The 59,649-nt window shown below is 36.9% G+C and overlaps 1 protein-coding gene across 1 annotated transcript; it reads left to right on the forward strand.

Moving 5' to 3' along the window:
* The first annotated feature begins 4,239 nt into the window (after positions 1-4,239).
* PLEKHH2 (pleckstrin homology, MyTH4 and FERM domain containing H2) lies at positions 4,240-54,348 on the forward strand. The gene is made up of 29 exons (XM_010170395.2): positions 4,240-4,362; positions 18,840-18,902; positions 19,951-20,100; positions 20,550-20,633; positions 22,129-22,210; positions 24,003-24,185; positions 25,874-26,862; positions 27,865-27,940; positions 28,430-28,524; positions 29,162-29,306; positions 31,327-31,463; positions 32,547-32,657; positions 32,913-32,999; positions 33,506-33,664; positions 34,330-34,410; positions 37,211-37,390; positions 38,178-38,286; positions 38,390-38,502; positions 40,123-40,302; positions 42,194-42,291; positions 42,768-42,945; positions 44,794-44,949; positions 45,915-46,012; positions 46,424-46,565; positions 47,290-47,435; positions 50,028-50,157; positions 51,027-51,113; positions 52,820-52,957; positions 54,021-54,348. Exons 1-29 carry the CDS (start codon positions 4,240-4,242, stop codon positions 54,201-54,203), a joined length of 4,503 nt encoding a protein of 1,500 aa, XP_010168697.1. The 3' UTR covers positions 54,204-54,348.
* Positions 54,349-59,649: the final 5,301 nt, after the last annotated feature.

Raw genomic sequence — 59,649 nt, forward strand, 5'->3', positions numbered from 1 at the left:
CAGGCTCCTCTGGTCCGGTTGTCAGTGCCGTTGTCGTATCCCTGCTGTCCCCCGAAAAGGAAAGCGAGAAGAACACAACTGCCGAACAGCCGTGCAAAGTTAGGTTATTTTTAACATAGCTGCACCGTCAGTTTTCTGCATTTCACGTAAAAATTTAAACATTCGTACCTAGCGTGATGGCACACTGCGACTGTTAGAACTGCTGACACTGGCAAAAGGACGTAAAGTGATGTTCTGTGCTTTAATGCTGTTTGCTGCCCGCATCTGACAGTGCCCTGCAGATGAGCCATGGGCTGTGCCATTCCCCGGGAGGCTGAGCCGGCGCTGGCTCTTGATGAGCTGGGAGGGGACAGCCTGGCCCCTGAAATCAGGAGGGCTACTGGGGGTCTGCACCCGCTGCTTGAGTGGGAGAGCCCTGGCTGATGTGGTGCTTCATGTGAACAACCTCATCAATATCTAGGAAGCAGCAGAAAAAAGACATTTGTAAATCAATTTGGAAGGAAGTTTAAAATAGCTTAGGCTACAGTTTGAGCACAGAATTATGCAAAATGAGTCAAATGGTAAATAAAGTTACCAGTGTTTCGACACGAGTAAGGGCCCTGGCCAGCAGTAAACCTGAGAATGGACTCCTTGATTCCCATAGAGGTCCATTTTGTGTCTTTCTCATCATTTTATTTCTCCACTCCCACCTTTATGGTTCAAAAAATATTTGAAAGTGACGAGTTTGGGTGAAAAGAGTGTAAGAAAGGGGCCTGAAATGTGAGACATATGGACCAAAGGCTTTTGGGCTGGTGAGCATTTTAGGGTGGTGTAGGGACCCCACCATGTACTGCACAAACCTGCTCCTGTTGAACCAGAAGGACTTACCAAGCTTTCTCCAGCAGAGAAAGGACATACAGAACATACGGACAGAATATGAAGTGTTTAGTTAAACACGGCGTCTTGTTAAAAACAGAGGAAAACACTGACAGTGTGATAAGGAATATGTAAATTTTTAACATGCTTCAAAAAGCTGGAACATTGTTCCCTCCTTCCCCCTGAAATGTATTTTGATGATTTCCAAGCAGACAGCAAAGAAAAGGAAATTATATCAATCCCTTTGGGGAGAATGTGACATTCTGACTTCTTGAAGCCTGTGAAGAGGTTTATAAACTTAAAAAGTGAAAAAGACGAATTTAATCTTTCCAGACTTGTCAAACTTGTCTCAATTAATTTTTGATGACATAATTAGAACTTACCACTTTGATGTGTGCTTTTTTAGTTTACTTTTCAAAAGATGTTATTTTTAAAGACTCGGGGAAAACGGAGGGCTTTGCGGTGGGAACTGGAGCAGGAAGAAGGGGAGGACTCTGTGTAGGTTCGACTGCTGATTCAGATACTCTATTAAGCCAAGAGAGATGAACTCATTTTTTTCCTCCCCTGAGGAATCAAACAAGAAACAGGAAGTAATTGATTCAAAGTAAGATCATTCACTCCGCAATTGTAAACAGTGTATTATGTGCCTGTAAGTATTTCCAGAACCCATTGGCTTGTTGGAAAATATGAAGTAAATTATTATAATCTCTAACAAACATCCCACAATAAAAAAGAGTTATTTTCAAACTTTTTATCTGTAATGTTTATACAGTGGAATATTAATTAGCTTGGACATTGAGAAACTCCTTGGCTGAACGCATTGTTCACCACCAGAAATCCATCTACTCAAATGTTTTGTCTGTTGAAATACAAACATTTTTAACTCCACCCTGTAATATTGCACCCTACAAAAAAGCAAAAACTCTTTCACTACTTGATCTGTTTGTGTTTTCACTACCACAAACACTGAAATACCCTACTGTTATCCAGCTGTTGGCTGAGTTCATCTCTGTCTTACGTAGCTGTAATTAGTCAAAATGGAAAAGCATTATAAAAAGTCCTAAACAGACAGTCTAATAGGAAATTGTCATTCGTTGTTACTTAGGAGAGCAGAATCCAGGCTGTCTGTCGAAATCAATCTGCAGCTGAAACTTCTGCTTCTGCTTGGAAGTAGGAGAAGCTGCTGCTTGGAGTGCCACCATCCCCCCTTGAACCTGAGGACTCTGCACAAGGAGAGAGGAGCAAAGATTAGGGACAGGACAGTGGTGAGCAACTTGGTTCCCTGAAAGTCCAGGGAGTTTTTCTGCCAAGCTTAAAAGAAGGGAGGAAATGGTAAAAGACACAGGTCACCCAGAAGGCTTGCAGTTGAAATGATTGTGTGCTTGAAGTTCAGAATTAGTGTGTTGTAGGATTGGCTCAGAAAACTATCCTAATAACACAGTTAAATCCCAGTGATTCCATGGGGATTCCTAAGTGAGGGATTCCTGAATAGGGTTGGTTGTAATCTCAGGCTTAAGAGCTTGAATCAGAGCCTGCAGGACCAAGAGGAAGAGAGAGTCAAGAATGGAGCAGTTATCTTCAGACGAGTGATTGTGGTGATTCTCTTCTTCCTTCTAACTTAAGATATGGTATGAAAGGAACAAAAAATTAGGGTATGTGAAAGGAAGGAAAGTTTTGAGACAGTGAGAGTTTGTCACCTGCTGAGCTATGATAAACTTGAGAGTAATTTGCGACATGGAAAATTTAGAAAAGAACTAGAAAATATGAATGTGTCAAAGAAAAGTTAAGGACTTTAAGGAATCCTACTCATGACTTTGATCTCTCTTGCAATGCTTTGCCTTCTCCTTTTTTCTTCCTGGTATCAGGAACAGTGGAAAAGATAATTCCATAGGTCCTTCCCCTCTAGCTGGTGAGAGCTCAGGGAAGAGGAGGAACTAGGGCTGCCTCCTCCAACAGTGGGAGGAAAGGGAATGATTGAGCCAAGGCTTCTGAAGGGCTGGGGTAGTCATTGGGAGGGGGCTCTCAAAGCCTTCACTTATTAATCCCTGCTAATCAGGAGTTGCAGTACAGAGATCTGTGTTATGCATGATTCTCCTGTGTGCCTGTGTCTTTCATCACACTGAAAATGGTTGCTTCCCGCCTTTCCTTGTCAGTGTCTTAATTGTCCGTGACAGAGGTGACAAACACGCAGGATAACCTTATGACTGGTAATTTTTTGTTTGCTGTGATCTTCCAGCTGCCTTCCACTGAATCGTGTTTTTATGGCTCTCTGTTATTTCAGAGATAAATGGAATACTTAAGGGGAATTCAAGCTTTTATTTTCAAAGCCAAACATATATGTTCAGAAGACCAGGGCCTTTGCTCACAAGGGAACTTCTTGGACTGAATGGTTACATTCAGACATCCACTTACTCTCTATTAAGCTGTCTACAAATACTTGGAATACAACAGAGCCCAGTTCTTCTGCTTACACACAGATGATTTTCTTGGCTTCTTAGGCTCAAACCATGATGAGCCAGCTCTCATCCTGAATAATTTTTCCAGCAGTGCTTGTCCAAAAGGGCACTGAGCTTAATTTCCAGAAGGCATGAGCAGTTAAATGTAGACAAAAGCACAGATTTGAACCCAAAACATGCATGAATCAGGATGTCCTGAGATCTGCAATAGCTAATGCAAAGGGATTGTTTTTCATGTGGGGGACACATTAGGGACTGTTTGCTCACCTGCCTTTACATTTGGAACCAAAAACTCCCCTTTGCATCTCATTAAGGATATTAAATTTTAAAGGCAATTTGATTAAGCATAAGAATTTTAAAACACTTTTTAAAGAGTCATCTGTTAAACATTAAACTTGCATAAAACCAAATATGCTACTCACTCACAGGTAATTACAACTATATAGGGCATTTTTTTCTGTATAGATGTAGATTTATATAGATGTAGATTTACTATCTGCATCTATATAGATGTAGATGTACTTGCATAAAACCAAATGTGCTACTAACTCACAGGAAGTTACACCTATACAGGGCATTTTTACAAGCTGCTTCTATGTAAGAAAGGATATATACAGTAACTGGAGATTAAAATGCGTGATGTGTCTCTGCTTATCAGGGAAAACATACTAAAACCCCAAAATAACTGAAGAAATTAAATTATGATAAACCTAAATATTATCAACACAAATTTCAGAAATCTCCCAGTTCTGATAAAGGCCTTTGTAGACTAATGTACTTTTGCTAAGTTTTATGAAGCTGTACATGTACAAAATTCAGGGGCATTCTTGAGAGTTATATAAAATAAGTTGTATAAAAAAAGTCAGACATTAAATACAGACTCAATTTGACATGGGGATTTTTTTCCCTTTATTTTTCCAGCATAAATATGGCTGAACTTTTAGAGCCAGAAGGTACTGTGAACTGGAAGGAAAGATGTTTAACTCTGGAGTCACAGTTAATGAAATTTCGTCTCCAGGCAAGCAAGATCAGAGAATTGTTAGCAGAAAAGGTAGGTCTCATGGTATGAATTTTAATGCTGTATAAATGATTTTATTTGATGATGGGGCCTCATCACATGCCATGGTTTGAGTTTACAAGTACTGGGATTTTTTCAGGAGGAAAAAAAATGCATTTTAAAACAAAATATTTGGAAAACAGGTACGTTTTAATGCTGTGAAATAATTTCACACTTTAGATTTGCCAGCAAGAAATATTCATTTTCAGATAACACACTGGCAACTTTCTTGCAGAGAAAAGTATGTATCCAGTAATCACTTTCACAACACTGAAGTTAATATTTAACATATTTTCCTAAGTATTTAAGATCATATTTAAGACACAGAAATCACTGGGGAGAAAATCCGGAAGTACTCTTTTCCCCGATGTCCCTTACTGACTCATATAATTTACTAGACTTGTTCTTCATATAATAAGACATTTCCAACTATGGCCCATCATACTTGAAATATAAAGAAAACACCATTGTGTGTACCTGGCAACATTTTACAGAACAAGGCAATTAAAAGAATACAAGGGACAAAACATTAGCTAGAGAGTCTCTGGGACTCTGTTATCGTTAATATTGACGTCATTGAATTTGTAGTTAAAAAGTTATTTGTCAAAACTACTCTGTTCTTCCTAGAGCTAAATTTTCCATCAGTTGCTCCCCCCAAAGAGAAAAAATTCAGATCCTTTTATAGTATGTTGGAGTGCCAATACGTTTTGTTTTCTACATTTCTGTAGAATGCTTCTCTTTTGTGAACTTATCCAATCTCCCTTTGAAGCTGTAAATACATTTAGCATCCACATTCAGTGCTCTTTGAAGCATTCTCATTTTGCTATAGTTTGGTAGGGCCAAGGATTAAATAGTATTGAAGCAGGAAAAACATGTATTTTTGTAGATGTGAAGAGCCAGTGATGATGTACACAGTTAGATGCTCCGGTTTTGTTTTCTTTGACAGCTAAATTAGTCATTGAGTATGTTTTCACGGAGATGCCCATCTTAATTCCATGATCTTACTCAAAGTCCTTTAGATTTCTATGTTATGCATCATTTATTACTTTATTGACTGGTCACTAAATTTTATAAGGACCTTATTTTAAGTCTTTTTAGTCAGAAAGCCCTTATTATCTTGGCTAATAAAATACCTTCCAAAAACCTGGTCGCTTGACTACCCAGTGCCCATTACCAAAAGTCTATGATTATACTGAACAGCGTACACCCTGGACAAACCTCTGCAGGTCTGCACTGATGGCTGCTCATCACTATGGAAAGTAACCAATCACCTACTATTTTTATTGTTGAGACAGTTTTTTAATTCATGGAGGAACATTCCCTCTTGCCCTGTGGTTGTTTGTTTCCTTTAAACACTTTCCAAAATCCAAATAATTATATAAACTAGATCTCCCCTATCTGCGGCCTTGGTGATCCCTTCAAAGAATTTCAATACTTTTGTGAACCAGCACTTCTCTTTGTAAGGGCCACTTTGACCCTTCTGTCATCTATCATACTTGGCCACATGCCCCCTAATTCTGCTCTTACAGTTTCCACAAGTTTGCTTACTACAGACATCAGACTTACAGAATAATAGTTGGTTCAACTATATCATCCAGTTCTTTTTTATTAAAGTGAACATGAAAATTTACAGTGACGTAAAATCATTGCGTAATAATACTGGGTTCCACTGGAATTGTATTTTTAGTTGTACTCCAGATTTCTCTGCCTTGGCATGACTGACAATATTGCTGTTAGAAAGCAGCATAGTTGAAAACTCTGAATTTTCTACCCAGTCCTGCAGTTTTTCTGTATGGCAAACTGTCATTGAACAGGTATTGTAGAATATTGGGTTTGGAAAGTGTGACCAGCTGTACAAATGCTGTCCTTTGACATTTCATTTAAAAACTTCAAAAAAAAAGGGAAAACTACTTGCGTCCTTCATTCCAGTTAGCAAAGCCCACAGATGAGTTAATAAATCATTATCACCAGTCTCGGAGGAGAACATCCATCAGAGTACAATACTGTCTGCTGTAACACTCATCAGATTATTGGATGCTTACACAGTTGGGGTTGTTGGATGTCATATATCTCTTCTGACTCTTTACCCCATTTGAATCACTGCCATTTGGGATGGAAGTCAAGTGGCAAAGCACTGGACATGACTTTCCTAGGGACTTCCCAGCAGCCATACCTACCATGTTTTATGCAGCTGCTGCTGATTATAGTTTTGGCAACCAAAAAGTTAAGATTCATAAACAGCACTTCACAAAACTATCTGAGTTAAAAGAAGATTTTAAGAAGTTTGAATGCTTTCTATTTGACTTTTCACTTTGTTCCTTTACAGTTTGTATTTACTGGCTCTTACCTGCTAGAAATGAGCTCTTAAATTAATAGAATTATATGCATAATCATATAATTTCAGAAGTCGGCATTTAAAAAAAAAAAAAAAATCAGAATAAGAGGGATAAAATCACAAATCTTCAGCACTGTGTCTCAAACAAAGCATCCAAAGGAAAATTACATATTCTTTCTCATCTGTGAGAAACATGACTCCAAAACAGATTAAAAAAATCTTAAGAACTTGTCATTTTATTGCCCTCTTGTTTTAGTTTGCCTTAGTTTTCTCAGAATTTTAGAAAAAGCAAAGTGTTTACAGGAGGTAAAAATCAGTGAAATATTTTCTGTTGAAGCCCACAGGGACCAACAAGTATTCAGTTGGGATAATTTGGAATATTACTCTCCAGAGCAGAGCATTAGCAGACTTGATGAAAAATTATCCTTCTCACCGTGTCACTTTGACTTTTTAATATGAATGTTTCAATCATAAACTGGAATTCAATTGGGACATGCATCAAAGACTGGTCAGAACTCAACAAAATTAGACCATATTAATCTGCAGATTTATCAATCTTGTACAATTAAAACCCAACAATTTTCAAAATGGGCACTAAAGTCTTAGCTTTATTTATTTGTATGTTGTAATAATCCAGTGGTAATTTTTCACATATTTTTATTTTTAAAATTCCAATTTATACTCAGTTATATTCTCAGTTAATTATATTAACTGAGAATTAACAATTCTCAGTTTTTCTAAAGGGAAAGATGCACTAGTTTGATCTTAAACTGCGTGGAATCATTACTCAAAAATATATTTGGGAAATAGCAAAGTGAACAATGAGGACCCGATCAGCCAATGCTTAGCAGGCAGGCTGATACTAATGACAAGAGGACACTGCAGCTGATGTCAGTCTTTATAGATATTTTCTAGATTCATTACCTGTTATAGAATGAAACAAATTTGCAAAGCATACAAACAGTTCTCACTTGTACTTTGATTAGCACAGGCCTTTATTTGTGGTTTTGTTTACAGGCATGTGAGTGCTATGAAATGTGTACTGAAACATTGAACAATAGCACCAGGCAGCATTCTACTTCAAAACAGCAACAGAAATCACAGTCCTATGGCGTGACAGACATAAACCCCTCATGGGTGTTAAACTATGTCGTTGTTGTAGAAAAGAGAGAGAGTCATATTGTGACAAAATAGGTGGTCTCTACGGGAAAGTAGGAGAAAGGAATTGGTGGTAATTCTCCAGCCTTCCTCCTCTACATGTATTTGAGAGGTTTCTCTTCAAGACAGTGAATCAGGAAAAGGAGTTTACATCCTATTACGCTGTGTGTGAGACTTGACAGAAACTGCCATTGGAGTTTTTCTTTGTTCTATAACTTAGTCTAAAACCAGATTATAATAAGGGTTTGCTTGACTCTGTCCTTTTTCAGTATTTGTGTCTGTGATCTGTGTGCTTCTGTAAATATATTTGGTCAGTGGATTAATTGAGATACTTTTCTTATACACTGGAAATCTAATACCTTTGCAAAGTTGTTCTATTTAATAGTGCCCCTGCAAATAAATAAACATCTAACATGAGTATATTCTTCTAGTAGATGCATTCAGTTTAAAAAACCAAACTATTAACTGGGTTTTGTAAGTCCAGCAAATACTCATCCTTGAACCTCAGTGGTTGAGGAGTTTGAGAAATTTGCATTATAAGTGTGTGTCAGCAGCATGGCTATCAGATCTTTAATTTTGTAGTGAACTCAGGGAGAAGAAGAGAGAGGAGCAGAGGAATATACAATGTTTTCATAAAACTAATCCATTCACTGTTGTTTATTTGTTTGGGTTTTTTATTTGTTTTCATTTTGCCAAGTAAAGAGTCCATATTTATAAATCTAACATGCAAAGAAAGAGACCTTGTTGGAGTTTTAAGCAGAAGCTGCTGCTGTAAGTGGGAGAGGTCTTTACAGGAATTTAAGGAATGATGTAGAAAGTATCCCTAGTATGCCAAATTTAGGATGGCTGTGGAACTTAAGTAGAAGCGTTTATTTTAATGCAGCTTGAGTCTTATGCATAGGAAGAGTTTACTAAAAAAATCTTCACTGAATAAAGGATTACAGTATTCTACTACAAATTTAGCTCCTAGTTAGCATTTCATGTCATAGGAAAAGTTGATGACCCTCATTCTTTTCATAGTAAGTACATTTTTCACCTGAAATATGTGTGCAACATCAGGAATAATGTTTTCTCTATCACTAAAAAAATCATTTTAGTAGAAGAACTACATAGCTATGTTAAATTTCTACTTGGGCAGCCCCCACTGAATTTCTTTTTCATCAGACCCCATAAGGACTGAATATGGCACTATCCCAAATGTTGCATTATGGGCTGTCCAGTAATACTCAACATTCACATGAAGGTCTCCAAGTTTGTTTCCTGCAGTGCTGAGGGTCATTATTTTATGTTTCAGTGGTTTTCAACAAGTATATATGATTAAGAGAGAGTATTATTTTCATGTAGGTATTGATTTGTGTGCTTTTAACCTTACATTTGGATATTGTCTGTATATATGCTCAGCTGGTAACCCAAGTGTGTACATGACAAATGCAATAATATTTATACTTTCTCTACAGATTATGAAAATTGAATGATAACTGATTTTGAGGCCAAATACTATTTCCAGTATATTACAAAGCATAACACATTCCTGACTTTGTCTTACAAACCAACAGCTAAATCACGTCCCACTGTAATTTTATTCATTTTGCAGTCATATTTATGGTATGTCATTTGACATTTCAAAATGAAGCAGATGCAGTGTGTTTTGTTATCTGTGGCATGGTAATTTCAAGATTAGTATTTTTGGAGGCAAAGTCCATAACGCATTTGACTTGTGCAGTGATTGCCAATATGAAAATTGTAAAAAAGCACAATGAGTGTTTCCATTTGCATTGAAAGGATTATGAAGGATAAAGTAAAAGAGAGCAAAGCACCACAGTACCAAAATTATTCAAATGAAGGTTATTTTTCAGAATTTCAGTTGCTCTTAAAAAACTTCTTGTAATGGAAAATAATTCAGATGCAATTAGGAATATACAAACAGGAGAAAGCAAGGACAGTGAAAGACAATAAAAGTTAAAAGTTTACATGGTTAGAGTCTTAGGTTCGTTTACACCTTTTTAATGCCTATACCTTTTTTCCTATAACTTCATGTTATCCCTTGCTTATTATTATGTTTATGCCATGCTTTTTTATAACAGTGGAGGCTTTTTGGTTTTGTTTTTGTACATCTTAAACTTACATTCTTTCTAAGGAGGCTGAAGATGGGGGGGGGGGGGGAAAGAGAGAACTCAGGAAGCAATAAATTAGCTGTTCTTGTAGAGGCCAGGCTGGGTAACAGCATGAAGAGCACAGCCCTTGCTGTGAGGCCAGAGGATGCATTTCTTCCCTCTGGTAGTACAGAGATGGGGACATCAGCTCTATTCCAGCCCACCTGAGATGAGGAAGTTGATGGAAGTTGTTGAAGCTGTGACAGTGGGCCGGCACCTGTGCAGATCCCAAGCTGATATTTGTTTAGCATTTCACTTGTAGGAGCTACAAGATTTCTTTTTTCTCCATTTTTTGTGGAGGCAATTATTTTTGCTCTTAGAAATTATGCATTTAATTTTCATACTCTCAGAGAGTATTTTCAGGCTTTAAATATCTGTTGTCATGTCTTCAAACTGCCTTACATATATTTTGGAATCTCTTGCTCCTTTACCATCTGTATTTCTTAAGTGTTCTGTACAGTTTAATTTTATTAATAAATTCAGTTTCAGTCAAGTTTTCAATTTTTTAAACTTTGGCATCCAGTGGTACCTTTGATTCTTAAGCCATCACCTCTCAGGCAGCGGCATGGGAAAAAGGCCTCCTATTTCAGATGGCTGTTGTGGGTCTAATCAGAACTCACAGTTCAGCGAGACAGAAGTGGAATTTCCACAGTTGCAGTACAATGACTAAAACAAAACAAAGCAGGCAGCTTCCTTTTAATACAGATGAACAACTAGTTATTGAGACTAGTTATTTTTCTTTTCATTTTAAGCACTGTGTGTGACTTCTTTTTCCTTGCCTGCCGAAGTGCTTTGTTACATTCTTCCATCTTGCTAAACAGTATCTTCACTTCTTTCAAGATATTGAGTGTTACAATAATGTCTGTTTGTGCTAGAATGGTGGTCTACATAATTTGTATGTGATTGTGTCTCTGCAACTTAGCTATCAAGACAAGGTGTGAGCTGGAGAAGAAGACAGAAAGATAGGAAGAGTGAATGCTCCTAGTATTTTACCAGGCTTAGGAAAGTCCTATGACTGACATTGGGAAAAGCACCATTACTCAGCCAACATTACATGCTGCTCATTTGACCTTCACTACACTGCCTCCCCAAATCCTGCTGCTGAATTTAACTTTTTAAAGGCTGCATATTTACTGGCAGCTGTCCTAGACTACTAATTCTGGAAGAGTTCCCTCCCTGGACATTTCAGTTCCATATTTTTAATTTATGTAGTTTCCAGAAGAAATAATTAATTTTACTATAATGAACACAGCTGAAATGTGAAAGATTGCTTTTTCGTATGTACTTTTCACACGTTTAACAAGCTCTAGGAAAACCTTCTGAGCTGAATAATTATTCTTAAAATCATGTTTAAATATTGCAAAGAACTTGAAAGAAGTAAAATATAACTCAGTGGTAAAATGGTCTCATGTCACGGAGACTGAACATTTTTGAGCCTGATCATGCGGTAAACTGAGCAGATGGAGACTGATCATTTTTGTAGGTTTCATTTTGTTCCAAGGAAAGGCCTTTGTGCTACACATAGTTCATGTGAATGAGGTGAAGAGCTGAAAAGGAGAGTTAAGAGGGACTTGCAATTAAGAAGTGCCTTTTGCCTAACTAGGAGAGCAGTGCCAGACGTTGCTGTAGTTAGACAAGATTGTGATTCTGCACATCAAGACTGTAGAACTACTAGCCATCTTCAGAAGAAGCAGAAGGAGAGTATATATAAATATATATAAAAAGTTGCTGTCAAAGACTCAAATTGCTTTTACACTCTGTATTTCTGACCATGATTGAGGCAGAGAAAATAAATAATCCATGTGGTGAACAGTCTGAACAGAGAGAGATAAAATTAAGAGGAGGAGTTGGTTAGGTGGCAAATTTGCACAGGAATAGTTGACACTGCTTTGTTCATGAGAAGAATTGTAGTCTTTTACCTTTTAGGCTGTATTAAAAATGGAGAAGATGGGAGAAGGAAAAAATGGGAGTGCACTGAAAAGTGACAGCTTGTGAGCTGCCAGGCTGTGAGCGCTGAGCTGAGTTTTGCAGTAGTCATAGCTAGGTAGGCATTCAGGTAGGTTTTGAAGCAAAAATAAGGCAGTAGCTTTTAGGATTTAAGCCAGATAACTAATTCTTTCATCTGAAGTTTTGTTTGTGGTTTTTTAATGTAGGAAATAATAACAAACAGTAAAATTCTATAGACTATTAACCAGTAAAATAGTGAAGAAGATTCACCATGCTTGATCTGTGAGTAGCCTAAGGAACATTTGAGACCCATTAAGACTTTAGCAGTAGCCCATTTGAGGAGATACATGACAAAAAGAAGATGGAGTTCAGAAGGCAGTTCTTAATTTTGATGACTAAATCCACACTGTTGAGAAATATCTTTATAGGTTTCATCTTATTCTAGGGAAAAGCTTTTGTGCCAAAGTATTCAATTTAATTTTTAACTGAAGGCATATTTAACTTTATAACTATAGGTAGGTCTGAAGTATCCCTTCCTAGATTTATGAGGAAGCAAGATGGCTTTCTATTAATTAGTTAAAATACAAAGCTGTTCTGTGAAAGTTAACTCTCTAATTATTGTGTTGCCTTTGGAATAAAAAAATCATCCAGTAAAGAACAAAGTATATCTTACCCAAGGCATGTGCTAACTCCTTTTATGTTTCCTGTGAAATATTAATATCTTGACTTTACATCTCTGTTCTTCAGGTGTTTTGTCAATGTCGCTTAATTGATCAGGTCATATTTTAAAGTTTGTAATTTATAAAGATTTAGCACTGTCCTTATGGAAGATACACAATACATAGAAGAGAAATCAGTGTCAAGACAGAGAAATAATGTTTGAAAATATGGATGGAACATACACAGTCAGCTTTTTAATAAGAGTTACAGAATTAGAAAGGATATTACTGTGTTTTCCTAAGCTAAACCACCAGGAGACCTTTTTGTAAAAAGGGTATGTTATGCTTCTAAAACAGTTTTACCATTGCTTTTAACTAACAAATGTATGCAAGGCTTTAAACGTGTATAGATTGGGCATAGCATATTTTAAAACATGAACACTGCTGGTCGTCAGAGCCACTGACAAAGAGATTACATGCTTTTAAGCAGTACAGCCCCTTTTCATAAGGAAATGCAGAGATTTATTGAAATGCTTGGGTTTAAACTAAGGAATATAGAACCAAAAGGGGAAATCTTGGTCACATGCAGTGCTCTGGAATAGCTGGCAGGCATTTTCTTCAAACAATTTTAAAACTTACCAAGCACCAAATAAAAAATCAGATCTTTTGCATTTATAGTTTCTATCAGAAGACAGTTCCAAAATCTTTTTTAGTCAATGTGGCAAATGAGGGTCTTGTAATTTCCAGACTATCTTAATTCATTCCCTGTTTATATCTGCTTGCAGCTTTGAAAGACAGTTGCAGGTGTGTTTGTCCCTCACTTGCTTCTCTTGCTTATTTATAGAAGTATCCATATCTCCATGTTTCTTCAGTTTTGGTAAGTCCTGTGTGGTGTGAGGACTGACAGTTCACTAAATCTGAAAATGGGTGGATTTAGTACTTTCCTTTTTATGTGGAACACTGTTTTTCAACCACAGATGGTCTGGGCCTTTTTTCAGATGAGGAAGAATTGAAAAGCAAGGAAGAAAGCAGACTCTAAACATACTGTTCTCAAGTCACTGGAAGTTCTGCACTTAATCAATAGACGGGCTGTATTTCTGCTTCAGGAACATTAGGTTTTAACTATTTTTTCCTTTTTGAAAACTCTGACCTATTATCAGTATGCTTTGAAAGGCTTACAGAGAAGTGATGCTTTTCTTTTCATTCATTAATTTTTTCTGTATTTACTTCAAAAAAATTTCCAAAAAGCCTATATGATACAACTGTGTTGTACATTATATTAAAAACTAGGAGACAGCGTATTATGCACCGATTATAATGTAAATTTTAATTGTGAATGGAACAACTTATGTTGAAGATTGACTTGGATAAAAATTAGGGGTTTGTTCCTATAATGTACATTTTCAGATCTCAAAAAGGAAAGAATTCCAACAGTTCTTATTTTAAAGGAAAAAATTTCATTTAAAATTATTAAATAATTATTTCAAATATCAGGAAAATTGTTTAGTGCTGTAATTTCTGTCTAACACACCTTACAGGAACAATGATATGTGTATATTTATGCATATGAATGAAAGTATATATGCAGATATATGGAGTATTTTTTTAAATTTATGAGTGATGACTTTGAGTTTATATTCTGGTACAAAAATAGATGTGATTTCATGCAATATATGTTTTAATAAAATAAACATTTTTTTACTTGCATAAAAATACATGTTGAACATTTCTGAATACAGTCAAGAAACTTCCAGGTGAACTTTGAAAAAGAATCACTTTATGATTTGCTTTTGTATTTTAAAAAATTCCCAGTGACTGTGTGTTGTGCTTCAATGTCCAGACCTCCAAGGCAGTACACCTCTTTGTTTATATTGCTGCCATGTTTCTTCAAAGCATCCAGTATTTATTCACATATGGCATTTCTCTGATCATTGTTTGAACAAAAAGAGCTCAATCTGATGAGTGTCAGATGTAGAGTGGTTATTTCCTTACTAAGTTTAAAAACAAATCTGTTTCTAACAATAGATATTATTTTCCATAATTCAGATAATTGATGCAGGGTGCACTAACACATTTACTGAAAAATATAAGAGGATTTTTACACTCAAAAAGAGAAGGAGAAAGTGCAGGTTAAAGTAGCAGTCAGTTCTGTACCTATATTGATATTGTTCTTTAGTCAGTATATGTGTATTTTTTGTTCATGATCCTAAAAAATTTATTCTTTATATTCAAGACTGTAAAACCAAAACCAGTGTATGTTATGATGGGACACCTCTGAATCCTTAATGAGTTTTGGAAAGAACTCGAACCCATCATAGATGTGCATGACAAGAATATTCCTTACAAGAAGTTTGTTGAACTGGGGCATTATTTCAAGGTATCTCATTCAGAACATGATAGAAAATTAAGCTTAAATATACTTCAGATGCCAGATGTTATCAGTGACATTCTGGCCCTCCATGTTTCTCCTGGGAAGCCAACTTTATGTCTGTTGATACTTTCACAGACTGTAGTTAATTCAAGACATGTCTAGCCTAACAGCTGGTATATACCATTTAATTCCAGTGATACTGGTGATCTGCATATATGTATATAGAAAGAAGCTGGTGGGACAGAGATCTAATTCAACAGACTTTTCTGTTTTTCAGATCACTTTCTGTATGAAGTCAGAGTTGGTCATCAGTATTCAAGGTGCAGCCATAGGCAGGAGTTCTTTCTTCTGTGTCTGTAAAGCACACGACCTTTGCCTCCAAATATGGATATGGCTATAGTTAGCTGCTGCTTACATCATGAGGTTAAGTTTAGGCATCATTTACCTTTGTTTTTTTAATAATTTGATGATCTTAAGCTATCTATCCATGATCTGAAATTGTCTTCATAGTCACTGAGTAATGAGAATTTTCCATTGCATTTTATTCCTGAGGAGTTCAAAGCATGACTTTTGATTTAAACAATTGGCTATTAGTCCAGTCACATGTTTTCACCTTCTCTCTCTCCTCTCTCTCTCTCTCTCTCTCTCTCTCTCTCAGTAATGCTGTGATCATTGTTATGAAACCTCTTACTAACTTCAGAAGAAGCTTTAAAGTTAGGTTTTCTTTGTGGAACGAAATCCTGCCCTTGGAACTACTTCCAATCTTTTGCCCAACAAGTTTGATAACCTTCAGAGTATCCTAAAGCAAACATTTTTTCTCTTTTAACTTCACAGGCCTATAGAGTAGCAAAGCAGTCAGAGTATAGTTGTGAATCTCATTTTTCAGGCAAAAGCATTTTGTGGATTGGTTAGAGATTATTTATGCAAATAGGAAAAAAATATATATTTTTAAAGTTTCATTATTACAATAGACACTGCAAAACAAACCTATATAAACTCTAAATAAAGGGAAAATCAGGACTTAATTAGTAATTGTTATGTAGCATCAAATTATTGAAATGCCAGCCAATTCAGCTAATAGAAGTGCTCATGTATGGTAATGATGGTACTCTATTCTTGCTGAATAATATAGATTGACTTTTTTTTAACAGGAGCCTCCTAAAATAAATTGAATACTCTATTTAGACATTTTCCAAATAAAATCTCACATTTACTTGTCACCAGGAAGCTGATTGACGCATCCGTATTGTGAGATCACTCAGAGCTTCTTAGCGTACCTTCTTGAAATAGTTAACTCTCACAGAAACAAAAATAAACCTTGTACTTCCATTTTTAATCTCTGCATGCTGTTTTTCTTGGTAATTGTTCTCTTGGCTCCTTTGACTCCTAGCTTTACTTTCATCTTAGCAACAGCTTTATTCAAGCCATGTTCTTTGTCCCAGTAGTCTACATGAACATATTATGATGTTCCTGGTCCTGTGCAACAGTATATATTCCCAGCAAGAGGTGCACTGTACAGTTTCAGTGCAGAAACACAGAAGGAACTCAGGTCTGTAGTGCACTGTATCATCCAGAACTCAAACTGTTGTGTAGAAGAGCAGCACTACTGCTTAATGCTTGTACAGTGTTTCAGTAATCATTAGATACACTAGAAAGATTAGTTGTTTTCAGGTTTAATTGAGTTGGAGCTAGTTGAGCTGCACTGGCAGCTATGTGGACTTTGCAACCCGCATTTTCAGGTTCTATTTCCATTTATTAAATCTGCCAGGTTTCTGATACGACTTTACAGCTGAACTGAATTTTACTCATGGGACATAAATAAATTGCCTATTACTGCCATGGCAATGATGGGCATTTACAAGTTGTTTGACAGTGAAAATTGATTAACAACTTGCAACTCATCAACAGCGAATTTCACATTATAAATATCTGAAGGAGCTTTCTGTCAAAGTATTCTAGAGCATTAACAAAGTTCATTATTGATATAATAGCTGCTCTTTTACTTGGTTTAGCATAGTGCCTTTACCACAGTGGAATATTAGCTGACCATATATTCAGAAATAACCTCGATTTCTGAATCCCCAACTCACTAAAAAAGAAATGTCTTAAAAACAATATTAAAGTGAGTCTTGTAAACCAAACTTCTATTTGAACATAAAACCAAAAGACAGATGGAAAGTAACTTTAGAATTCAAAACTCTAAAATTTAAACGCAAAGTTAAAACCTCAACATGAAGTTGTACAAATATAAAATTAAATACATGCGACCAGAGAGGAACAACAAAGGCTCATCTCCTCTTTGTCCGTACTGTCCGTACGTATCCGGACTGTTGGTACATGAATGACTGGGACGAGAATTTCCTTCAAACCGTTCTTGCAAAACAACTCCCTGGGGACCCAACCATAACCATGCATATTGGGAAATGTTTGTTGCTCTACTATATCAACAGTGTGTTGTGGTATTATGATGTAGACTTTGGGGCTTTATATCATATGAGAAAGTACTAGAAGGTCAGGCACAGCTTTTTTTAGTGTTAGTGAAAACTCCATTTTCAGTTTTTGGTTGATAGAAAATGATGACACTGTGTCCTTGTCTGGATGAGGTGCTAAAAGTACACAAAACTGTTTCACGTGATTGACAACATAATTGGGGAGAAAAAAAAAGAGACAGAGAGAGAAAAAGAAACTGAAAGATGCCAGAAATCAAGTACAAACAGGACAGAATGAATCTGATTATTTTAAAACCAAGCAGTAAACTGGAGAAGGAATAAATTATTTTCATTTGCATTATTTATATCATATGCTTTTCTATGAACAATTTGAAGCTGAATATTGAGTATTGCAGTGTTAATTATTTGATGTTTCATCCTCTTCAGATGAACAGAGGTCTTAGCTAGATATTTCCTGAGAAATAAGTCCTTAAGTTACAAAATAATATATTCATTTCCCTAGGTGCTTTCTAGTATGATTTCAAACCTCAGTTTACTTTTTAAAGAAGTCATAATTACATTGTCCACCAAAATCAGCCTAGAGAGCTCTTACTGAAATGTAACAAAATGTTTTAAAACAGTTTCTTTCTGGCCTCCTCTGTTCCACATTGTTGGAAAAGCCTTCAAAATAAATAATGTAAAATGCAGAGTTTTTCTGAGGCCCAGGGCAAAGGTTGAGCTTGTGATTTATTAGGCATCATTATAATGTAACAGATCAGGGTCTCTCATGTCTCAAAAGGGATCTGCACTCACTCCTCATGTCTCTGTATTCATCCATTCCTACTGTGGCTTTTCACATCTTTTTTTTGTGTAGCATCTGATTCCACCATGTCTTTTCTGCCACATTCCTCCTTATTTCACGCAGAGGGTGGAGGAGTCTGGGACAGGTCTTGTAGCACAATTCCTCCCAAAAGCTAAATTCATCAACTTCAGAAGAATTAGTGTCCAAATTGTATAATGTGCCAAGTACCCTTCACTTGCCAGTTTTGGAAGGACATGAAGGAGCTCAGCACTTTCTAAAGACTACGAGCCTGCATGAGGAAAGTTTCAGGGCTATTGTCAAAGGAATTCTGCTCTCGGTATCAGGGAGGAAAAACAGTATGTCATATAGCAGCCACAAAATTGTACTACGAAGAAAAGTTGTATTTTTTTTTTCTCTAGAAGAACCTTACTAATGTTTTAATACAGCCATAATGATGAGTTATCTTCTCACACTGTTTATGCTCTTTTTTATTTTTATGCTCCTGCCCACAACCTGTCTTTTCCTTTTTCAAAATAGACTGTGAAAATGTTTCCCTGTGGCATTTCTGGCAGTGGGCAGGTGTGGCCATTTTACTATATGTTTTTATATATCTACAGATGCAGCAGCTTGAGAAACAAGTTATAGATGCTGATCGTCAAGCAGAGAGAGCTTTTCAGCAGGTATATATATACATTGAAAAATATCTCCGCTAGCTATGTGTGTATGACTGTAATGAAGGGAAATTCAGAAAATTGCTATTTTTCTTAAGTATTCTTCTCCTCAAAAGGGAGAAGACAGTTTCTTTTTATATCTATTGATTTGTCTTACCAGAGATGTTCTAACACTTTTATCTGCTTACTGTCCAGTTCTCCTCCATAAAGTAAAAGCTAACAGCACAGATCATAATAGATACATGTAATGAGCTTCTTCATGATGCATCGTCTTTCTTTAACATATGATGCACATGGAAATAAAGAGAGAGAAAACAGTGACCTATTTTAGAAAATCTGTAAGAAAATAAAATGAGGCTATCCAATACAGTCTCTAAATAGGATTACTCCGTGTTGTTTGTTCTTCTTGTAGAAGTTACATCATCTAAAGAATGAGATCATGGCTAAATATTTAACCAAAGTTGCCTTTTGATTTCAAATGGCAGATATTGCTACTGCAGACATTTTATGAACATATCTCTGGTATTCCCTAAAAATCCTTCGTATCTCACTGTGAGACAGATAGAAACTGAAAATTGTAAGAATAAATTGTAAGAATAAAAATGTTCATGTACTAATTTGGAGTTAGAAACCATTCCTGACTACAGGCTGAGTACTTTTTAGAATGCTTCTGACAATTTGTTGGGTTTTTTTACACTGTGCAATTGTTTATTAAAACATTGTTTATTAAGCCTAACAACAACTCTCTATACATAAATTGCATTCCTCCCATACAGGCATTTCTAACAGCTTGTGTGTTACAAACCTAGAAGCCTCTCCCTAATACTAACAAAACCTGTATAAGGTCTCTCGGTGTTTTGTCAGTCCTGTTGGTATTAGATGCATAGGGAGACATAACGAACTGTAGTTTCTTCTCAAATAGGCTTCAGAACCTTGCAGGGTTATTTTGAATCTTAAGTGTGGGGGTAATTTTGACAGTCCATTTTGTGATTGAATTACTACTGTTAACTTGGAGTATGATGTTTCTTAAAAGTCTTATGTTCAACCCTCCAAATAGGTGCAGGTCATGGAAGAAAAATTGAAAGCAGCTAATGTTCAAACGAGCGAATCGGAAACCAGGTTGTATAAGAGATGTCAAGATCTGGAGATCCTGATACAAGATAAAAATGACATAATACAAAAATTGGAGCAACAACTTGAAGAACAGGTTAGAAATAATGGTATTACAGAAGATGATGTTCTTCTATAATGTTCTTAATTATACAAAAGGAAAATGAAAATTAAGCTCAACAGAGGACAGAAAAGTTTAGCATTATTTCTGTTGTTTGCTTAAAGAGGTTCCCATTAGAAGTATATCATTTGAATAAGGTTTATTCACTTGTAAATTATGCTCTGGCTTCCTTTGAAAGAATGTATAACTTTTAAGAGGAGAAAGATGTTCTTCATTATTTCCTCTGAAGAGCTTTCATTTTTCCTAGAGGAAAGAGGAGCAGCAGCCTCTGTGAAGGGCCTATTAATTTATTTTTTTTAACATCACCATATATTGCCCAGGAGACTGACTTACTTCAAGCAATCTTAGGATTTGTGTCTGAAGATACAACTCAGACAGACTGTAGTACTCAGTGAAAAATATGCTTATGTCTTTTTTTTTTCCAGAAGCAAATAAGACTGCAAGAGGCAAAAATCATAGAAGAAAAAGCTGCTAAAATAAAAGAATGGGTGACAGTCAAGCTCCATGAGGTATAACTCTTACTGCAATACTTACACAGAAAATACAGTGGTGGGACTGGATATCCCTTAGGCTTTTTGTCTCTTAAAGGGCTTTGTGCCATGGTAAAAAAAAATGCTTTCCAGTTTCATTGATCTATATTGTTATTTGCTTGAAGGAGGAAAAATGAAAACAACAGCAGAGAGGGCAGAGTATCCATGTCACTTAAATTCTGATATCTAATTTGGTCAGCTAGTATATCTGGGTTCTCTTTAAGGAGAAAGGGCCCAGAACTGCTCTCTGGAAGCCATACTTATCTCCAGTAATCGAGAGAGATTTGCTGGCAAACTGAGCTTGCTCAAGCAGATGCCTGAAGTGTGAATAATCCCCGGAAAGCTGACAAAGACTGCTGGGACCTGGCAGAAAAAAGTACTTGATCATGGTTTATTTTCCAATGCCCACAGTACTCTTAGTCATGAATAGTTTCAGGGGCACCGGCTCTGCTTCCAAAAGAGACCAGTTATCTCCCTTGTTTCTCTGCTGTGGTGAGATAACCATGTCTGTTCCCTGCCTAAGGCTTCCAGTTTTTGTGTGCAGCTGTGCTTTCTCTTCCCTGTCTGGACAGAATTTAAAGTTGCCCATAAAAGTTAAAATCCCACTCTGTTTTGGTTTACTGGAAATTATACTCATTCCAGTTGGAAAAAAAAAAAATAAAGTAGGAAACTTGAAGTAACATTTGCTATTTTCCTGTGAGGGAAGTTTTTGAAATAATTTAATAAAAATTCAATTAAGTTTAGCTAAAATTATATTGAAAAAGTTTGGACAAAATCAAATATGACTCAAACTATTTACTTACTTTGAAACATGGAGAATCTGAAGCTAGTTTCACAGAGGCAGCTACGTGTCACCCAATGGGAAGTGGAATTGCTGGCTCCCCTCCATGTGACATGGGATACTCTGATTCAAATCTTCTCTTTGCCTAATTTGGAGCAGGAGTTTGTACCAACATCTTTTACCTCCTGGTAGTGGGCTACAGCAGTGAGTTGTTGGGTTTCTTTCTTCTGGTAGAAGGTCTTTTGCTCCGTATTAAGTTTTTCAGTACCTATTTTTCTAATCTTTGCTGTGGGATGGTAGGAGGCATTAGCACCACTGTTCCCTCTAATTCCTCTGCTCGCTCTAGGGTTTGCCAAGCAGCACAAAAGTTTGTAATTCTGGCCCTCTGCGTTTATTAAAAATGCCAATGCAGATTTCTTTTTTCTTAATTATTAAGGCTTTTTAAAGCAGTCTTGGGTTTCCTTGGTTGGGAGAATGATTTTAACACAAGTTGAGCAAATAATCATAACGGGGAATTTCATTGTTCAGAATAAACAAATGCCTAGACTGGCATTAAGAGAAGTAGCAGGGAGGCACTTACCATTTAAACCAGCTTTATCCTTAGATAGGCAGAAATTCAGAGAAAATATAAATGATGTAATGACTTTAAAAAATGTTTCACCAATGGTTGAGATTACATTTATATGCTTTTAGTTAGAGGTGGAAAATCAGAACCTTCGCTTGATCAACCAAAAGCAAACCAAAGAGATGAAAACAGTACAATCTAAACTGCAAGGTAAATGTACAAGTCTTTTAAAAACTTCTCTATATATGACATACTTCTTTCTATTCCCTATTTATTTGTGCATCCTCATAATTGAAATGTTCTATGAAATCACAGAGATTTCAGTTAGTATGAATTGACATCAGACTGACTGTACATGAAGGTGTTAGGCAAGCAATAATTTAATTTTTATTAAAAAGACATGCAGACAAACCACACCTGGTTTTTATGGGGTGAACTGGTATTTCTGTTATTTAAGAGGTTCTGCAAGTAGTAAGATTTGACTAGATTTATGTCAGATCTTTGCTTTCACTTCTCTATAACATAGGTAGACCTCACACTGTTATGAAAAAGATGAATGTCAGTCTGCCTCTGCCTTTTCTAGCAAGTCCTCAGCTGGGAATCAGAATTCTGATCAGATTTTTTTAATTACTACATTTGACTATAGTGCCAAAACCTTACTTTAGCCACAGTATCACCAGGTTCCTCTCCAAGTGGGTACAGTTAATTTAAATACCATAAAATGCAAATATGGGAAAGAGGAATATCCTCTCCAAAGAACATTGTTTCATATTAATCAAAGTTGAATTTTGTTTGCCACTGTGTTGCCTGTTCACCAACTTAAGTCCCTCTGAAGGTTCCCACTGTCCTCTCCATACTTGGTTGACCTGACAACTTGGTGTCATCTGAAAATCTTGCTAGTTTGCTTCCTATCTGTCATTACTTGATAATGTATCTCATATTTATATGTACACACACAGACATTTAGAAATGTGTATATATATGTGTGTGTGTACATACATAATACAAAAATATAAATATTTGCAAAATACATACACAATATGAAGCTTTTAAACTAAGATGCACCTCTCTGTTAATGAGGAAATTGGATTGTTTTGTTTGCTATTTTTTGATCAGTAGCAATTCTATATACTTCAGCACTTAGCAGCTTTAGTCATCCTCTTCTGAGAGATCTATTCAGAGGTTTTTTGGAACACTTAAGAATTAGTAAGCTGCTATTCAACACACATTTACTGATATGCTCAAAAATATTAAGAAATTTATTACCATTTGCAGTGTCCATGCTGGTAGCAGGCTATAAATTATGATCAGGTGGTACTGTTTTTAATAGTTTACAGGTATGGATAAGGGCATTTTGTTCCTGGATCTGCCACAGAACTTCTTAGAAACAGGGATGGACAGCATTGTTTCATATCAGTTTCTGGCAGAACAGGTGTCCCTAAGTATGGATTTTATATTCTCAAGGCAGTTAATAATTTTATGCTTTCACCTTCTCTTGAAGTCCTCCATATATACCTTCTAAGCCTGCTAACTTACTCCTTTATATTTGCTGTAGCACCTATTACAGATTCTCTTAATATTTTTATCTGAAGGGAAGGCTGCCACATATTTTAATACTATTGTTCTACAGCCTTGCCCATATTATATATCCTAGACCAATCCATAAGTTTAATTTCAGTCACAGCAGAATAAAATCAGGTATTACCACTAGGTTTTCATTCTGTATTAAGTGCATGTTTTATATCTTATTGCTGTGAAATTGTTAAGAGACTTATTTTTTTTCTGTACTAAAAAGTCAGCCTTTAAGAATTAGAAATGTAGCTATGGGTTTCTTTTGATATGGGGAGGTATCGGGTAGATTTTTATTCCTATAATAAATTTTTTATTATCTTTTTACTAAATGTAATTATCTTAAACCAACTTTACACTGCAGAGTAAAGAGATCAGTAACATAGCTTGCTGCATCCCATTAACACAAGATTTCTGAATTACTATTCTTCAGAAGCTACGGGCAAGAAGTCTGTTACTTCAACACAAAAACCTGGAGAGTGTCAGCGACTAAGCAGTTTGACTTTTGGGTGCTTTTCAAATAGAGCAAGAAGTCCTCAACCGTCTCCTAAGTTTGAAGAAATAAGCAAGTCTTCATCTAAAGAGTCAGACTACACTGAAGACAAAAACATGCTAGGTACTTAGTCACCAATTTTATTCTGACACAGGTAGAAAACTACAATCAACAGCTAGCTCAAATACTCTCTCCCTCTTGAATGCTAGTTTCTCTTAGTAGGAAGAAATCCTGTTAAGCCCTTGAGACTCCGTAATACAACTAGTAACGCTGTCAGCACGCGGTGGTTGGTGGATGCTTTGGCTGCAAAGGAAATAATTTGTTGTGGCCCAGGTTTGTTCCACAGTCGCATAAGGAGTTTAAGGCTGCCAGTCCCCAAGGGAGGGCTGTTACATTTTTGTGGCTGTGTAGAGTTTCACCTAAGTCCAGTTTCTGTATATTTTATCAATGCTATCGCTGGTGCCCGTGTTACTTTCATGCCCTAACTCAACAAGATCAACTCAGTAATCTCTCATTAGTATGATCAAGGTCAGAAAAAACAGAAGAGTCTCAGGCATCTTTTCACACCTTGTTTCATGTCTGAAGAATGAGAAAGCTCCCTGATCTATTAATACAATTTCCCCAACAAGCCCTGAAGTCTAATGCCAGCAAATTGGCGTGCTGTTATGCTACTATAATCATAAGCAAGTCCATTGCAGCTTGCTGCTTCCCTTAAGCACTGAAAAGCACAGGAAGCAGAATGATGCTCTGGTCCTTCATTTGAGTCCCACAGTACCACAGTTAATCATGGTACCCAGAATTGCAAGCTGAGGTCTGTAGAAGATCAGAAACTGAAATGCATCCTGCTAATATTTTGTATATTTCTGTGACATCTAGTTCATTATAAAGGTGGGTATGTGTTATTATTTCCATTTTTATAGATGAGGAAATTGAGGAAAGATTTTTTTTTTCAAGGGAAAGGATAAGAAGTAGAACCTAGATGGACACACATCAACTTTGTGACTTCATTACTTTAATGTGGACTAAATTAAAATCTTTGGCTTAGCCAATCCACTTTAACTTCATACAGCTATTTAACATTAACTTTCCCAAGTGTCTGTTTATAAAAGCCCTTGTTCTTGCATCTGTTTTAACTTAGAGGGAGCATGGAGACTTCACTGACATGCTTCAAGCTATAGCTCTCTCTTGCAAAACCAAGTAAAAGTGAACAGCATAAGCAAAGCTATTTTTAATACAGTGTCTTTCCCTAAGCATTTTTCATGAGCCTCTCTTGTGTATCTTAAGCAGTCACCACTGGGAATACAATAATAGCTTGCAGACGAAATTTCTTTATTTAAAGTGTATATAAACACCGTAGAAATACTCAGAATACCTGATTTGTTAATGTAAATATTTTTGACAAGCTTTTACTAAATTTTAATTGCCCTTAGATTTAATAAAGCAGATAAATTTATATGCCCTCTTAAGCCTTTTTTTGTTTTGTTTTGGGGGTTTTTTTTGTTTTCATAAATATCTAGATTACTTTAAAATATGGCTCCACTCTGCTCATCTTTACATTTATTGCTGGTTTTAGTTTGGCTAGAACTTTGAGTAATGTCTGTTACTGTTTTTGGCAAACACCTTTGCAACTTCAGTTGCATTCAATATAATAATTTTCTTAAGTTTTATTATTTACCATATTAAAAAACCTTAAATGTGCTTACACATTTGAAATTATTACCTACTTACTATTTGCAGATGTGATGACAAAATCCCTTAGCAGCCAAGTTTGCTAAAGTAATTTTCTCATGTTCATTGTATTTCTCCTCTAGAGAAGGATATCCTGGAAACTACCTTTGCTGGTCCTGCACATGAGAGCAATACAGGTCAGAAGTCATCGCAACAAGGTTTGCCTGGATCAGAGCAGAACAAAAATGTGAGAACAAGCTGTTCATCCAAAGATATAGACAGCGACATGTCAAAGAATTCCTGCACTACCGGGAGTGACTGGAGCTCAGACGAGGATGGAGGAGACAATAAAGGACTGAAATCCAGGTGTGCATCGACTCTCTCAAGCCATACATCTGAAGAGAACACAAGGTACAGTAGAATGGGGAGTGAAATGTATTTGACAGCATCTGATGATAGTAGTTCCCTCTTTGAAGAAGAGAGTTTTGGCATTCAGAGGACTCAGCACAAGAAGTTGTACCCATGGCAGCAAGGATCCCAAAGAAAAGGCCAGAATAATCCAGGTGGAAAATGCAACTCTGACTTCACAAGTAAAAAGAAAGACCAAGATAGTTCTTCAGATGAACTGAATAAGAAATTTCAGTCTCAGAGGCTAGATTATTCATCCTCATCCAGTGAGGCAAATACCCCGAGTCCAATTTTAACCCCTGCTCTGACACCCAAACACCCAATTCTAGCAACCTCTGCAGGTTCTCAATGCACAGTATCATCAGATTCTTCCTCAAATTTGCCACCTCCAAAGTTACGGACTCCTAATGTGTTTAGTATAAATTCAGCATTAGCAAAGAAACATCTAAGCCAGCCCCAGCTGAGTTCTGACAAAATGTTTGGTAGAAATAGAAATGCCATAAGCATGATACGTCCATGGAGACCTCAAGAAACAGACATTGATCTGGTAGACGGAGAAGATACTGATATTTTAGAGAAAATGGAGACTGGCTGTGATGAAGGAGTGTTTACCTACGACTGCGCTGAAGCACAAAATTCTGAAGCCCAGGAACCTTGTGATACAACAAAAAAGTGTGCTAGCAACAAACCTCCAACCCCTCCATTACATCGATTTCCTTCCTGGGTAAGTGTAATTACGAATATTTATCCTAGTGGTGGAACTCATTTTCATGCTTCTTTTCTATGATTTTTGTTGCTTCTATCTTTCTCATTCTCTGACAAGACAGGGAGTTACCTTATTTCAAACTGAGAGGACAAACTCAGAAGCAACTGTTTTGAAGCACAGTATTTCTGCTGTTGAAAAACATAGTCACGATTTTTGTAGATAAGACCAATTTATTTACTGTCACATCTAAGTTACATGTGTCCTTTAGAGTATATCAAAAGAGGTAACTCTTGCAACTGCATTTATTTGTTTATTTAACACCAACAGAGCCTGAGAGTGCAGGTGATAATGCCTTTGTTTTAACCATTGTACCTCTTGCAGTCTAGAGAGTTAAGTCAACAAAAGACAACTACAGATTACGGAAGTTATTGATCACTTTTCCAAGTAAAATTTTAAAGCCATCAATCAGGGAATTAAAATAGATATTAATATTACTTACATAAAAGCTAAAATTAACTGTATCTAGACTCACTGATGCTGCAAGTCCACAGTCAGAGATTTATTAATGAATCAGAGATGAATAATACATTAACGTAACAGCTTTTTTATGTATATATTTAGTGCATATTTTTTCATTATAGATTTTCTTTTATGACTTTTTAGCACAAAACTGTTGAAAAGTTGCCTCCATAATGGCATTTCTCTGTTCTTAACATACAGTCTTGCATTAAAAAATATTCTCACCATTACTTCTTTGGACCCTCATAATAGTATTTTTAAAAATTATCTGTAAGGGTAAGCATTGTGTGAAAAAAGGTTGAACCAGACTATGGGTGTGGTGGGTATAGCATATACAACAAGGATGCATTCTGCAGCTGCTACTGATGATCCCATTTTAAAAACCATTTTATCACATCGTTGTACTAACACAAAGACTAGGAGGCTATGGGGAGGCTAAACAGAAGAATAGTAGTTGTTGTGCTTTAATTATCTACCATCCAATCCATTCTACTTACATAGGAAAGCAGAATTTATGCTGTAGCCAAATCTGGTTTAAGGATGTCTGAAGCTTTCACCATGGAATCCCTTAACAAAAGTAAGTGGTTTAGCTGTTCATTGTCTCATGAACAAAAATTATCTTCTTACCGTGATTTGTAAGCAAGGACCAAATGTCCCATGTTCCTCCTAGATACTTTAATGAAGATTTAGTTATCTGCTGTTTAAAACCTAGAAGATCATTGGTTATCTTTCCAATGTCTTCTATTACCTTGCCTCTTGACTTTGTCCTGAATTTGTACTTTGTTCACTCCAGTTTTCTTTGCAATTCACTTTGGAGATTCTGTACCACGTACCAAGGTAAGAGATTATACTTTCAATTTAAAAAGAGTTAGTGGTCATGACTACAATTTATTTATACTCCTTAAAAAAAATGTAAATTTCAAAAAGCTATAAATCTTGCATTCAAAACAGTTCAGGAGATAGTTTGCTTTTTATAGCAGTTATACAGTGCAAAAAATTACATTAGAATTTGGTTAATTGAGGGGTAAATTAGGAAGGTCATTTATACAACATGTTGTTTTTTTAGGTGCTGTTTCACTAACTTCATGCTCCATATCCGGATTATATACATCTCTGATATATAAGAACATGACCACTCCTGTCTACACAACTTTGAAAGGGGTAACTGTATTACTGTTTAAAGGAAATTTTTAAATATCATTAGCCTTCACATCCAGGAATTTGCTGTTTCACATTTGATGCTACCTTGCCAAATACGTCACAAGATGATGTTTAGAGATCACACAATCCCAGGAGTAATGGAAACGTTAAATAGCTGGCAAAAAAATTGCTACTTACGAAATGTTACTAGCCCAGATCAGTTCTTCTTAGGTTCCTTGCTGTTTTTTTCCAAGGGCTTGTTAATTATTAAACAAAGCCACATGGTGTTCAGTGCCATAATTAAAAGAGTGTGTGTGTGTGTGTAGAAACATCTTTGTGTCAGTGCCAAAGCTGCTGATAGTCCGATAGCCAGCAGTAACTAATCACAGCATGGTTTGTTTTCTGGCAGCCTTTTGTGATTTGGAGAGACCCATGCCTTGAGCTACCTCAGGTTTCTGGTTTAAAGTGTGGGGGTGCTTTAGGTTACAGAGGGCAGATGGAATTCAGTTTTATGTTGATACTTGTGTGCCAAAACTCACAACCCAAGTAAGAACAGCTCTGAATGTTAAGAAGCCAGCAGAGCTCTGCTATGGTATGAAGGAAATGACTGATACCCTTTATGCAAGGTATCAAAGAATGTTGTGTTAATTTTTTGCAGAAAGCAACTCAAATAAGCAACAGCCCATTTATAGATGAGTCGTCAGGATCGGAGGAAGAAGACAGCTCTCGGTCCAGCTCAAGGACTTCTGAGTCCGATTCTCGAAGCAGAAGTGGTCCAGGGAGTCCTCGGGCTATGAAACGAGGTCGGCAAACACTGCAAGAACGAGTAACTTCTGGGAAGTTTGGAAAACTAGGCAGTTTACATGATCTGCTTAGAAACTGATTTCTTCCTTAAACAGCATGCACAGCTTCAATCTAGGCTTTTGTCTCAGCTGTCAAAGCCTAAATCTGTTATTTGAGCAGAAGGAAGGACTGTTTGGCCTTTTATTGCTGTTATTATAGATGGCTTTTTAAGGCATTAATCTAGTGGCTGGCTGTTGTCATGAGGGAAAAGTGACTTGTACATTTAAAGCAAGAAGCTCCATTCTATCTATATTCTGTTACGCTGAGGACTGCCATGACCTTTAACTGTAAGTAGGTAAAAATGGCCTAGAAAAAAGTAATTGCCATCAGAAAAAACCCCACATATATTCAAATTTATAAAACAAAGTAACAGTTTAATGTGATCAGAAAGCAGGTGGAAAAGTTCGCTCAACAGAGTATTTGGTTCTCATGCAATAAAGGACTTCCTTCATTTTGACATGGGAAGACAAGGGAGACTTAAGATCTAAGATCCTAGTGAGGCCAAGGGTTAGGGTCCTTCATTATATGTTGCTTTAGAAGTGCAAAATAACATTATTCAGTTGTTCCCATTAAACATGTTAAAATCCCAGTTAGCTGGAGCTCCACTCAGTCACGCTTGAGCAGGTCAGTACAGCCACTGGTCCACTGGGAGTTTTCCAGTGCCAGCCACATGAGGCATCAAGTCCTATTTGCAGTGATGTAGTCATAGTTTTGCTATTTTAGAGTGAAAATGACCCATAGGTCCTGCTTCCCAGCCGCTCCATCTTGCTGAGCAAAAACCAGTGCTGTGGCTGCAGATGCATCTCATGTTACATGCTTGCAAAACAGGAAAGGTAAACAAGCTAATAGCTGGTATCACCCACAATTTATATCTATGTCTGTAAAATGGAACCTTGCCCTTTGTTCATGCTTTCTTCTCAGAAAATAGTCCTTGCATTGTTTCATGCATGGAAACCTTTCTTAACCACAAAACACATATGTACGTATCTTTGTTGAGATCACATTGTACAAAAATTTAGGCAGTTGCAAATTTGACCAGGCGCATAATTAGCTTTCTGCATATTTGTTACTAAAGATCCTACATAAGAAGAGACAAACCTTCTCTGAAAGCCTAGGTGGCTTACCAGAGCAATAAACGAGGAAAACTTCTTTTTTTTTAAATACAATTGGCAAATGAGTTTGGAAATAAATGCAACAGAGGAAATGAGGCATATTAATTTCAGTCTTGGAGAGTAACTGTGCAGAGAAGAACACTAATCAGAAAGTAAAACTTTAAAAAGGACACGCTCACACATTTGAATATAATTATTTCTGTGATGATTAAAGGAAGAGTTTGAATTGTTATTGTTAATTCACTAGAATTGAAAACAGGGTGTATTTATTTCGGGATTAAAGCTAATAAAGTTAAAAAAAAACCTCCTGAAATCTGGAATTCAAATTTTTAGAAAACTGCAGTATAAAAATTCATACTAATTGCATTAGAAATAGTCACCTACAACTTCAGTATAGAGCAGATCTGAAGCATAGCTTCTTAGTACACAAGCAGTTGCATGAGAAATAAAGATGCTAGAGCAAATGACAGAAAGGGGAAGGGGAAAGTTGCTTAGTTTAATTAAAGATCCTGTATTTGTTTTGTGGAGAATGAGTATGATGCATGGCACTAACTCCCTCCTTAAAAAAAGTGTTGTAATATAACAGAAGGTGATAATATATAGAAGGCATTTATTTGTTGTTTCATTTACAAGTGACTTACTTAAACTCTGTTTAATGATCAAGAAAATGGGATTCGGGTACTATTACTGGGCTAATAGTTTGATATGCTGATATTTAAAAAAATGCTTGCTTCCTGAGAGATTTGTATTGATACTTGTGTTTGCCAACAGATCCTACTCAGATATTCTTTCTGCATGGATATTCTGATCTCATTTGTTTTTAATGTAATAAAAAAATATAAAGAACCATGTTTCTTTTTTAACTCAGGGGTGTCTCTGTCTTCTGTGACCTCAGAAAGTGACTATGCTATTCCTCCAGATGCATATTCAGTAGATACAGACTATTCAGAGCCAGAGCAGAAACTTCCTAAGACCTCTTCCTCATCTAGTGATAATGGGAAAAATGTGAGTACAGAAGTTCTGCGAATAGGTGTACCCGTGGTGCTGTGTATTTATGTTCAAAGACTGCTATCAAATCTCTATATTCAGTCTTCCTGACTTACTGACTGCCTTATGAGTACAAACAGCAAAACACACCAACAGTAAGTTAGCCATATAAGACTATAATGATTGAAGGGAAGTGAAGGATAAGTTGGAGCTTTCTATATAATGAATGGAAATACATAGACAACTCCAGAAGACAATTCAAAGCACTTAAGATTTTCCTTTCTTGGCACCAGATCTGGTATCAGATTGCATATGAAGTACTAAAATCAGCTTATTTGAATATTCAGGGAAATAGAAGGACATTTCACTGAAACAGTTGAAGGCATCAGTAGAAATCTATGTGCAGTAATATGTTTCTTTAGCTTCCATACAGGGAACTTCAGGCATTAGAGAAATCGTAAGCAGAGTAACATGCAAGGACAGGTCGAAGAAACCAAACTATTACAGGGTACTGGTCTGGTTTTTAATGGCCCATGTTAGTAGTTAGTGTCTTGACATACGAGTGGATTGACTGTCTGGTGATGAAGATAATTGATTTTAAGCTTTCTTCACAGAGCAAAACTGTGAACTCTGTTCTACAGCTGTACACACTAAAAGTATGTCTGTGTGGAGCTCTGAATTACAGTGCTTTGTTTCTGGTCTGTAGGTTAGGCCCCAGAGTTGGGAAAAAATTATATTCACATTGTATTCACTTTGGTCCTTGTTTAGTATAAATAATTAGAAAGTAAGATCAGGAATCATTATATTCTTCATTCTTTTGTATAGTTCTGGGCAAATCACTTACTCTCCTTCATGTACTATCACTGTAAGTAGGGATATTACTTAGTTATCTCCCATGCATGACATTTGTCTTAATTGATGCTTGTAAAAACTTTATCACTGGACTAAAAGTCTCATCAAATATTGTAATTATTATTTAGCATGCTTTTATTTCATTAAAATATCTGTGTGTGTGTGTGTGTGTGTATTTATCCATATCTCTGAGGGATATAGTTATATGTATGTACCTAACTACTTTTTATCTAACTTATGAATAATCAGGAACCTTTGGAAAAATCTGGATATCTGTTAAAAATGGGTGGTAAAGTAAAGACCTGGAAACGACGGTGGTTTGTGCTTAAAGGAGGTGAACTACTATACTACAAATCTCCAGTAAGTACATGTAACTTACCTGCTGTTTAATATTAGATTGTTTTTACTGAGAATCTAGGGCTGCTAGAAAGAAATGCTTTCCTCCTGCCTGAGCTATTAGAGAGTGATTCAGGGCTCAGTTCCTCAAGAGGTGAACAAGGTACTCAATGTCTAACTAGGAAGTATTTATCAAGATTAATGTTTAAATGAGTTCTGTAATTATTTATTGCTATTTGTTGGTAGATTTAAAGTATTTTTTCCATTCTTTCCATACAGAGTGATGTCATTCGAAAACCTCAAGGTCAAATTGAGTTAAATGCATCTAGCCACATTGAAAGGGGTGATGGAAAACAAACAATTCAGGTGCCTGCTTTTCTTATCTGTTTCAGCGGGTATTTATTCCCTCCACCCCCAAAACCGACCCATTGTTCCGGTCCCTCTTGCACTAGAAGTCCAAGTGTGGACTTGGAATTAATCAGTGCCCTTTGTTTGAAACCAAATAATTATTTCAGTTACAGAAGCTAGAGAAAGGCTTACATGTAGTCTTGTTTACACTGCTACAAAGGTCAGATTGTCATATATGAGATATAAATAGAGTAGTCTTAGGGTCAGCCATTAGGGTTGAGAAAAGTTGTTTGAAAGGAGATAAACTGAGTTTTTTCAACTCTGCTGTCCTGGAATTTTGCAGATAAAGCCTTAGAAAGGGTCTGTCTGCTCTTCCTGGCCATGGAATGTTTTGTTAATGAAAAGTACTTTGGGGAAAATAAACTCTGCAAAGTTGTGAAACTGCATTGGGTAGTATATGTTACAAACCCCACACTGTGGGGTCAAATGTATAATGTTCTTAAAGCTCTTCTGTTACTACATAGTTGACCACAGAAAAACGAACATACTACCTGACTGCAGATTCTCCCAACATCTTAGAAGAATGGATCAAAGTATTACAGAATGTTCTTAAAATACAGGCTGCCAGCCCACTTTTCATACAGCCCGAAACCAAGCCAACCATGAAAGGATTACTTACAAAGGTAGGAACACTTTTCCTCCCCCAATCTGATTAATATCTAGATGAAAATGGCTCTACAATACAGTAAATACAAGAAAAACAGACATGTATTTGCTTTCCCAGTACTTTACAATGTGAACAATCCAGAAGGACTACCAACTCACCTACTTTGGGCAATATTTTTCTTCTGATTGGTTGATTTGCTTTGTTTTTTCTTTCTGTCTTTTTAATTCATTAGTTCCTGTGTTGAGTTCTCCATTTGCACTTCAGTGGTACCCTAGTTCAGCATATGTTTCAGTAGCTAGTTGACCTACCTTATTTCAGTGGAGTGCTCTCTTTTTCTATATTACTCACTGTGACAGATTAATTCAAGATAGTAAGAATACTGTATAAAAGGAATTTTTCTCTTTTAATTCTTCCATTTCCTTATCTTCCACTAATTTAGGCCTGATAAAAAAAAAACCCCAACCCAAAAAACCTCAGAGTGGCCTTACTAGGCTTTAGATGAGCATCTAATACTTTAATTCTTATACCATTAATAGAGTTATGAAGTTTTAATTATTTGTCTAGTAATGTGGAAAGGAATTTGAACCAAGGCGTTTATTCCCCACACTGCCAAAGTTCATAGATGGTGAAATGTGGTCTGTATTTCTCTGACTGCTTGTTCGTAATGTTGTGTAATTTCAGGTGAAACATGGATATTCCAAAAGAGTTTGGTGTACCCTAGTTGGAAAAAATCTGTATTATTTCCGTAATCAAGAAGACAAGGTAGGTCCCTTACTTTTTCCTCAGTGAATGGAAGATAACGTACTGAAATAGACATTAACAGTAAGTTACAGCTTTATTAAGGTACAGTTGGCCTGGGTAGTATATGCTCATTTTATCTTGATTGCCAAACGTTTAGACTTCACAGATTGTCAACTTGGAAGGTTCCTACCTAATAGAGAGTAAGCCAGGGCACACCCACTGGTTTCCTTCTTGTCAGAGGGGGACACTTGATTTGCTGACAGTTCAGGTCTCCCTTTCTGACATGAGACTCATTAGAAAAGACCTGTCTGTCAGTTACTTGTGGAAGCTGACCCTTTGTAATGTATGTCTGAGTGGGAAGTGACTGCAAGTTTCAAGAAATTAAATGTTCTTTTTATCCCTCAGTTGACTTCCAAATCTTCTTCTTTGGTATGTCACTGTACCTCCACAGTGCTGCACAGAAGGCCAAAAAAAGGCCTAGCAGGATACAGAGTTTGCTGCTTTGCAGATGTGTGCCTGTGGAGGGGATCTGTTCCCATTGCCCATCAGGATTATGGAAAAGGTGCTCACTGTCTACAAGTGATGAGGTGGACAGAAATGGAGATGGAAGTTGGCAAAAGAAAGGGATGAGAAATTGCTTCTAAAACCTAGGGAATATACTGCTTGAGGAAGAAAAGGAAGAAATAGGATCCAATCAGCTTTAAGTTAACTGCCCAGCATCCCATATCCTGTAGGACACAAATGGCTAAGGAAGCGCAAGACCTGGCTCTTCCACATTGGGCCTGACCTTTAGTTCTCTACTCATACTTCTGAATGTTGTTGGTCCTAATATTTCCAGTCATGTTTACCTACAGAGACAGGACAAAGGACACATCCTAGTCATCCTAGTTTTCACTTGTCTTTTTGCTCACAAGGCATTGTATTTTGTCATCAAGAAACAGCTTTTTAACAGAATTGGGTCAGGAACAAGATTTTGGAAACTTAGACAAGAATTCTTGTTAATACTACTGAAGTTATGAATATGTGATTCATACCCTTATTACCTAGGTCTACCAAAAAGACTGCTGACACTTGACTAAAGGGTAACAGCCCACTGACCCACTATAACCAACAGTTCAAAAACCACAGAAAATCTCATTTATTACTGCTAATCTAACCAAATAATCACACTGGACCCAGTATTTCATACTCTTTGTATAATGCTAGTTATTTCCTTTGTTATCCCTTCCTTTTTTAGCCATTTTTAAACATTCAACTAAACCTTATTTCTAGAACTGTATGAATAAGATAGCAGTAACTGTCCATCAAAACATTTTAATTACTCTTTAAGAAGAGTAATACAGGGCTGGGGAATCAAGTGACTAGAGTATTAATCTCTAGCTCATCTTACAGAGACATTAACTTGCATTTTCTCCCATGAAGAAATCTCTATGAAAGTATCTGAATTTACATACTTTTACCATTGAAGATTTTGGAGTTTTAGCATGCCCTTCAGAAGCATCTAAGAATTTTGCTGGATTCTTGTGACTATTTCCCTCACATTTGGAACAAATTTTGCTGCCCTTTTAAAGCAAAATTGAAACTAATTTGCTAGCTTGTAATAAAATAAGAATTTCGGTTTTGTAAGCAAAATATGTATGAAAAGTTTCCCAAAGCTAGTTCATTTCTCATGTTCAACAGTTTGCTAATTAAAAACATGTTTGCTGTAGCTGAATGTGTCTGTGCAGAAAATTACACAATCTGCAGTGGTTAATGCAGTAATGGAGTCCATTTAGGTGGCTTCCCTTCAAAATGGAATTCAAATTTAAAAACCAGCCCACTGTGTTTTAGTTGAACTTAATGAGTAAATAACTCTTGACTATTTGTATGTGAAATGGCATCTCTTGATTCTCAGAAACATACTTTGTTCAAAAAGTTGAATGCTTCAGAAGCAGCACAGAAAATACAGATCACCACATGCATCTTTAATCCTTACTACTGAGAGCACTGGAATAAAGAGCCACCACTATGTGATGTTTTCTTCAAAATGATTGTATTGTTAGCTGCTCACTTTGTCAAGTCACTTCAAGAAACCCACACTAGATTGAGTCAAGCTTGCCAGCTACTCTCCAGTATCTTATTTTTAAATAGTACTATTGAGAAGCCTCATCTGCTTTTCACTGGTGTTGATATTGCAAGGCAAGGCTTACACTTGAATGTGGCACAGATAAGATGCTCGTGACTGTAGTGCCCAACTATCCTTTTACCAAAGGGAAACAAACATCCCTCTCAGTTCTACTGAATCACTAAGCATTGCTAGACATCACAAACAACAACAGTAGCCAAGGCTTCTTCACTACACCATTAAATAACACTGTTTAGAACATCCTGAGGTCTGAACGGCTAGAGAAAGAGCCGTTTGAATTTATACCATGAACAAAATAGATACATCAACAGTACACTGCTGTCCTCTGAAATAACGAGATTATAATTAAAGTTCTAGTCTTGAGGCAGGGAATTTTTGCTTGGAACAAGGTCTGGAAACTCTGAATAATTACTTCTTTCACCCTAACAGACATTTATTGCATTAACTAGATACAGAAGCAGACCTGGAAAATAATTTTTTAAAATCTCACTTTCAGGCTTTAGCTCATATCATTCTCCTGCTGTCTGCAACAGCTGGCTTCTCTGACATTCCTTGTCAGGACTGAAAATGAATAAATATAAATGAGTATTGATGGTAGTTCATGTTTTTCTTTCTATTTGTAGAATAAGAAATACAAAATTAGTGTGCACTGAAGCAAATATTTGCTCTCTTACCACTTCTGATATTTCCTTTTAGTTTCCTCTTGGTCAAATCAAGCTTTTCGAGGCAAAGGTTGAAGAAGTTGATAGATCATGTGATTCTGATGAAGATTATGAGGCTAGTGGTCGCAGTTTATTATCAACACATTACACTGTTGTTATCCACCCCAAAGATCAAGGACCCACTTATCTTCTTATAGGATCCAAACATGAGAAGGTAATAAAAGGACTTTTTATTGAGTTTCAGTAACACGTCTATGAGTATGGTGCTGTGACATGAGTATTTATTAAAAAGGAGGAGGAGGGTGACCTGGCTTGTAATTTGATATAATAAGCAAGGAGAAGGTCCTGCTTCATTAACATCAAACAGAGTTTGTCTGCAAACCGATGCTATCATAGGTAACCCTTTCTAAAATAGACTACAATGAGCAGGCTTGCCTACATAAGGAGATGGTGCAGAATATCAAATACGCTGTATTGGAGGATTTTACTCACATTACACTAACTTTAGACAGACCTGTAGCAGACCTTCCTGAGAGGTTTTGGGATACTGTTACCTGATTTCACTGATAAGAGTAGGGAAGACTGCCCTCCTGAAGTGAAGGAGAAATGAGAGGTGTGGTTAAAATTATTTTTATTATTACTGCTTCATTACTCTCAAGTAATCTAATGTAGACCTCTACATCTAATCTAATCTAATGTAGCAGGTTCTGGCAGGAATAAAAAAGCACTTAAGTGAACGTTCTGAAGAGGAAGGGAAGAATGCCCAGATAATTAGCCCTGATTTCTAAGGGTAAAAGGCTTCTGAAGAGAGCCCCGTCTAATCTTCCTTGCTTAATGTCTGTAACATAGAGACCATGAATACAGGTATGTTCAAACAAAGGCAAACTCCTTTGGGCTTCAACAGGAGCATATGGCAGTGTTTCAAGTTGAGAGCAAAATCTTGATGAAGCAGCTCCTTCCAACATAGAATGAATGAGCTGCTCTGTGTCTTTCTACTTTAGGATATGTGGCTTTATCATCTGACAGTTGCAGCTGGAAGTACCAGTGTAAATGTTGGATCTGAGTTTGAACAACTTATTTGCAAATTATTAAATATGGAAGGCGATACCAGTAAGTTTGGTTTTGTTTCAGCATACTAATCTTCTAATACTTATTTGCTGAATGTACTTATGAACTGAATTAATTGCTAAACCTACATATTTTATCTGCTTAGCTTCTCAGATTTGGAGGCATCCTACCCTTTGCCACAGCAAAGAAGGAATTGCTTCCCCTCTTACAACATTGCCATCAGAAGCCTTGCAAACTGAAGCAATTAAATTATTTAAGGTAAAACCATAGCAGATGCCTTTTTTATTAACTGACTGTTTTAACTCTTAGCTAAATAATGGCTATTAGTTGGCTTACTAGAGATCTTCGACAGATAAGTAAAAAGAAAAGAGATTTTTACTGTTATCTTTACTGTCACCATATTATCTTAACAAAAAGTATCACTTCCAATGTAAATAGATCACTTTTAACTGTGAGTTTATGCTCCAACTTTTTGCCTTTCTACGGAGGTTATTTATAAAGCACAAGTTGGTAGAAAATCCATGGCCATCATGGATGATAATAATTTTATCAGTAAGTTCATCAGCCCCAGAGAACCTATCAGAGTGGATCTATTTTTTGGTTAGATTTCAGGAGGAACAAATGGTAGGCGAAAGTTTTGTTGTAGATATATTTAAATCAGCTAGAAGACATTTTAAAAAACTGAAGAAAAACAAAGCAAAGCCAAAATTTCTAGTTTAAGTAAGTCATGGGTTATTTGAAGTTGAGATAGAAGGCAGAGATACTACTGCTCTTTTTAATAAAAAGAAAATATTTTCTTCATATGAAGTAGCTATCCTTAAAAGACTGATTAGGTATTCATTCTAGGAATAGAGAAAATATTACAGAGTAAAATTACTGGAATTATTTCACAACAGTTTGTGAATTCATTTTTAAAGATTTTCATACATCTTTAAAAATACACATATGTATATCTCCAAGTAGTAGCGAAAAGGCTTTATGAATGAGACATGTAATGGTTCATAACTGCTGTGCTGCAGCTTGTTTCTTGAGATTCTTTGTATGCCAGTAAGACCTTATATCTTTCCCAGTGAAAGGCCAGATAGGGGTTGATATCTATGAGAGGGAGTATGCTGCAAGGCCTAATTAACCTTCTTTCTTCTCTTTCCTGCCCTCCCCCAGGTAAAAATACTCCTGAACATTAATTAATAGCCAGGCTATATAGTCTATTTCAATGATAAAATAAAATCTTGCTGTTCCTTTTTCTGTGCCTTGTGAAAGAAATTACAAGTTGGAAGAAATGGGGCTTGGATACATTAACTTTCTCCACCGAACTTATACAAGTGTAAAGACCAAACTCCCTGAAGGATCAGCTATCTGGAGAATTTTGATGTAATGGTTCAGATCTAGAAAGGAATTCAAGACAAGCACCATATGTTGAGTCACAGACAATTGCAGGCAAACTTTCCAGCTTGTTTGTCTGAAATGTTTGAAGCCCTTTAAAGAAGTACATCCATCTTACTTTCTGAAATCCCGCAGCATGAAAATTTAAAAGTGAATGTACTTCTCTGATAAAAATAAATTTGTATTTATTTGGAAATCACTTCCTGAAATATATTTCAGACCTAATTCAAATCACAGACACTTGCCTAAAATAAATAAATAAAAGGTTTCTTGTATGACCTTTATTGAAGCTTTGTATAAATCAGCTTAAAAGTCAGGTAGGGAACTGATTTAGAAACAGAGCAAGTCATGTTTCAGGTATTATTTTGCTGATAAAAATTAGTCCTGTGCATGCACATATTTTCAGATAGACAGAAATAGATTGAACTTTCATCCATTTCTTCTATTTTGCTTTCTACTTTGGAAATTATCACTCACTTATTATTTTCTATCTAGACCTGCCAATTGTTTATAAATGCTGCAGTTGACTCTCCTGCCATTGATTACCACGTATCTTTGGCCCAAAGTGCTTTGCAGATCTGCCTCACGCATCCTGAACTTCAAAATGAGATCTGTTGTCAGCTTATTAAACAGACTAGACGTCGACATCCACAAAACCAGGCAGGACCAATACAGGTAACCCAGTATTTGTTTTAACAGTAGCTATTTCAGCAGTAGTGAAGGAACTACACAGACTGTTTAGAATGGTAAGGGGGTTCTGCTCTCCTGTAGCATCTCCTTACTGAAAATCAGACACAAACCTGAACTAACATCTTACTACTGCTCTGTCTTCCTGAAACGAAGCTGATGCTATCCTCCATCAAAGAACGTGTGTCTGGTGGTAGAGTGTATCTGTGCCTGTGTTGTTTTTAAAGGCTGGACATACAATGGGCTATGTTCAAGTTAAGTGTTGAGTAAGACATCATGTAATTCTCTTTTACTGCATCTTTCCTAAGGGAAGTGCTGCCTCAGGAAGCTTGGTGGGCTAAACTACGTGGCAGATGTCTCTGTAGCATGAAGAAAAGCTGTAGTGCCGTGTTGTGGAATCTCAGATACGCTCAGGGCTTCTGATAGATGTCACCTCTTGTACATCATGCTGTTCTGCACGCACTCTGCATGCTAGATTATACATACATACTTAAAATTCTTCACTTTGGCCACTGCTAGCTGTTCACTGGTATCCAAATATGTAACAATTAAATGAACTGAAATTGAAAGGAAAGCCAATACTTAATAGTTTGCATAGAATTAACAGAACTGGAACAGTAGTGCTTATGATAGAGCAATACCTACAGAACTAGGAGGTGGATCAGACAATGAGAAAGGAAATTGCCATATTAAGGCTTTTGTAATAGACATGTTTTTCTTGTGCCATAGAAAGTAGAATATGACCAGCAGACATACCAGATATCTAGAAGCAGCCCATAGCTGCGATATGGCCAGTATGCATGCATCACTGAAACATCCACAAAGCTTTTATAACAGACATACCATGTTCACGTCAATTAGCACACACTAAGTTACATGTGGCTGATGGAAATGAAACTAACCATAATTATTCTTTGGTACTTGCATACCACTGGCAAGGCCTTCCCTCTGATACTGATAAATAAATTGTTGCTATCATAATCCACTGGCATGATTTTTAAGAGTTAACATGTTCAGTAAAATTTTTACAGCCTCACACTAAATTTTTTAAGACCTAAATTCCTGGTGTAGTCCCCCACACTTGGTTCTACTGCAGTGACTTCCTGAAACAAGATGCAATCCTCCACCAGAGTACAGGTATTTGATAAAAGGGAATATCTGTGCCTGTGCTGTCTCATTTCTGTTTAATACCAGGCAAGTCAAATAAATCAAGATAGAGATACCCCATTAGAAAATGTAAGTATGATGCATTGATACAATTGTGAGAAAAGCAGTTGCAACGTTAGTAAGTGTTCATCCAGAGTACATGAGAGCAGTGTGTATTAAGTGTTAGGTTTACGGTTGGACTCAATGGTCTTAAAGGTCTTTTCCAACCAAAGTGATTCTGTGATTCTAAGTGAAGCCTATGGAAACATATTGAGCAATTAAAATATATCAAAGTATTGAATAATTGTTTTTTCAATAGTTGCTATCTGCTTGGCAGGAGGAAAATGTCTTAGGGGTTGCTTTATAATATATGTAACAGGAAAGCTGAATTAAAATTGCACAGGCTTCTTCTCATTTCTCAGTGCTTGGCCTTGCAGCCTTAGTATTTTTTTCCTGTGTATTAACTGCTTTTTATACAAACTGAGCTGCTTTCCCATTTCCAGCCCCAAAAGAAACTTGCTGTACACAAGTAAACAGAAAGAGAGCATTTTGGCCTTTCAGTGAAGTGACATACTTATTTACTCAGCTTTTTCTGTGTTTTGTTTTTTTATTCCTATTTACAGCTGTCTGTAACTCAATTTGGCACAGTAAGCTGCAGTGCTGGCCAGCAGCCACAGCAGGAAGTTTTACTTTGTAAGATGTTTAAAACAGTGCATGTCTTCCTTTTGTCCAGGGCTTGCAGCTTTTGGCTCTCTGCGTTGGACTCTTTCTGCCCCAGCACCCATTCCTTTGGCTTCTTAAACTTCATTTAAAGAAGAACGCAGATTCCAGGTATGCCTGAATATTATTACCCAGCTAATCAACTAGTCATTCTGAAGTACCTTATTTTCAAACTTTCATTTAATATTGCAGATCTTTTTGACATATATTTGAAATAAATTTCAGTAGAAATGTGCTTCAGTGCTACTAAAATGTAGTACATGCTACTTCTATGCATCACTTGGGAAAGTTATCCTTTGTTTTGAAAAATACTCTGCAGTGGAACTCTGACTGCATGTTGCAAAATCATGGAAACCAAAAGATGGCAGTTACACAAAACACTCTGAGCCATGTTGATCTTTGGCACAATTCTGTTGGTCTCGATGGACTAACTCTCTTTATAGTTCCACATGGAAAAATGTGTTGGAAATCTTGCAGACTGAAATCTGTGTGCTCCTCCCATTTGGCACCCACAGAGAGATTTACTCACAGTTTACTATCCTTTCAATCAGTCCCCAAGAGTTGCCTTAATTCTCTTTTTGTCACAGGACTGAATTTGGGAAATATGCAATATATTGTCAGCGATGTGTAGAGCGTACGCAGCAGAATGGAGACCGAGAAGCCAGACCTTCCAGAATGGAAATCCTTTCCACTCTTCTAAGAAACCCCTACCACCATTCCCTGCCCTTCAGTATTCCAGTTCATTTCATGAATGGCATATATCAGGTAATGTCAGGTAGACCAGGAAATCTAACCGCCCAACCCCGTGCTGTTAGCACATACATGAAGCAGCATATCAGAAACAGAATTGTAAGAGTTAAGGTAAACATGGTTCAAGTTTCATCCCGTGCCAGTGCTAGCAATGGCAGGCACAAGGTAATTGAATGAGATCTGATCAACAGAGAGTAAAGGTTTGGGGAAAAATCTTTAAAAGAAAGAAAAAAAATTTAAACCTCTTAAGAGTGAGAAGTACTAAAGTTCTGTTTCTTATTTAACCTGACCACCAGATGAATTAATTAGACTGGAGAACAGGGAAAGGTATTAAATTCCACTTCCTTTCATCAGACAGCTTGAAAGTTAAATATCTCAGTGAAGGCCTGGAAGCACGGCTGAAACTCCCATTATCAGCCATGAAGGATAACCATATTTGTTTCAGAACAAACACAGCTTCATTCGTAACTCTTTTGGGACTTCATTAGTCAAAGTCTGTAGGAAACTTTCCATGGGCTTCCATGCATAATGCTTCACACCCTGGTTTGTGTTTCTAACTGTGAGAGCTGGCTGAAAGAGTTTTTTAACAATTCACAGTATTCCTAGACATAAAGCAAGTTTTTATATGAAATCAAAACAATATTGAATAAACTTTTAATTTCAAGTCGCAGAACAACTCTGCTTTTTTCCCCTCTAAGTTTCCTAATTGCTTACTGCTTGCCCAGGAAAACAGAAAAAACAACATGTATTTAAATCATCCTGGAAGGTTTCAAAATTGAAGTTCAAAGAAGAAAAGGAATAACTGCTCATTAGTTAGTTATTGCTCTAAAATGTATACTTAAGGGTTATGAAAATTGTAATTAAATAAATAAATTATTTAATTACAGCAATAACCAGTTATAGTGGTAGAGAAAACTCTTGTATTCATCCCTAAAGCTAGATTCAACAGATTTTTTTTTTTTTAATTCCAACCACTGAGAAGCCCAAAATAGAAGTCCAAGATCCTTTTTCCAGATATTTCTTTACAAAAAAGAGATAAGGGGCCTTCTTCAACATACCAAAAACAGGAAACACCCTTAAAGTAGATGAAAGTGAACATCAGCAACTAGTATCTTTATAAAAGCCATTTGCCATCTCTTGCTAAAATGCTTTAATACTAGTAACAACAGACAAAAATTCAGATTTAGGAAAATAAAATTTAGAAGGCTCTCTATATTACTGGCCTATGTAGCACTGACAGAGCAACATTTGCAAAATATTTCAGATCTGCCAGTGTAGATCTGCCAGTAAATACCCCTTTGAAGTTGCAAATGATGAAAAGTGATTAATTGATCTAATTTGTTTCACCACCATATTGAAAAGTGTAGGAAAGTATAGTTTTCTTCATTTTTTCAAGTGGTATTTGTCACATAAAGCTCAGACACCAGACTGCTTTCTGTTATATAAATACTGTAACAGAAATTCAAGTGTAGTGTAGCAGAAACAAGTATAAACAAAGAAAAGAAAACAAAAAATATTTGAAAGCTTTTTGATAGTGACTTTCATAAACAAAATGGAGTAAGGTATAATATGCTGGAAATTTTGTCAGTTTTTGAATGAAGAAAAACTCCACTAACTGAGTTCCTACATGGAGATCTTGAATCTTTTCCAAACCCTTTAAGGAATTTTTTTATTATTATTTTAAGTTATTTTAAGTTATTTTATTATTTATTTTAAGTTATTCACTGCAGATGGAATGGTTCCTGTATCACCACTGTTATTCTAGAGGTATTATCCTCCATTATATTAGATTTTTTTTTTATGGGGGTGTTGTTTATTTTTTAATAAGTTTGATAGCAAAATATATTTTGGCTGCTGTTTTAGGTTGTTGGGTTTGATGCCTCTACCACAGTGGAGGAATTTCTGAACACCCTGAATCAGGATACAGGAATGAGGAAACCAGCTCAGTCAGGATTTGCACTGTTTTCTGATGATCCCTCTGGCAAGGATATAGAGCACTGTCTTCAAGGAAACATCAAGGTAAACAAAACCTTTAATGAGCTCTGCATATAAAACAACAAAATATCTTCATTTTACAGAGCTCTCTTCAGACAATGTAAATGAAAACATTTTTCAAGCTGAAAACTGTATTTAGGTTTTTTTCCCCATAACATAAAAGATTAAAAAAAACCATTGCTTTTTCAATTGCTGAAATCCATTCAGTAAACTATATTTAAAATCTTTGTCTAAGAGACTGATATTATTCATGAAAGTAGCAACTGGGTTAAAAAAGAAGTAGTAAGCTGTTACTAATCACAGTCTCTTAAAACTAAAAAGCAATTGAAGTCCAAGGTGCATTTAGAGATTTCAGTTAACAGTTCTTGTATAGCTCCAAAAGATGACCATTTGAGGTCCAAAAAGTCATTCATATGGGGGAAGAAAAAAAGAAAGGATTCTTTATCTAAATACATAATAATTAGGGTTCCATTCAGGAAATTTCCAATGTTTGGTTTATCATTGTTCTGAATTCTATTCTAACAATTAGGTTAGTTCATGAACCACTCTTGCTGTACTTTATAAAAAACTTCATGCAAACTTTGTAGCAGTTACTACAAAGGACCTGAAAAACTCCAGCGTGCAGCAGAAACAGAAGGCAGAGATCAAAGGCATTTGATTAATTATAAACAACTTGCTCTGTATAATGACACATTCATTGGCTGCTGCTAAATCAGGTACCTGGCCTTTCCATAGAAGCATGTTATGGCTCGTTTCCAAAGGTAGTATGTGTGTTGCAGGATAAACAAACAACAAAAATGTTAATTATTAAATGCTCCAAGTAAGAAATGTGAGTAAAGTTATTTTTCAGTAAGTTTAGAAACTCAAGTTACGTATGTTTCTGACATGTAAGAGGTAAAAGATATTCAAAAAAGTAGACAATTTCCATTCAAAGGTGTTTTCAAAGAGGAATACATGGCACAGTCAGTTTTGCATTGCTTTCCTTCTAGATCTGTGACATTATTTCAAAATGGGAGCAAGCCTCCAAAGAACAACACCCTGGGAAATGTGAAGGCACAAGGACTGTCCGCCTTACTTACAAAAATAGGTTTGTATAACAGCTCTGCCTTGTCCCAAGAGTTGCGTTTAATTTCTGCAGTTTCTTTATCTGAAAAATACTGGCTGACTCAAAGCTTGCAATAAAAACAGTAAATTGGTGTAACTGGATAATTTTTTTTTTTTTTTAATTATAGTTAATTATTTCTAGTTCTTAAGAGGTGAACAAGGCTGCCAAAACAAAAACAAAATTTAAAAGGGCGGGGGGTGGGGTGGGCAACACTGAACTCAGAATTCTGACTGAAATTAAATATTTGCCCACTGGTTCAAGTACAAGTGTTGCTCTGCTAATGTGCTTTGACGCTGATGTAAACATGTAACATTCAGAGCAGATACTGCTAATCCTCAGGGCTGATGCATTTCCCTGTCTTCTTTATTTAATAACTTTCTGTCTTTTCTGTAGGCTTTATTTTTCAGTTCAAGTCCATGGGGAGACAGACAGAGAGAAGCTGCTGCTGGTATATCAGACAAATGATCAAATAGTCAATGGCCTTTTCCCCGTGAACAAAGAACTAGCGATGGAATTGACAGCTCTTTTAGCGCAGGTAATCCTTGGGCATTAATGACTCGCAGAGCACTTTTATGGGTGAGAAACTTAAATAAAGAAGCTGGTCCAAGATGGCTTGACAGTCGAGTGACCTTCACCTTTTACATGTGATAGTGCAGGAAACAAACTGGGCTGGAATTTTGTGTAAGGCTAACTCTGTACTTTAGTGGAAATACTTTGGCACCAGTACGGATAAAATTGTGCTTTACCTCCTACATAGTCAGGCCCTCTTTGATTAAATACCATGTAATCACACATCATATCCTCATTCACTATTCCTTACATGATTTCTGCAAGTTAATACACCAAAGTAACAGCTGTTTAATGAAAGCCTAAGACTCCTTTACTAGACATGGCCTTGATAAGATCTGTTTTATTTTTAAAAAAATTAAAGGCTCAAGGGAAGGTTATTGAGAAAGTTACTTAATGAGGTTATTCAGTAAATCTAAACTCGTTTATGTCAGCTGGAGCAATCTCAGAGCAGAACTAGTAAGTATTATAGTTGTACAATTTATACTTTATCTGTTTTCCATGGTAAATATGAAATAAGAAAAATAAAATTACTTGCATGATTTTTTTTATCAGTGAAAAAGAGACATTAATTGACAAACTGCTTTTCATTTTATACTTGGTTAGACAGAGGAAAGATAGCTCATAATACCCAGCTAGAAAATTACTCTGGAGTAACAAAAATATTTTGCTCTTCATGGTCTTTCCTATAGGTAGAGATTGGAGATTTTGAACGGCCTTTCTCAACTCCAGCAGGGCAAGTCACTTCCCAGTCCAAGTCCAATCAAACATTAAAACAAGTTTTGGAGAGATTCTACCCTAAGAGATACAGGCATGGTTGTTCAGAGGAACAATTAAGGTGAGATTCATTTTCCAATCCATATTCTCTAAAAATCTAGGAGTGAAACGAGGAGGTTTTAAGTTGTCTTTAGGAACAATGCCATATTTGACTAAACCTGTGTTTGAAACTCATATTCTTGCTAAATTGAAGAACCCATTCCCTCTGTATATTCCTAATCTAAACAGAGGAGCATCATTAAGCATGCACTCCAGCAAAAGCCGTACGAGTTACTACACAGTGTTACAAAACCCAGCAATTCTGAAATTCTTACTCAGCAAATCTAAATTAAGTCTGTGCAGCGACTGAAGGACTACTGAAAGTAAAGGACACGAAGATCTGATCTGAGTTCAAATGTGCAGTCTCTGGCAGCCTGTCAAATTGGCTGTATGTTAATTTAATGGACTTCCTAGTAAGGTATCACTTCATTTAAAATGAATTATCTGCAAGTCATTTCAATCAACACCCACTAACAGGAAGAAGACAAAAACAGTGTAATAAATTATCCAAAGTCAATGATACAGCAATTTTGGAGTCCAGTAAACATCACAGAAATGTTTTCCTCATTCTTCACGGCAGGGTTGAATAAGTTTAACGCTATTCTTGTGTGCACAAATTAACATTATTACATACTCAGAAATAAAAAGAGAACAGGGACATTCAAAAGTATACGCACAAATGCAATTAATTTCAAAGAATAAAGTATAAGAGGTCCTAGTTTAGGCAAACTCATGGAGGGTAAGTCAAACATTTGTTGAACTGTTCAAGGAGTCCCTGTGTTGGGTTTGGGGGGGAGGCACTGGGTGGGGGAAGGAGCCACCTTGTGAAAGTTTCATGAAAGCTCCCCTGGCTCCAAGGCATAACCCCCCCCAGCCCAGCCCAGGCTGAGCCAACGAGCACTAGAGAAACGTCTCTGTGAATCCATATTTGTGAGGGGAAGGACTGTCCTGAAAAGAAGAAGGTGGAGAGAACCTGGAGGAGAGTCCATTGACCTGAACAAAAGATGACCATTGGCCTAAACAAAGAGAGAGCTTCATTGCTGGAAGGAGGAAGGGGAGGACAGAGATCCTCAGACACCCAGTTTAACTGCATGGAGTAGGAGAAGGCAAAGGAGGTCCCTGCAGCCCATGGAAGTTCAACAGTGGAGCAGATGCCCACATGTAGGCCATGGAGGACTCCATGCTGGAGCAGAAAAACAGAGCCCAAGGGCAAGTGTGACTGTTGTGGCAAAGTGTGAAGTGTGGCAAATTGAGACCCCAGGGTCACTCAACGCCAGAGTGGGGCTGGACCTCCAGAGCTGGGGGCAGGGAGGTGCTGGACCAGAGGCCCATCTGCAGCCCATGGATGTCCTGATGCCGAAGCCAGAAGCTGAGCCTGAACAGCTCCGAGACTCCATGGGCAGCTCGCTTTGGAACATCTTGTTCCTGGACATCCATGCCGGGAAGAGCAGCAATAGTGAACTGACTGCAACCCCCATTCCCTGTCCCCTGTGCCCTTGGGGGCAGGGAAAGTTAGAGAAATTGGGAGCAAAGTGATTTGAGCCCGGGAAGAAGGGAGGGGTGGGGGAAGGTGTTGTAAGATGTGGTTGTTATGTCTCATTGTGCTACTCAGATCAATGGTAGCGAATTAAATTTATTTTTCTTCCCCAAGTTGAGTCTGTTTTGCTGGTGACCATAACTGGTGAGGGAGCTGTCCCTGTCCTTCATTCCTAATATGTGCCCCTTTGTTGTGATTCCCTTCCCATCTCACGGGGTGGGGGGGGAAGTGAGTGCAGGACCACACGGTCCTGCTGTGGTTAAACTGCTACAGTCCTTCAACCACCAATTGCCAGAGCTGGAAGTCTGTGGCAGGGAAAGAATCACTATATACCTGCCCTGTTTCTTGCATTCTTTTGCTAAGTGTGCAGTTTGACTTCATAAACTAGTAATAGTAAGCTGCAAGTAAAAGATCCCCCCTTATTACACATTACCACCCCTCCACCCCCCCTTTCTTGGGCTGCATCTAATAATCTTGTGGCTGCCGGGTGAGTCATTCCTGCAAGTCAGTGTGCTAGAAAGGTATCCTGGGGTTATTTTTTTGGAGGATTAGTTTTCCGTAGGATCATTTTATTGAACCAGCTCACCATGGGGCCAGAAAAGAGACAGTGTGAACACATCATGCATCAGAAGCTTTTTGGTAGCAGCACGCAGATACACTAAAAAAAAGAGTATAGCGTTCAGCTGTATCTTCCACATGAACTACTAGCCACAGGTAAAGACATGAGCTAAGCTGGATGGATTTTTGGAATGACAACTGGCATAGCTGTGGAGTACTGATAAAGGTAGATTGATTATCTGTAGAGACACATTAAAAGCTGTACTAGACTTTTTCCCTTTATGTTGCAACTGCTACATCAATATTTAATCATAATGTTGCAGAAATTAGAAGACACTTCATAATTTTCATGTGCATAACAATATTAAATGACGTTTTGGATTTATTTAATACTGTGTAAGTGATAGTTGTTGTATTAAATTATCATTTTAACAAATGGATTTTTTTGCTCAGTAAACTCACTATGGGTAAGCATTTAAATTCCTTTCAAGAACTAAATTACATATTTCATTTCAACAGACAGCTTTGTCAGCGATTGTCTACAAGATGGATGGCTCTCCGGGGGCACAGTGCTGCAGACTGTGTGCGCATTTATCTCGCCGTAGCCAGAAAATGGTCTTTCTTTGGTGCTAAATTGTTTGCAGCAAAAGTAAGAAACTTCACTGAGTTTGAGTGGTGGGGTTTCTTAAATATAATTTGCAAATAGTAATATATTTTTGTTGAAAATTAGTGTGTTCCACGTGCTGACTGAATCTCTTGTCAAATTACTAACTCCTTTAAGCTATATCCTGGTGAAACGTAGTAGCCATAGTACCAAGTACACCATAATAATAACTTTCCAATACATTTATTGCATGTTTTACATTATTAATCTAGGTAGTATCTTTTCATTTTCTTACATCTTAGTTTGAGATAGCTTTTTTGTTCCAGACTTTTTTTATCTGATAACTAGAAGAACATGGAAAAGGCAACATTAACTGGCTATGGAAGCTGAACCTTGCAGAAACACTAAATGCTGTTAGGGGTATTTAGACCACTCCCTTCTGTGCTGGCCTCTCTCAATTTCTCTTAAACCACTAGTATCTTAATTCTCTTGATTCAAATAACAGCTGTGTTAAACAGAACTGTCACCTCACCCCTTATGTTTTATTAGGTAATCCCAGTATATATATATATAATTGCTAATCAGCACTTTGTTCTTTGCATATGTAGACATATATGCCAGTGAACAAACTTTAAAACACCTGCCTTTTTTTCTATTTCATTAATGAGACTGCACATTTGATTGGACTAAGCACTGGGGAAGGCTTCGAGAGTATTAGGCTGAGTTCATAGATCTGCCACTGGCTGCCAACATGGCTTTGAGCAGCTACTTCAATTCTTTTACATCATTTCCTTCTCAGTGTAAATCTCAGTAAGATCTATGGATGGAGAGAGCTCTATAATAGCTGAGAGTTAATAATTATTTACATATTGTCTCATTTTGAAGTATTAATTAAAGAATGTTTCTCTTTGTAGCCTCTAGCAACATCTGCAGTTGAGAAGTCCTTCATATGGTTTGCTGTACATGAAGATGGCATAAGCATCCTAGATTACAGCTCTATGGTAAGTGAAATTTCTGTTTTAATTCTGGTCAAAGGAGATTTTAATACTGAGCATATGGAGAGATTCACCACCATCCTACATAAAAGATGGCATTAGCCTTACATGCTACGTTATCTGGTCTTTCTCTTTAAGCAAAAATTCATTCCTTTCAAAATGCATTAATATTATCATCATTAGAGGAGCACTAATAATAGAAATAAGTAATGAATTCTTTGCACAGAATTTATTTTTGTTTATCAAATACAGTTTTTATATCTTTTAATGAAATGTTAATGTTTTAATCATTCAGATGTCAGGAGATCCATAGTTACACTTCTTACAATAACATTAATTTTCATTTCCTGGAGACTTCATTTTCCATTATTATTCATAATACATACACTCTGCAAAGAGCAGTTACTCTAAAAGATTGTTATTTTCATTGTATTATTTTTGTTTAATAGTAGGTAACATAACCCAGTGTTATTTAATTATGTCATTTTAGGCTCTGATTTTTCTTTTGATTTGCAATAAAACTTTCCACAGAAAACGACTCATGTTAATCAGCGTAAGAAAGCAGTGCCTGAGAAGATCCCTGCTTCAATTTAGATCCTGCAAAGAAACAGAATAGCACAGCGCTATTAGCAAGCGCTAATATCGGATATCAGAAAATTAAAATCTCAGATTTATAATTGTACTGATATGGGCCTTTTCATTATGTTTCTTTGCAGTCAAAGAAATAATAAAACAAAGAACACGAGGAGAGCAAACAGCATGAGCGAAACAAGAGCTTGCATCAGGCTGCAGAAAGCTCTGTAAAAACACTGACCTGCTCACAGAGCGAGCTGTGGCATTTCTGCACAGCTCTGCCACTTTACAGCATCAGCAGGCTCTACTTGCCATTCCAGAAATGCTCAGTTTCCAGAGAATATTCTGACCTTCTGTAGGAAGGATCAAGGGTTGATCAAGGGTTATGTTGCAGTGAGTTGTTCTTTCAAAAGAAGGGCAAAAAGAGGTTTAGTAAGCAAAGGACATTAAGTCAGTTATTGCACAGATACTACAGATGAATTACAGATGAATTTTAAATGTGGACATCTGCAGCACATTAATATGAGTTGGAATGATAAATTAAGTGCTAATCATGGACTCAAGGCCACTAGTGTGGTGTTGAACACTGAGCCGAGGCATGGAAAGCAGAGGAGCCTTGCAGAGTATGTATGTTTTATCAGAGACATTAAAAAAAGAAAACAGAATTTAGTTTAATTTGTGTGTATGTAAACTACATCACTGCACAAAAATAAGTCCTGGAGTTAAATTCCTCTAGATGTCTCATGCTCTGCCACTTAATTTATTTAGATACTGCTTCAGTTTCAAATGGAATTCCTAAGATTAACTTCTCTCAAAGTCAGTCAAGACTTGTGTAAACTGAATTACACACTTGAGTTGAAACTTGCTTATAATATCTTTGAACTAATTAATTTGGAATAGAAACTGAGGTCAAACTTAACGAGTTGTCTTCTGCAGTGGAAATTCCTCATAGTGAAGGTCTGAATGAAACTATCCCAAAATCTACAGTTAATTTCAAGATTCATAAGAGGCTAACAACAACATTTGGAAAAATACATGTGTAATTATATTTTTAAAAGAAGCATTTGCCATAATCTCTTTTTCCTGCATTGTCCTGCTTATAGCTTCACCGTTTGTTTTTTTTGCTTTTCTTTTTTAAGCGATTAACAGCTACATATACATATAAAAGCCTGATGACTTTTGGAGGCTATCAAGATGATTTTATGTTGGTTGTTAACAATGCTCAGACGAAGGACAAATCAACTGAAAAACACCTTTTTGCCATGACAAAACCAAAGGTTGGTATATTATCTGAAATAGTTTCCCACCATCTGCTACTTTTCTACTTTTTCTAGTGGGTAATCCATAACAGATGTGAAAGATGAAACACCTTCTTTATTCCTAGCATTCTCAGATTATTGAGTTTTGCCAGATGGTTTTAGAGAGCAAAACAATTAGTAATACAAGAGGTAACAGTGACAACACTGATGTGTTCCTTTTCTTTTCATGTCTCTAACATTCCAGGTTTTTCAGAGAAGGACAAAGCAAGCTATTAAAAACAGTACCTAAAAACTAGTCTGTTCGCTTGATCAGCAACAGAGATAATTTTTAAGAAGGTACAATTGTGTTCTATAGTGGAATTGTAGAACACGAGATCCGAAAGAGCAGTCACTTCTTGAAAATCCTATGAAATTTTTACCTTTGGTAAAGAAACTGTTAATGCTTCTTAAATCTAGATTCTCTCCTTCACTGCTAAGATTGACTATAATTTTTAAAAAGCAAAGATTTCAACGTTTTTTGGTATTAGTCAGAACAATTTATGGAACAGACTACAGAATTCCACATACCAATTTGGGTCAAAGCATGACTCTTCATACAGATACGCATACTAAAATACATCTGTTCAATTTTCCCTCAGATTGTGCCCTTATAGGCAAGTTTGTGTGGATTGTAAAGAGAAAATATGGTAAAAAGCTCCCAGAAGTCTTTATCCCTTTTATCTACCATGTGTCTTTAGTTCTCTGAGCGCTAGATATTTTCTAGCAAAATTGAAAGTTTTTTCTAAAAGTGTCACTTTTGGACTTCAAAATCTCTCTCAAAGTGAAAGGAACCATCTGTTTGGATCACTGCAGTCTGTGGACGACAAAGTACCCAGCATACTGACTGGAATAACATTGCATTATTGGCAAGGAGCAATAGAAGAAAGCTCTGTTAGGCATCTCCTCTCTCCCTATCGTTCATTTGTTTGATAAAATACTTTTCCAGTTGATGGTGATTGTCACTTGCTAAAAAGTTACCTATTTTTTCAGCAGTCAAAACACATCACTGTATTTTTCAGAGTTTTGTATGTTCCCGTTATAGATTCTTGAGATCACTCTACTGATTGCCAGCTATATTAACAACTTCCATCAGCTGAAAGGAGCCGCTCATCACCTCTCTGCTCCGGCGCTACTGCCACCTCAAAGTGGACAGAAGCTCAAGGAGACAGGAAGTCAGCCACTTCTTGCAAACAACAGACCAACTAAATGTCCCACTTTGTTGTGATAGGTATCATATAATCCTCTTTGCTACAGGGTTTCTACACTGATTGAAAACTTTCCCATGTACGAGACACAGAGCACAAGCAGGTCCATAACCAAAAGAAAGGCAGACAGGTTTACATTAATTTCAGTGGTATCTAACGAGAGGAGCCCTTTAATTAAAGCCCTGGCCTGAACTGGAACGATGATGAGCCAATTTAAGGATTATGCATCACTGGTGGTGGCTTGTGCTTACAACTCCAAAATAAATGTATGTCTGTTGATAGTGATGGGGAAAGGTGGCCTTGGGAACAATTGTATAGATTTTAGTCATTTGCCAGATATTTACTCAGGGACCAAACTGTCTTCAACTCTAACTCTTCACCTCTATTTTTCAAAATTACACAAGTTATATAACCTTCATTTTGAAAAGGAATTTTTGTTTTTAAAAAAAAAAAGTCAAACACGGAATATTTTCCACTTCCAGCACCCCTCCTTATTTGCAATACAAGCACCATGGGACTAAAAAGAACAAAATGCTTGATTTGTGTAATTGCTTCTCCTTTGAAAAAAAAACTTAAGCACATCATGTAACTATTATAAATCTAGAGAGTATTCTCATGATATGTTCTAGCCTTTGTTATACAGCTATTTTACTTGGCAAATCTTCAGCGTTGGTCTGGTAAATTTCTAAATAATCCCTCTCTGGATTTTCCCTTTTGGAAAAATCTAAATTGGACAGCACTGTACTTAGTATAGTTTTGTTAAACAAGATCCTGTACCTAATCTAATCTTTAATCCAGAATAATAATATGATACAGATGCCAGAATGACTCACAATTGAAAACACAAGAATAACCCAGAAAGCTTTTGCTTGGACTGTCGTGAGTAAACCTGGAGACTTATGTGACATATAAAATCCATGTATAATGTGTACAGTGTATATACATTGATTCAGAATAATATTTTGTAAAAGTTGTTCTTCTTGGTTTTCATTTGCATCTATACATTTCTTAGGATATTAGTAACATAATGCTTTTGCACACAGAAGACCTAATGCTGCATCTACACTATTGGACCTAGGAGCACTTTCCAGCTGCCTTTTCCAGCTGCAAGGCTCAGTGCTGTGTAGGGTCAAGTATGTAGAAATTACACCCATTTTTCCTTCCAATCCTCACATTTCCGTTTCCGTGCAAAGAAACCACTTCTGCAGGCTCTGAAATGGGTGAGCAAGCAGCACAATCTAAGGGATAATTTCAGCCCAACCACAGAGAAGGCAGTCAAACACTGATTCTTACACATTTCACAATTTCCACCTCTGCTCATGCTAATGATCATGGATCATTAATCCCTTATGGCTAGCCCTCATCGTTTGGGGTTTTTTTAATTGCTTTAAAGGAAAGTAATTTCACAATGATTAATTTTAATATTTGAAGGTTGAAAATCTCCTTTGTTTTATGACATTTAAAAATTTCAGATATATACATACTCTGATTGAGAGAAAATGAATTTTCAGCTGTTTGCCCTCTCTGAAAGGTAGGGAGTATCCTCCTGAAGAATTAAAATAGATTGTAAAGGAAATACAGGTTGTGAAAAGAACATGCTCTTAAAAAGTGGAAAGAGAAATTGGCAAGGTGACTTGACAAACATGTTTCTTCTGAAAGATCTTGAAGTCTTGCCACAGCTACTTAAGTCTGGAGGACTCAAGCACCATTATATGAATGGCACTATGGGCCAATGCTTTGTCTTGAAAACTACAAGCAAATAACAAGCGTACTAGATCTAGACACTTTCACATTTGCAATGCAGGAAGAGGTTCTCTGTAACTTTTACCCTCTGGTGGTGGTTGTGGTGCTAGATCCTTCTTTTTGAAGGAGGCAGGGCCAGCAGCAGGAGGTTTACCTCCTAGTGGGCAGCTGATCTTCTGTCATCATTAAGGAAGGCAAATTGGAAGCTACAAGAGACCTTGGCACCAACTGCAGCATCTTTTTGTGCCACACCCCATGTGAATTGATGGAGACAGTGTGGGGTAATTGGATTAGGAATTAACACCTTTGTGATTAGCAGAACAGTTCACTTTCAGAGATTTGAGGGGAGTGGGGTGTTTGCAAATTTAAACAGATGCTACTACATCAGTTATACTCAGGTTGTAGTCTAAAGCTTTCAAATATGATGATCAGAAACTTCAATTTACAAATACAAAAATCTTCATGTCACCATGAAATTATGATAACCATCAATCTAGAGTACTGCAACTAGTAATTGTTTCCTAATTGTCCAGTTTTAAATTAATGTGGCAGATCAGGTTCTATCAGAAGGCAACAAAAGTGGAGCATGTTGCTAGTGAGCTTGTTTATGTCGTTTTTAAAATCTTTGTTAAATTTGGAGACAGCACGATACACAATACAAACAGCTGATGTGCAGATTATGAGCCTTTTAAACAGTTGTCATTGAAACAGCCTTACAAGCAGCTATTTTATAAAGCAGTACACAGTCTATGAAGTACCACAGTCCATGAGGTATCACCTTCCTGCCTGCCCTTGGGTGGATAATTCTAGACATCGCTTTGCTTTTTGGTGTTAAGCTCTTGCTGCTGAGTATAACCCTACATCCTAGTGCCAGAAGCAATCCACGCCTTAGTTTCCCTTTTCTTGGCAGCACTTTTCAGACTTACTACCACTAAGTGCTCATTGTAGGTCACCATTAATCCCATATAGTCACATTACCAGAAATGCTGTGTCAATTTTTATGAAATACACACTCAGAATCACAGTTACTGTGACAACACAACACTAAATGAAGTTTCTTCAAGGATTTTGATTAGCAGGAGTGAGGTTTCTGTAGTGACAGTAACCTCCTCAAGCCAACACTTCCCTTCAAGTTAACAGAGTCAGCAAGTAATCTCTCTTACACATGCAAGCACACTTCAACAGCTCAGCTTCCAAACACAGCTATGCAAGTCTCAAGGGGACTTGCTCCATGTTAGTCAAGCTTCAGAACTACTTAGAGGTCACCACACAACATAAGACAGCGAAGCTGAAAATTTCAGAGTCCAGGCAGACAGTCTGTTCTGTCTTCCCAACCCAGCCTGAGCTTCATGAGTGAGCCACATCTTGGTCCTAACCTTGAGTCATCCACCAAAACAATTTATACCATGCTACTGAATCCATTACTAAAGCCCAGGTAGGAACTAGACCTTTCTCACCTCATTTTCCGCAGTGATGGTATGATGGGAGCTGTCAAACAAGCAGTGACCTCTGGGACTGATGCTGAAGAACTTCCCATGCTCAAGGCTTGCAGAACCTAGGCTCTAAAAATGAGGATGAGATTAATGTGTTAGCACATGCAAGGAGACTTCACCTTCTGTCACAAACTTCAGAACATCTGTGCTTGCTTTGAGCTAGCAGTCAGTAACAACAATCACTATAAATGGTCAATGAAACTGAAAGATCACTGCTAACTCTCTATATAAACAGTCACATTGATTTGAAAATAATATTTGGAATACAGTGTAAATTAATATGTTACTTGAACTTCATTTTGCTTCAATTTGTCAATTTTTGTGCAGCAGTATTAGTAAGCAAACTGCTTATTTCTAAAACAAAGGAAGACCTATTTACTCCTGTAGTACTGCAGGCAAATGATGAAGCTTTTGAGTTTTTAATACAATCCACAAAATTAGTGTTATTTTAGATTTTAATTTGGTTTATATTTAAATTTAAAATAGAGGCATACATTTCCCTGTAAAAGAAAGCTGGTAAGTATTTGGTGTTGGGAGTTCCTTGTCAGACTAACACAGTTTTTATAGGTTAGGTCCTGAAGGAAAAAATTCATCCTTGCATAAAGGAATGCACCACTTAAAGCTTTAGGTAGAGCTTTAATAGTCCATACAGCTTAGTGCAGTCCATTACTCTGAGTTAATTTTAACTAAGGTGGTTAGTAACTCAGTAATAATGAATTGGAAAGAAAAAAGTATTTTTTTACAGTTTCTTGGGGCACAGGAAATGAAACTGACTAAGGTGAAACTTGAAATACTGAAAACTCCAATATAATTTCCAGAGTGGACTTCAGTACAGCTTATTAATTGTACAGCCTTACACAGTGCTTCCCAGCTCGGGTTTGTACCACAGCATCTTCCAGATTTGCCACCTCTCTACCAGTGAGTAAATCACTGTAAAAATGCTTTGCTATTTAGTGTTACACTCTTGCTGTTGCAGTAATATATGCCTAGATCATAGTGCCAGGAGCAATTCCTACCTTAGTTTTGCTTCCTTTGGCAAAGAAATAGCAGCTTTGTCCAGGGTTTTCACCACCTCTAACTGCTGATGGCAGATCAGCACTGGCTTCATATACCAAGGTACCAGAAACGTTCTGTTGAAATGAAATTGATGAAAGAAATAGACTTAGAGAGGCATCAGCCTGACCTGCCACAGTACACACTAAACAACTAAGTTTCTTTCTGGATTTTAATTAGCAACACCACATTTTCCACAGAAGGTCAGCAAATGCTTTAGAAGATCCATCTAAAAACCTAGAAGTAAATAAAGACAAGGGGAAAAAAAAACAAAAAAAAACAAAAGCAAGCAAAAAAAAACTACATATGAAGGCTTCTGGAACTGAAACTGCGTGATTATGCAAGTTAAATTTTAAAAACCCTCTGATTTAAAGAACAAATATTATTTAGGGTCTGTAGAAGGCTACATCAGCCTTCTTTGGGGAAGGAAGAAGGTACAGTTAAAATTAATTCTGAGTTAATCATTATGAACAAGGCCACTTTCCTGGCTGCAATCAAACAGAAGAGAGATTTTTACTTTTCTAGCCCTAGTCTCTCAAGACACAACGCAGCTACTCAGCTACAGCTGTAACTGCTCTCCAGGATTTTGGGTCGCTCACTTGACTTGTCTTCTTGGGTTCACCTACATCCTATATCCCTTTCAGATGCTGGCTCATCCTGCAGTTTTGCTGCACCCTTTAAATCCTTCTCCCTAATCTAAACCTAACATGATTTTTGAATTTGATCTTTTGATTGATAGATCTTATTTGACATAATCTAGCCCCTGTCTCCTGTTTGTTACAGCACCTTACTTCTATTTACAATAGTTGATTTGTATGGCCCAGTAATGACAAAATAATTACATTTTCTTACACAGGAGCTCATTTATGAGGGGGTGGGAGCTACCTCGGGCCCCGTTTCCCTCCCCTCGCTGCTAACACAGCTCTCTTGGGGACCCCGAGTTTAGCAGCAGCCGCTGCTTAAGGCTGAGGTAAAACAAGCCTCCCGCCATGTATGACTTGTTCATTCACCCCTGGCCTTGCCCGCAGCTGAAGGGTTTTATCGCTTAACAAAGGCGACCGTCGGGGTCCCCCAAGGGCCCAGCGACTCCGCCACCCCTCGCACCACCTCCCCTCGCTCTGGCAGGACGGCGGGGCGCCATTTTCCGCACCCGAAAAACAGAGGCAGCTGCGGGGCC

Source organism: Antrostomus carolinensis, unplaced genomic scaffold (assembly GCF_000700745.2).
Source record: "Antrostomus carolinensis isolate BGI_N321 unplaced genomic scaffold, ASM70074v2 scaffold23796, whole genome shotgun sequence".
Taxonomy (NCBI): domain Eukaryota; kingdom Metazoa; phylum Chordata; class Aves; order Caprimulgiformes; family Caprimulgidae; genus Antrostomus; species Antrostomus carolinensis.

Excerpts from the sequence above, each read along its gene's own strand:
- PLEKHH2 (XM_010170395.2), top strand. The coding sequence starts at position 4,240 with ATGGCTGAACTTTTAGAGCCAGAAGGTACTGTGAACTGGAAGGAAAGA. Across the intron at positions 33,000-33,505 it reads ATGGAAAACAAACAATTCAG|TTGACCACAGAAAAACGAAC; the intron begins GTGCCTGCTTTT and ends GTTACTACATAG. Across the intron at positions 38,287-38,389 it reads AAATATGGAAGGCGATACCA|CTTCTCAGATTTGGAGGCAT; the intron begins GTAAGTTTGGTT and ends TTATCTGCTTAG.